The 72,089-nt window shown below is 38.9% G+C and overlaps 3 protein-coding genes and 1 long non-coding RNA gene across 5 annotated transcripts; 1 reads left to right on the top strand and 3 right to left on the bottom strand.

Annotated features, from left to right (window-relative positions):
* Positions 1–785: 785 nt before the first annotated feature.
* On the top strand, positions 786–7,184 carry LOC141618864 (uncharacterized). Of its 2 annotated transcripts, none has more exons than XM_074435928.1 (9): positions 786–924; positions 2,235–2,379; positions 2,472–2,533; positions 2,620–2,732; positions 2,993–3,095; positions 3,414–3,641; positions 3,738–3,956; positions 4,850–5,110; positions 6,631–7,184. In XM_074435928.1, the coding sequence occupies exons 2-9, from the start codon at positions 2,274–2,276 to the stop codon at positions 6,931–6,933; spliced, it is 1,395 nt and encodes a 464-aa protein (XP_074292029.1). In that variant the 5' UTR covers positions 786–924; positions 2,235–2,273; the 3' UTR covers positions 6,934–7,184. The 2 variants fall into 2 exon arrangements, with proteins under 2 accessions (XP_074292029.1, XP_074292030.1); XM_074435929.1 differs by having other exon boundaries at positions 843–924; positions 2,173–2,379.
* A 1,221-nt stretch (positions 7,185–8,405) lies between these two features.
* On the bottom strand, positions 8,406–11,315 carry LOC141618866 (uncharacterized). The gene is made up of 3 exons (XM_074435930.1): positions 11,245–11,315; positions 8,860–9,238; positions 8,406–8,758 (listed from the first exon to the last, which is right to left on the bottom strand). The coding sequence occupies exons 2-3, from the start codon at positions 9,226–9,228 to the stop codon at positions 8,585–8,587; spliced, it is 543 nt and encodes a 180-aa protein (XP_074292031.1). The 5' UTR covers positions 9,229–9,238; positions 11,245–11,315; the 3' UTR covers positions 8,406–8,584.
* Positions 11,316–13,204: 1,889 nt separating this feature from the next.
* Positions 13,205–15,814, bottom strand: LOC141618867 (uncharacterized). Its single transcript, XM_074435931.1, has 3 exons — positions 15,746–15,814; positions 13,601–13,979; positions 13,205–13,517 (listed from the first exon to the last, which is right to left on the bottom strand). The coding sequence occupies exons 2-3, from the start codon at positions 13,967–13,969 to the stop codon at positions 13,344–13,346; spliced, it is 543 nt and encodes a 180-aa protein (XP_074292032.1). The 5' UTR covers positions 13,970–13,979; positions 15,746–15,814; the 3' UTR covers positions 13,205–13,343.
* A 7,178-nt stretch (positions 15,815–22,992) lies between these two features.
* On the bottom strand, positions 22,993–24,243 carry LOC141618868 (uncharacterized). Its single transcript, XR_012531516.1, has 2 exons — positions 24,178–24,243; positions 22,993–23,779 (listed from the first exon to the last, which is right to left on the bottom strand). It is a non-coding gene; the product is annotated as an uncharacterized LOC141618868 (long non-coding RNA).
* Between the last annotated feature and the right edge of the window lie 47,846 nt (positions 24,244–72,089).

Raw genomic sequence — 72,089 nt, forward strand, 5'->3', positions numbered from 1 at the left:
GCTTGGTATACAGCATCAAGACCTCTCGAACAAAACTCTTGTAGGAAAGCTTATGAACTGGACTGCTACTAAAAAGGATAGTCTCTAGGTGAAGTAGGTTCATCATGTATATATTAAGCAACAGAAGTGACACACTTATTCTCCTAAAACAGATTCTAGCCGGATCTGGAAAAAAGATATGTGGGATTAAGGATAAGTTAAGCAATGGTTACATTAATGGACACTGGTCTGTTCAGTCTACTAAGTACACCTATGCAGGGTGCTACACTAACTTTGTCCAACTCAGCAAAAAACTATTTAGTTTAGGGTGATATGGGATCCATGGATAATGACTAGACATGCATTTCTTGGCTGACTAATCACCCATGAGTAGACCTGTCAAACGGGTAGATTATGGGTTTGATCATTTCGGGTTCGGATGAAATACGGGTCAGGTCTATTTCGGGTTTGCAAAATACGAGTTTATACATTGGCATCATTCAATTTTACACTCATACTCAGTTTTATCAATTTAGTATCGACATTATGTAGCTAATCCCGTACACTTTTAGTTAAGAATATAAATTATTTAATCATGTATAAATTATTTTAAAACAAAATTAATGCTCCTTTAGTTATTTTGCATCCAATTTTATAAATTTAGTTCCGAATATTTTTGATAGTTAATAAAAAATGTTCTCATTTATTTATTTGTTGAAATTTAAAAGGCTAATTTTATAATGTATTTATCCGATTTAATCCAGATCCGTACATTTAATTAAAATATTTCTCAAACGTATGGAATTGGACTGAACGGAAACGTGTATCACACAAGGAATAAAAAAGATGGACCAAGACTAAGCAGCTAGGGTTTAAGTTTCTAATTGACAGTCTTCACCTTCAGCAGGCATCTTCACCTTCATCCGCTCTTCCCACCGTTTCAAGGTCGCTATCTTTTTCAATCGATTCAATTTTTCGCTATTTTGATTAACTTCAGATTCGATTGACTTATTGTTACTTAGGATTTCAATTGTAATCATCATACGGCGATTCATTCATTATTGATTATTTAGGTTTTTTCGATTGTTGATAAATTAGCTATAGTTTTCGCAAGTTTTATGCTGCATCAATTAGTGTATACTTAGTTTTATTGCAGCTTTAGCGATTAAAGCTTTTTTCGTTTGCATGTTGAATTTGATTTGTTCGAAATGATTATCGTTATTGATTTTTAATTCGTGTTGAGAGCTGAGGAAGTGAGAATTTGAGCTAACTTTGGCACAAGTCGGCTTGTTTATGTTGTTGATGGAGAAAATTATTATTTGAATGCAGTGATTGATTTCGCTGATTAATTTTTCCGATTAGAAATGTATTCTAGCGCGGATTTCATTTAGGGCTTGCCTGAAATCCATGGAATAATTTAGGGGTAAATTTTAATTGGGATAATTACTGGGAAAGTTAATTACTTGGGTGAGTTCATTGATGATAGGTTTGGCATAAGGTAATGATTACTGACTAGATGATTTACTCCCTTAATCATTACCCGGGGGAGCGTGGGTGATGTATTACCCTTTTAGGAGGGTAATAGATTCAAGAGGTAAATAATTACTCTCATGCCAAACATGTAAAATGCACCTTACCTATTATTCCCATATTCTTTCCCCCCCTTTTACCCTCAATCGAAGCAAGCCCTTAGTTTTTACGATGATGCCCGAATTTCAAGGTTTGAGTGAATTGGTGATTTGGATACTCTGAGCGAGAGAAGTGCTTGCCCTTATTGCTCTATTAGTGCATGTTTGTATAGCATGTTAGAGTCAAGTAGTTTTTGGTGAGGATACCGTGTCACATTGAGATGTGAAAATGTTGAGGTTTTTGAGGATGATGCTTTTGGTGAAAGTTTTGTGCCAAAACGTCTAAGGGTGTGAGAATTTTTTGGAGTTTCCTTAATTGAACTAAGGATGTAGAACCGCTCCAATGAGCTGAAAGCCTCCAACTTGCTTGTTGAGAACAGGATGATCAAGTTTCACTTAATTTGGTCCACCACTCCACCGTAATACACGAACGGTTTTATGGATGAACATCTTTATAGCTGTGCCAGTGATTGAACATATAATATTTTATTATTATTTCTCCATAAAGATGTAGAGCAAGAATTATGAGAACAGAATTTCATTGTTACGAATGCCTTTTTGACAGCCTTAAAACCAGGCGGAGGGTAAGACATTCACTCTGACCTGCTTACTGACATTGATTAATAGGCATTGCAACGGAAGCGGGGTTTAGTCACTGCATTGAAAATGGCGCGCAAAGGTCTAATGGAGCAGGATTTGAGCAAGTTGGATGTGGCAAAACTACATCCGCTTTCACCTGAAGTTATTTCTCGTCAAGCAACGATTAATATTGGTAATTCCATATTTGCCACACGCCCACATCGCTCAGAGAAGGGCATCATTTCAGAACTAAAGTCTCATTTGTACACTTTGTGTTATCCGCAGGCACCATTGGTCACGTGGCCCATGGGAAGTCAACCGTTGTGAAAGCTATATCTGGTGTTCAGGTATGTTTCTGTCTGCATATTTTAAGTAGTGTTGCATGTGGCAACCTCTCCGTCTGAAACATGTATGATTTGCTGCTTCTTTACAGACCGTGCGTTTTAAGAATGAGTTGGAGCGTAATATCACTATCAAACTTGGATATGCTAATGCAAAGATATACAAATGTGAGGATGAACGATGCCCACGGCCTATGTCCTATAAGTATGTTTTAGAGTTTAGACTTATGTTTCAAGATATTTAATCAAACAAAAGTTGCTGCTCTTTCCTCTTTATTTTCTTTGTTACTCATTCATGGTTAATGCCTTGTTTCTCGTGGGTCTTTGAAAAAGGATTAGGAGAAGCTTAATAAGTCTAAACCTTTTCATGAATTGGGAGGAGATTGTTCTAGATAGTGTGGAGTAATAGTTTTATACATGCAACCTTGTAATGTTGCCAACACAATAGGCGAATGTTTTTTGCAGGGCGTATGGAAGTGGAAAGGAAGACAGTCCTGCGTGTGATGTACCTGGGTTTGAGAATTGCAAGATGAAGCTTCTTAGACATGTATCTTTTGTTGACTGCCCGGTGAGTCAATGTCTATTGAGATTTGAGATTACTATCTGCTTCTCTTACTTGTTTGATAGTGTTCATTGACCTTAATTGATGTGTTAATTTCAAATGGGCTTGCCTTCCCCATTTTTTTAAACTTTTGGTTTTGCCTTATATGTTCTTTGTAATCATCGCTGTTTATTACATATTTAGTCGTCATTGCATTTTTATACTACTGACAGTCGACTTAATATTTCTGCGTTGATTAAGTTCTTGCTGTCTGTTTAATGCCTGTTTTCTTTGGTGGTTATTGATTTTTCGGGGTTATTCATCTATCTTCATTGTTGATTTCAGGGTCACGATATTCTCATGGCTACCATGCTTAATGGAGCTGCAATTATGGATGGCGCTTTACTTCTCATTGCTGCTAATGAGAGCTGTCCCCAACCCCAGACTTCTGAGCATCTTGCTGCCATTGAAATTATGCGATTACAGCATATCATTATCCTCCAAAATAAAGTTGATCTAATTCAGGAAAATGTAGCGATAAATCAGCATGAAGCGATCCAAAAGTTTGTTCAGGTCTTTTGTCTTGAAAATCTAATTGCCTGCATTCAGTAACTTTCAGCAGTAATAAATTGGAGTGCGATGCTAAGCTATTTCTTTTTTTGGTTGCAGGGAACTGTTGCCGATGCAGCACCGGTAGTTCCAATTTCTGCTCAATTGAAATACAACATTGATGTTGTTTGCGAATATATAGTAAAGAAGATTCCCATACCTGAGAGAAATTTTATCTCACCGCCAAATATGATCGTGATTCGTTCTTTTGATGTCAACAAACCTGGTTACGAGGTTGATGATATACGTGGCGGTGTTGCTGGAGGAAGTATTCTTAAGGTTCTTTTCTGATCCTGTGCCTCTCGGTTGATATTGCCATTATACAGTTTTTGCTGCAATGTGGTCCAACAAGTGCACCTGCAGTTTATGAGCTGATGTTCATAAACGAGTCTTATGATTGAAATAAATCAAATGCTTTATTTTTTGAAGGTTCTGTTCAAGGTATAGGAAGGTCATAGTGCATGTGCCACTTTGCTATATGTGATCTCTCTCTAAACATCCCTATATTTTTTTGTTTCATTATGTTCTATTTGTTTGTTCATTTATCGTGTCAGCATGGACACTGGGGTTTCTACTTTCTATTGCTGTAAGTTGTAACTGTGCTGAAAGATCTACTGGAGAATTAACTCAGACAAAAAAAGATTGAAACCGAAGACATCAGCCTGTTGTTGTTTCTATGCTACAATGTCATTGCAATTATGACATCATTGATTGTCTTTAGTAAATTGGAATTTTATAATGAATGTGAAACCTGTGCCTAAGACTTTATTTAAGTTTGCGTTATAGTCTAATGAATGGTTAAGATGCATTGTTATTCGGACTCATATTCTATGCCTGAAAGGCCTGAGTGTTGAGACACTGCTAATCTGAAAAAATTACATGCTCTTGGCTTGTTAAAATGTAATTGTCATGGCGGACAATCTGCCGTCTCCGGCATGTGACACACCATGCGTATTTTAATTGACTTAACATAATTAAAATGGAACTACTAGTTGCTATTGATTTTCAGTTGAGAATATTTCTGAATGGGGGTTATGATTTAGTTGCTTCATGACCCCATTATGTGAAAAATAGGCAGAGGGGTTCTGAATTGTACTCATGAGGTGTTAAATTATATTACAGGCTTAGAGTTTCTTCGCAAGCATTTCTCATTCTGTGCTCCGTGCTTGCAGGGTGTCTTGAGAGTGAACCAAAATATCGAGGTTCGTCCTGGAATTGTTGTCAAAGATGAAAATGGAAATATCAAGTGCACACCCATATATTCCAGAATAGTCTCGTTGTATGCTGAGCAGAATGAGCTGCAATTTGCTGTGCCAGGAGGTCTAATTGGGGTTGGGACGACCATGGACCCTACTTTGACCCGAGCTGATCGATTGGTTGGTCAGGTTCTCGGAGAGGTTGGGTCTCTTCCAGATGTCTTTGTTGAACTGGAGGTAACTTTTATTCCTCACTGTTTCCGCTCTGGTACTAAATTCACATATTCATTATATCAATTTTTTGTGCGCAATCTAGAAGCACAAGACGAGGTCTTTTGCTTTGTGGCCATTTTTTTTGTGATGCTTTGTAGTCCTGACAGTTGCTATTTTTGCATGCTTTTGCTGGTCATTGTCATGTTGGGGTTTTGAATGAGTTAGTTCATATTTCTTAAACTGTGAACTTCAACTGGAATATGTGACTGAATTTTAATCATATTTGGAATTTCCTTACGTGTTCTCATTATCCAATGGAACCAAAACTCATTATGATCTCAACAATCCTGATCAAGACATATCAGTTAGAAACACTATTAATAAAGAAGAAATTTCGTGGGAGAAACCTAGAGAGGGGTTTCTAAAGCTAAATTTTGGCGGATCGAAGATTGATAAGAATAAAGCTGCTTTAAGATACTCCATAAGAGATCATAATGGTAAAGTCGTGTTGTTAGGAGCAAAAAAGTGTGGATCTAATAGTATTCTTGATGCGGAAGCCCTCGCCTTAAAAGAAGGTATTCTAGCAGCTAAATACTTAGGAATCTCAAAAATAATGGTGGAAGGTGATAACCTATGTGTTATCAACTCTATTCGCAGTACTTGGCAAGTTCCTTGGAAAATTTCTAGTATAATAAAGGATGTGAAATTAGATCTTCATTTTTTCGATGAAGTAATAATTAAACATTGCTTCCGTGAAACGAATAAGGTTGCTGACTTTATGGCTTCTATTGGACATGAATGTCCAACTCTTTCGAGGTGGTTTGAAAGCCGGTGGCTTCAACTTACCTCACTCATTCGAAAGGATGAGATAGGTTGGTCCTATCCAAGAGGATCAATCTAGTTATCTTACCTTCTCAAAAAAGTCTTTATTTTTTGGCTTAGAATATGATGACATATATGCAATTTGTGGCATGGTTTATGTTATGGGTCTTTTGGAAACGACCTCTTTGTGTGGCAGACAGACACAAGTGCAAGGTAAAATTCATTGAGCCACTAGTTATTCTTATATTGAGAACTATCTTAAGTAATATCACGATCATCCTCATAATTTAAATGCTAACAATGCTTCTTTGTCGAAACAAGTGCCCGAAGCTCTTTCTGAACATTTTTGCCTTCTATAATAGTATGCTCTATCATATTTGGATTTATCAATCTGCTGTTTCTTTAAACCCACAAATTCTCATATGAGATGGTTTATGTTAACATTATCACCCATTTTTCTGTACACCACAAATTCTTGTTTCAGACGGACACTTTTCGTCTTATTTTTTCAGACGGGCATATGTGACCATTTTATAGTTAAATGTAACCACAATGGTATAAGCAGTGTTACAGCTTATGGTAACTAGTTTTTCAATAATGGTCACATTTAACTGTAAAATGGTTACAAAATCTCGTCTTATTATTTCAGACCAAAAAGGCAAGGCTCGTCTGAAGCAAGACGCACTGTCAAATGTCAATACACTAATTAACTAATCCTACAGGTAAATTTCTTTTTGCTAAGGCGACTCCTTGGTGTCAGAACAAAGGGTACTGAGAAACAAGGCAAGGTCACAAAACTGACCAAGGCAGAGATTCTGATGTTGAACATTGGGTCCATGTCGACTGGTGCTCGAGTCATTGCTGTCAAGAATGATTTGGCAAAACTGCAACTTACATCCCCAGTCTGCACTAGCAAAGGTGAGAAAATCGCGCTCAGCCGCCGTGTGGAAAAGCATTGGCGACTGATAGGGTGGGGACAGATTCAAGCTGGCACTACTCTCGAAATCCCGGCTTGTCCTATCTAAGCACGAAAAAAAGCCGAGAGACAGACCAACTAGGAAAATCTCACAGGTTTGGGGATGTCGAACGAGAGAGAAGTCTTGGGACCTATATTTCTCAGGTGGAGTAAACCATCTTTTTTATTAGTTTTTGGTTTCTTATGGGATTTGTTTCGGAGACTATTTGCTTTCAGTCGTATGATTATTTTGTTTTACGATTATTCTAAATTTTTGAGCTGTACATTACTGCGGCTGTATGCATGTCCGTGTTTTAGCCACTGCTCGACGTCGCTATGATCTGTGATCATACTCCCTTCCCTTCATTCTATATGATCATATACATTATTCTAGTTGCACAGATTTTTAGGTGCGAAATACCTTTAATAACCCTCTCCCGTACTCCCTTCTACAACCCACCTTCCTTAACCCGCTAGCAGCCACCTACTCAGACACCGAATACACCTCCCACCATGAACAATGGTCACTACCGCGCTTGATCACCTCAGTTACCTTTTGTCAATAGCTGAAGTGCAGAACTTTGATTTGTAGTAAAGGAGAGTTCCCATTTAAGAAAATAAAGGAATGTTCTAAGAAAATCATTTCAATTTCTTTGCTCACGGTGATAGTTCCTGCTAAACTTCCTCCGTCCTGCCTTTGGGTGTGGCACAAAGAGGAAGGAGTCAATTATTAGATGACATGTGGACCAAATTGAAGGTGGATGATCAAATTGTTGATCAAGGGCATTCTTAAAATAGAAAGGTAAGGGTAAGATTATTGGTAGTCTTGAGACAAGACTTTGGTAAGTTTTGAGGCAAGACTCACTCAAGACTACCAATAATCTACCCTAGTCTTGACAGAGTCTTAAGTTGAGTCTTAGAAATTCAAGACTCAACTTAAGACTTTGGATGGGTCTTGACCCCACCTTAAAGAAAAATTATCCAATGGGTGGGCAACATGTGTCTTTTCTTTTTGTTAAAAAAATAAAGTGGAGTGGAAAAGTAGAGTCTGAGGTGAGTCTGACGGATAATGTATACGGTCTGAAGTGAGTTTGAGATGAGTCTGAACAATAAAAAAATAATAAAAGTTAGTGAAAAGCTGATGTGGCAGAGTCTTAAGACTTGGGAGAATCTGACTGATAATCTCACCCTAAACAATTGATCGAGACACCCAAAATACAATAGGTAAATAAATGACCGGATGGAGGGAGTATGTGTTAATGGTGCGAGTGAAAATCGATAGATATCTGTCATATCTCACTTGGCTTTCCGTTACTTAGATTTCAATTTTCATAAAATTACTCCCTCTGTCCTAGTGAATAGTTTACGTTTACTTTATTTAACTATTAATAACGGGGGCGGAGGGATTAGTTTATTATACGGATTAAGGAGTAATAATGTGGAAACTCGACAACTCGATTAGTCGAGTACATTGATGAAGATGTAAATTGTCAAGAAAATAATAAAAACATAGTCCATAACTCAAAAGGGTTGATTCCAAGCTAGAAAAACAAGCATCACTTATTTATTTATTTATTTATTGATAATATATCAGATAAAATAGAGAGCCTTGCATAATTTATTTAGCACATAAATTACAGGATTACCAAATATTATCGAAATACGGAGTACATAACACTGTGATGCTCATTTGTGATAATTATGTGCTGCCTTATAAGCTGCTAATTCCAGAATTTGATGAAGGTGTAACCATTCATTCCTTTACGAACATCAGCTTCGACTCTGCCTCCAAATATAGGGTCGTCATATACAGCCTTATTCGATGTTGCCATATTCAGTTTCACTTCTACCACGTTCCAGTCGATTGGACCTATTGGACCCGCTTCCACGTAAACCTGTATGTATATTTGTTGTAATCACTTTTTTTAATTTTGTTTAATTTGTAATAAGAATTTGAAGAAAAAAAAAATACAAGGGATGGTCGAAACTCGAAAACCTTCCAATTGTTGCCCTCTGAATCTACAGGAAATGGGATATGGACAGCAGCAAGAAATTGACGAGAAAGGCTGTCATCGCCGTCAGCATACAAAACACCAAACTTGACTCCTTCAGGTGGTGTTCCGAATATAGCGTGGTCGTCTCCGCCATTAACCGGAAGTGGTGTAAGTGTAAAATGAGAATTACCATGCCAAAAATGTCTTTCTACCGGAAACACCGGTTTTTTGGAATGATTCATGGTGTTGGTTCTTACAAAAATTCTGTCAGTGTTCCTGCTGTTATAAGCTTCCAATTCTTTTGACAGCGTTTCGACATCTACTTCTTCTCCTTGTTTCACTTCGATTGCTTTTGGTTCGAGTTCTGCCATTTTGTTCACCCTATTCCAAACCACAAACAACATGTTACTTCGTCGTTTCAAATCCAATTGTCACATTTGCTTTATGCACTGTTTTAGTGGTGGAGCGAGGATTTGAGGAGGTTAATAGGGACTATAGTCATTTCGGTTAGTAATCCAAGCGAATCTACTCGTATTTTTAATTGGGTATCATCTTAGGTTTTTCACTGACTATTTTACTAGTAAAAACAACTACGGTGTATAATTATGCTTTCTCGATTCAATTCCATTTCACTACATTTTCCGAAAAGAAACTATTATAATGGATAGACGAAACTAAGCAATAAGGGAGATACTAGTTTTATACCCGTGCAAAAAATGCACAGGTCATAATAGCGGGCACTATCACAATTGGTCTCTCTTGTGACGGGTTACCATTTGTGACGGATATTTTGTGAGATAAAATGGTAACAAAATGGGTTAGTGGAGAAAGGGGACCACATGAATAATGTTGCAGAGAGAGAAAAAGTGGGTACTTTATGAGGTAAAATGGTATCCGTCTCTTGTTTGTGACGGATAGGTGCCGTCACAAACAAGAATTTGTGGCACTATCATTAGATACATGAACATATAATTGAGCGTGATTAAGTGTTCAATACAGTGACAATAGAAACAGACCATATTTGGAGATTCGAATATTTGATAAACTAGTATTGGTGCCCGGCTTCGCCCGGGCTACCTCTACTTACCGTTAATTTTGTTTTTCATTAAATAAAATTATTTAAAGTTGCATAACCCATAAATTTATCATTAATATATTTTTCTATGACATATCCTACAATTACGATAAAATAAATTTTGAGACAAATTCACTACTCCCGCTATTAATATTTTACTCGTATTAATGAAATAATAGTAATAAAATTTCACTACTTGCCCGTAATCATTGTTACTCCCACTACTCCCGCCGTAATTATTGTTATTGTCACTACTGCCACATTAATATTGATAATTTCACTACTCCCGCCGTAAGTATTGTTACTTTCACTATTGTCGCATTAATATTGATTATTTCACTACTCCCGTTGTTGTTTCTACCATTTTCACTAATCTCGCTGATAATATTGTTACTTTTACTATTCAAAAGAGTGATTATTATCATATAACTATATCCAATGTTACTACAATTCTTTTCTTTCTTGTGAAATTATAAAATTGCATAGATTTTAAATTTAATATATAATTTTATGATGATAATAATTAATATCATAAGTGTGCATGTTTATACTAATTAATTATTTTATTTTAAGGAAATTGACCATCTTCTATAAATATTTAGGAAAATTACCAAGCATGTTTTTTCTTTTAGTCTCCTTGAAATTGACCTTTTTAATTAATTATTTTATTTTAAGGAAATTGATCATCTTAATTAATTAATTTATTTTAAGGAAATTGACCATGTTTTAGTCTCTTACAAATGTTTAGGAAAATTACCAAGTTTCTATATAATTTAATTTTAACCCAAACTATATAATATTTGCATTGAGATCCCTTAATCGGGTCCATCACACGGTGCTAGTGATTTAAAACTATATAGTATAATTAATTTGTATAACTTTCTTTAATTACATTGAAGTCCCTTGGTTTCTGGATTTAATATATAGTATTGATATATTAGATAATATACAAACGTATTTTATTAGAATTATATTAAAGATATTTGACATGTTAGACCCGTTGAATATATGTAAATTGCAGTATTTTATGTAAATGGTGACATTTTTACTTATGTTTTAATATAAGTAATTAATATAGGAATAAGAGATATCAACAGGAATTGTGTTGAGCAGAGAGGGTAATTAAATAGAATAAGAAAACATGGGGGGACCTACATGTAAAAACTCAGCAGCCAATCAGAAACCAAGAAAAAACTTAGCTTTTATACTATGTAGATATTACATAAATAAATACTAAATTTTTCGAAAAGAAACTATTATAATGGATAGACGAAACTAAGCAATAAGGGAGATATATTACATAAATAAATACCTGGAATTTGTGATTCTTAAGAGTGTGTTGGAGGAGATTGAAGAGAAATTTGCAATGCATAAAAGAGCTTGCTAACCTCCTTATTTATAGAGGAAGATTTACACAACATAACAAATTCTTGTTTAAGACGGGCCAAATATACCCATGCAGAATGAATAGGATAAAAGTAGAATGCATTGAAATATGTAAAATGGTTTTTCATAAAATGGCTGAGTTCAACACCTGAATACACACCCATATTCGATACTTAAAAACGAGTCCGAGTAACATATAATATACTTAATAATTGATCAATAAATTGAAGTACATTAGTCACATTTTTTTGTTGTGTTGATAAGGATTTCACCTTGAATTATTGGTTTTGTGGTCACAAGTCGAGGCTCCACTGCAATAGTGTCTCTATCTTCTGAAAATAAAAATCTTAGCTAAATTTATTAGATTTATCTTACATGTTATGAATTATTTGCGTACATAGTGCATTTAAAACATTTTTTTGTTACATATATAATTATATATTTATTAACTAAATTTATTCGGGTTGAGTTGCTTTTACCAAGTCTATTTACAAAGGCCGCAAAATCGCTCTGTAATTTGGGCTTTTTAATTATTGGCCCAGAGTTTATGATTGAATATCTTTTTTCTTCTCTAAGGCGTGCTTATACTTTTTGGACTAAAATAGCTTTCTTTAAAAGAAAGTTCATTAGAGGATATTCTCGCCGTCTCGGTGTTAATTATCTATTTTCGTTGTTTTGATGTATTATTAAATAATTTATCATCTTAGTCAATTGTTTTCTTTACTTTTTAAAGAAAAGATCAAGGAGACCATTTGTAGGTCTAGCTGTCTAGTTATTGGATGACACATTGAGGATAATGTAGATGGAGGGTCAAATTACCCACAAAGAGCATTCCCAAGATCCTCTGAATGAAGGTAAAAAAAATGACCGAGACGTTCTAAAATAGAATAGATAGATAAACACAAAATCTGGACAGAGCGAGTAGTTATCTATTCTATATTTGGTAGGTTTTCTTGAACCATCCACACGAGAATGGATTCTCTCAATTTTCTCTCTTAAACTCGTTTAATAATATTTTTACATCAAACCTCATCATCCTTTTATTTTTACTCATAAATTTTGAGTCGTTCGATGATGGCAGAATACAATATAGACCACCGAAAGAAATGACCTCTCCATACCTGTTTAGGAAATAGAGAAACTCTCCTCCTCTACTTTAATCATAATTTCCTCTTATATGTATAGATATATTTTTGTTGAAGATATAATTTTATGAACGACATTTTGATATTAAATACAAATATGTTAATGTCATACTGTACTTTTTCATGTTTTTTAATATATTTGTGGTCAAATTTTGCAAAAATCAACCTCTCAAAAGTAAATAAAAAATAGAATTAAATCGAAAAAGTATAACTATTGATTGAAACGGTGGGGTTAGCATATAGTAACCTCTTTAGTTTTCACGGGACTCTAGTTTATACACGTTAAGTACATTAGTTATTACGAGTTGGCAAAATGTAACACCCCAAAAGATTTAGAGAAAATTTGTTTCACATTATCGGGAAAACATATATAAAGCTTGTGACATGTTTATAATGGATTTTACTCCACCTAGCTAGCTAGTAACAAGGCATTGTCATTTTGTGACTGTGTGTTGAGCCTCTGGTTATGAGTACTTAGATCACCCACCTAGCGGGGAAAAATTCTAGGCTTGGTTGCGTTCAACTTTGAGGCACACAACGTTTGCTAGCCGACTCCAATTATTTTGGGATTAAGGCTCTCATATTATTATTGTTGTTGCTGTAATGTTTGCTATAAGAACCAAAAAACCGAGAATATAACATTATTCTTCTTCCAATTTATTCGTATCGTCTCTCTTTATGAAATAAAAAAGAAAAAAGTACCTTGAGTCCTTAATGAGAAGATGTAATTAAAATGTCAAGTAGATAATAAAAAACATGCTTATTTATTGATATGTAAAGATAGAGGGCCTTACATAATTTATTTAGCAAATAAATTACGCGATTACTATATTTTCCTTACGGTAATACGGAGTACATGCATGATGTGATAATTAAGATGCTAATTGCGGAAACTGATGAAGGTGTAACCATTCCTTTCTTTAGAAACCTCAGCATGGACTTGGCCTCCGAATATAGGGTCGTCGTAGACAGCCTTGTTTGATGTTGCCATATTCAGTTTCACTTCTACCACGTTCCAGTCGATTGGACCTATCGGTCCCGCTTCCACGTAAACCTGTACAATTAATTGTTTAGGATCAATTTTTAGTTTTGAGTAAGTTTGTAAGAATTTGAAAAAACACGTTGGTCGAAAATAACCTTGAAGTTGTTAGCGTCTACATTTACAGGAAGTGGGACATGGACAGCAGCAAGAAATTGACGAGAAAGGCTGTCATCGCCGTCAGCATACAAAATGCCATACTTGAGTCCTTCAGGCGGAGTCCCGAACTGAGGGTAGTCGTATCCGCCCGGTGCCGAAAGTGTTATAAGTTTAGCATAAGTACTACCATGCCAGAAATGACTTTCTACAGGAAACAACGGTTTCTTGGTACGATTCCCGATGTTGGTTCTCACGAAAATCCTGTCACTGTTCCTGTTGTTATGAGCTTCCAATTCTTTTGACAGCGTTTCGATATCTACTTCTTCTCCTTCTTTCACTTCAATTGCTTTGGGTTCGAGTTCGGCCATTTTGCTCACCCTGTTCCAAACCACATCATGTTACTCACTCGTTTCAAATCCAATTGTCACAACATTATAATCAGTGGTGGAGCGAGGGGAGGAGGGGGCTAGCAGGGGCGTCCACGCCCGCGTCCGCCCCCGCTATCATTTTAAAATTTCGAAATTTTTAGTTAATTTTTTTTAATTTCTCCGAGGTTTCCTTATAGTATAACCACTTCGCCCTCACTAGGGATAGAGTTCCCGACCCAGACCCTGAGGGTCGGACCTTAATGGGTCGGATATGGGTCTCATTTTTTCAGACCCAATGAGTATGGGTCGGGTATGGGTCTTAAGAAAATATTTCGGGTCCGGGTCTAAGTTATGAGACCCATACCCGACCCTTAGACCCTTTATTAAAGAAAAAAAAATCAAAATCACAACTTTTCTGAATTCATACTGGCAGACTGTAGAAACCCAACTAAAGTCTCTTTCTCTTCCCTCGTCCCATAAAGTGATAAAACCCAACCAAACTCTTCTGACAATACCACCACTCCACCACTGACACAAGAGAAACCACCACCACAGCACTGATACGCGATTAACAACCACCTCTCTAATAGGCGGCGACCGACAACCACCATTAACGGCATATTAATAAACTCATAATGTTAAAGTAGTATGATTTTTTTTTTTAATATTATAGACCCCATAGCTGTTAATCTTATTACTAAAGTGGTAAACTCTGACCATGGGTAGACCCGCATCTTTACCCTTACCCATAGGGTCCGAGTATGGGTCCTCAAATTTTAGACCCTTGCGGGTCTGGGTCGGGTACGGGTCCAAAGGGAAAATCTCGGGTCCGGGTCCGGGTCTAGGCGGACCCTACCCAGACCCTACCCATTGTCATCCCTAGCCCCCACTGGTTTAAAATCCTGGCTCCGCCACTGATTGTAATGAACTACTAGTTTTATACCCGTGCAAAAAATGCACGGATTGAGGTAATTAAATTATACGAATATCCAACTAAATAACTAAGTATAGCTGCACAATTGATCAGGGGTAAGAAACTAAGAATATGAGCCATATGAATATATAAAAAAGGTGATGACACTCCGTTTCAACTATAATATATTATAATGAATATCTATTGCAATTTATAATTTTTTTGGATTCATGAATATCTATTATAATATATAATTTGTTTTGTTTTATTATTATTATTATTATTATTATTATTATTATTATTATTATTCTTTTAATTTTTTAATGAAAATGTAAGCATGTCATTAATTTTTGAAGTTTTGTAATTTTTAGAGTGTAATTTTTAATTTTAGAAATTTATATGTACTACAATTTGTAATATTAGGGATTATAATTTGTAATCTTTAGTCCATTCATAATACATGAGAGAGGGTAATTAATTTAGTGAGAAAAACGGAGCCCTTTATGAAATAAAATTGAAATAAAAATTCAATAAAATTTTGCTCACTCCCTGATTTTTAGGGACCATGTTTACTGTTTAAAAAAAAAAAAAGATAAAGATAAAAACGTGGATATGATGAGGTGAGTGCACCAAATTGCTTGAAATGTTCTTCTATTTATAAAGATAAGATTTTACTAGAAAAAACAACTATAATTATGTATTTTCATTTCATTCCATTTCGCAACATTTTCGGCAAAGTGTTGAAATGGATGGAACTCGGAAAGTAAGAAACTATCGTAACTAGTTTAACCAAATACGATCATTATAATGGATAGACGAAAGTAAGCAATGAGAGAGTATAATAGTACTACATAAATAAATACCTGGAATTTGTGATTCTTAAGAGTGTGTTGGAGGAGATTGAAGAGATATTTGCAATGCATAAAAGAGCTTGCTAACCTCCATATTTATAGAGGCAGATTTACACAACATAAGTTATGACGAATTCTTATTTAAGACGGGTACTATCCATCTTAAGTTTAAAATCGGTCAAATATACCCAAGTAGGATGAATAGGATAAAAGTAGAATATATTGGAAAAGGTAAAATGTTTTTGCATAAAATGGCTGAGTTTGACACCTGAATACACACCCATATTCGATACTTAAATCGACTCCAAGTAACATAGCATATCGGAGTACTTAATAATTGATCGATAAATTGAAGTACATTATTAGTCACATGTTTTTTTTTGTGTGTTGATAAGGATTTCACCTTGAATTATTATTGGTTTTGTGGTCACAATTCACAAGTCGAGGCTCCACAGCAATAGTGTCTCTATCTTCCGGAAAATAAAAATCTTGGCTAGAATTATTAGATTTTTCTTACATGTTGGAGTATGAATTATTTATGTGCATAGTGCATTTAAAATATTATTTTCTTATATATCAATACTATATATTAATTCCAGGAAACCAAATGACTTTTTTACGCTTAATTAAATAAATCTATACACATTAATTATACTATATAGTTTTAAATCGCTAATGTGTGATGGGCCAACAAGGGACTTCAATGCAAATATTATATAGGTTTGGTTAAAAATATAAATTTAGAAAATATTAGAATATGGCGAGTTTCCTTAAAATAAACGGGTTCCACTTATGGTACTAATTAGTATAAATATGTTAAATTATTTAACATACATAAATATAATATATAATATATAAGTATATGTTATATTTTGGAAACTATTAAAAGGTAAGTAAATCAATTCAGATTTCCAAATAATATAACATTCCATAATTCATTAAATTTGTAATTTAATTAGTAAATAATAATGTTTGCTCTTAAATAATATTCTAATCTAATATTTCAGATTTATTTAAATATATAATAATCAACTATTATGATAGTAACCTTCCATATGAGTAGTAAAAGCAACAATAATATATAGCAATGAGAGTAGTGAAAGTCATACTAGCAGCAGCGGGAATAGTAAAATTAACAATAATAAATGCGGGAGTAGTGAAAGAAAAAATAATGACGGCGGGAGAAGTGAAAGTAATAGTAGTCACAACACATATAATGAAAGTAACAGTAGGAACAACGGAAAGAGTATGAAAAATTAACTAACAATTCTATTTTAAGAAAATATTAATTTATTTAAATATACGAGCTTGACAAAACTAAAACTAACGGGTTAATCCTAAAAATAGTAGGAATAGTAAAACAAACAACAGTAACCGAAGAAGTAGTGAACGTAATAGTATCAACAGGGGATGTAGTGAAAGTAATAATATTAACAGCGGGAGAGGTGAACGTGTCTCATAATTTGTTGATTAATTTTACCTCTCATCATAATTTCAATATATAAATTGTAAATGTATACAACAACAACAACATTACCCCAAAGTGTTTCAATGGCTCCCGCAAATCATAGGGGGTAAGGGGTTCGGATGTACGTACCTTACCCTTGTGTTAGCAACACAAAGAGGCTGTTTCCGAATGACCCAAGATGAAAATGAAAATTGCGTCGAGAACTGCATCGAAGGACCGCCACTTTACAAAAGAAAGAAGCGCGGCCACTTTAGTGAGCCATTTTGATTTATTCCATTATAATCCATAACCAAAGAATAATGAGTCTTTGGCTCCATTGGAAATATGGAAATTTAGAGAAATCATATTTCATATAAAATAAAATTTAAATGTTAAATAAAGGTAGCCCGGGCGTAGCCGGGCACCAAACCTAGTATATATATATTTGTGAAAAATCACATGTTAAGTTAAGGGTTAGTTTATATCAGAAAAAGAGAGAAGTGTAATTTACTTTATAAGTAAGGGGATGTTCCATCCACAGCAAATTGATTTTGGGATGAACCCTACATGTACTTGTAAAGTAGACATTCTTTTCTTTTCGAGGGCGCGGCCGAGGCTCATGTACGAATCTAACATATTAACCAATTTGGTTGGAGTTTACTACCTAAGTTAGTTGTCATCAATGAATAGACTATACAACCAGTTGTATGCAAATTGTCGTATAGATTTGGAGCTTTATAATAGAGAATTTGAGCATATATTTACATTTTACGAGCTTTATTGTAAAGAATTTGAGCGCCTTTATATAAATTTTAAACTCAAAAACAATACATATAAACTCAATTAAATTTTAATTTTGATACCAAAAAAATTAAAATATAACTCAAAATTTTATAAGTTCAAAAAAATTGCATATAAGCTCAACTAGATTTGTATTGGTTATATGTTGAGACCCAATTTGATTAGTTAATGTTGATGATGCCTTGAGACAAATTAATCTCATTGTTTATTTAATCATGTGCTTCTTCAGTTTTAATCATGTTGCATGAAGCTCCAATCGTCAATTCAAGGTTATCAAGAAGATCAAAGATGAAGATTGTTAATAGTGTAAGAGTCATGTGTTGTAAGAGGATCATTAACTCGAAGTTATGTCTAAGTGCTAAAAACACTAGTCAGTCAACTGTGATTTCTAACTCGTCTTTGAAAGAAATAACATTTCGAAATTATTTGAACCTTTGTTAAAATGCTTTCAATGTTCACGAATAATTTTCTGGAAATGATGTGAGTCTTTTAAAGAAAATAGGGCTTTCAATGTTTTACTAAAGAATTTGCTTGCACAATAAGACACTTTCTATAAATAGGTTGTTTACTTTAACATTTATGAAAACGTTTATGGTTTCCAAAAACACAACCATTTATGCTTGTTTCTTGATGCAAAACCAACCCATATTTGTGTGTATACAAAACTGATTTCTTGCATTAGTGTGCACCGATTTTTTAAGGAAGAAAACTCTGTTGCTTGATGAAGAAACCGGTGACGTGTGCATGTTGCCCAAGCAAACTATTTACAATATTTTATCACTTGAACTAACGGTATGTGAGATGGTTTAATGTGTGAAGTATACACTTCTTGGATATTATAAATACCTTGCTTAGTTCATTTTTACAAGTGTGCAACAACGAGCTTAAAATCGGAAAAAGACTTAAGCTTTATCGAGTAAATTAACTTTGCAAAATCGTTTATCACTTAACTATCATTGAGTCACATTTTGCAAGTTTGTTTTTCTTTGGGTCTTTTTAAAGAGTTGTGTTGCACTTAGTCAATCAATCGAGTTCAATGATCCCGTGTTAGTAATTAAACTTTATCTTCTCCGTTTATTGTGTGAACAACATTGAGATAAGTGAAGTCTTGTAACAAAACCGGGTAGAACCAAACCAAGTCTTAGGATAGAGTTATCTTAAGCAACGAAGTCTTCGACGCGAAGTAGCTTTTGAGCACCGAATCTTTCGGCTAAGTAGCCCAAAACAACAGTCTTATTGGGGAGTAGCTTTAAGCAAGAGTCTGCTTGGAAGTGGAATAGCTTTCAAGTAACACAAATTCTCATTGAAGACATGACATATCCGTCACAAGCTTGTGACGGATACCATTTTACCTCACAAAGTACCCACTTTTTCTCTCTCTGCAACACTATTCATGTGGTCCCCTTTCTCCACTAACCCATTTTGTTACCATTTTATCTCACAAAATATCCGCCACAAATGGTAACCCGTCACAAGGGAGACCAATTGTTCAAGTAATAGGAACAAGGGTAGGTTGGGGAGTTGTTTTATTGTAAGGGGTTTTAGGTTGTATGAGTTTACACTTCTAAAAGGTTCAATAAAATAATGATGGACGTAGGTTGCGGAATAGGGACCGAACCAGTTTTAAAAACATCGTTTCTCGTGTCTATTTCGTTTTATTTCCGCTGTCACTCTAACTCACGTTTTACTTTCAGAAACAATAGTCGAGTACACAGTGACGTATGCTTGCTGAATCGTTGTTGAATACTTCTAACTCTATAGTTCTAAGTATCTAACTTGTCCTTTCATCTAAATGTTGTCTAAAGTGTTTAAGGGTTTTAAAAGAAACTTTCATTAAGCTTAAATTTTTAAATAAACACCTAATTCACCCTTTTCACCCTTTAGGTGATCTCGCCCTTAACTCTTTATTATACCATGCTCATATATATCTGAATGTATAAGGGATTTTAGCGTTTATACGATCTGTCTAAAGTAAATACGAGTAAACAGTTGGGGTATATCCCGTATATGAGAGTATGACTATGAGTAAGCAAGTAACCCAAAAGCTTACAAAGTCCGCAAAATCGCTCTGTAATTTGGGTTTCAAATTAATTGTGTGCATAGTGCATTTAAAATAGCTTTCTTTCTAATTATTTTTAGGCCCTTTTCATTCATCTAGCTATCTTAAAACCTTCTTCTTTTATAAATTAATTAACTTTACGAGATTTTTGGTTTGAAATTCCTTTTTTTTACTGTTTTATGGATTCGTAATCAAGATTTATGGGCTTAAGGTAGGCAAGAATTAAAAATAATTGGTACAAGTGAGAAATGAAATAATTGAGGGTGCAAATGTAAAAAGTTTTTTTTTTCTTTTTTGGTTATTTTCAAGCATTAAAAGAAAGTTTCTTTGATGATATTCTCGCCGTCCCGTAATAATTACCTATTTTCGTTTTTTGGTATATTGTTTAATAATCTATTTGTCTTAATTATTTGTTTACCTTTACTTTTTTTTTTATATAAAAATCAAGAAGGAGACCATTTGTAAATCTAGCCGTCCAATTATTGGATGACACATTGACCATAATGTAAATGGAGGAATGAGGATCAAATTACCCATAAAAAACATTCCCAAAATACTTTTGTATAAAGATAAAAAAAATGACTAAAACGTCCTAAAATAAAATAAATAGACAAACAACCTGGATGGAGGGAGTAGTTATCTATTCCATATTGGTAGGTTTTCTCGAACCATTCTACCATACGCAAGTGGAGTTTTTTTGCGTGATCCTTGTGAGGAATCACATGTAGGTCTCCCACATCGGAGAAATAGAGAAGAGTGATCTAGTTTATAATCCTACTCCTCCCATTGCCAATTGGTTTTGGGATGGAACCTCCTTGGACTTGTAAACTGGACACTCTCTCCTCCTCGACGGGTGCGGCCCAGGCCCGTGTGCGATTCTAACATGGTATCAGAGCCCAAGGTTTAGTCCTGGGTTATGAGGCGAAGACGGGTCCGAAAAGCGACGACGTTCCCGTCCGACGAAAGACTGGGCCACTATTCAGCAGGTCCGAAAAACGACGACGTTCCTGCGCCACGAAACAGGTTCGAAAAATTGCAGCGTTCCTGTCGACCGATCGAAAAGGAGACCTTACATGTGAGGGGGCGTGTGTGGAATCACATGTAGGTCTCCCACATCGGAGAAATAGAGAAGAGTGATCTAGTTTATAATCCAAGGGGCTACTCCTCCCATTGCCAATTGATTTTGGGATAGAACCTCCTTGGACTTGTAAACTGGACACTCTCTCCTCCTCGACGGGTGCGGCCCAGGCCCGTGTGCGATTCTAACAATCCTTAAATCACCATTTTTCTTCTACTTTGTGTCAACAACAATATACTCCCTCCAATCCGGTCTTCTCATTCAACTTTTCACGTTCTCAAAGACAACCCTTTAACTTTAATTTCCTCTTATATATATTTTTGTTGAAGATATAATTTTATGAACGACATTTTAATATAAATACAAATATGTTAATATCATAATGTACATATTCATATTTTTCAATATATTTATGGTTTTGCAAAAATCAACCTCAAAAAAGTAAATAAAAAATAGAATTAAATTGGAAAAGTATAACTATTATTAATCGAAACAGTGGGGTTAGCATATAATGAGGACAAATAATGAGACCAAAAATCCCAAAGATACACATCTCATGTTATTGGGGTTGTGTTTCGACGGTGGCGGATCAGTTGTTATAAATGGTATCAGAGCGATCCTACGACCGTATAGTAAACTTGTGGTTAGTAGTATCCAAGTCACCCACGACCCATCTAGCGGGAGAGAATTCTAGGCTTGACTACGGTCAACTTTGAGCCCCAACATTTGCTAGCTGACCCTAATCATTCTGAAATTAAGGCTCTCATGTTGTTATTGTTGTTGTTGTAATGTGCTATAAGAACCAAATAATCGAGAATATAACATTATGCTTAGGGCTGAGTATCGGTCCAAGACCGGACCGAAGACCGAAAATAATTTTTTTGTGGACCGAAGACCGGACCTAAAACTTTCGGTCTTGGACCGGACCAAACCCGAAATATTCGGTTCGGTCCGGTCTTAGACCGAAATGGACCTAGAACTAATTCTTTCACTATTTCGTGTATGATAATTACATTTAAGTTTCACTAAATTAAATGTCGATGAATAATTAGACGATTGTTTTTGAGAAAAAAATACTCAATATTAATTTATAATGTCTTGTGAAGATAAAATGGTAATTTAGTTTATAAGATTCTAATGATAGTCTTTAGAAACATAATATTCGGTCCATTTGGTCCGGACCTAAAATATCCGGGTTTGGTCCGGACCGGACCGAAGACCGAAAACTCAAAAAATGAGGACCGAGGACCGGAACTAAAAAATTCGGTCCGGATTTGTTCCAAACCAAATGATCCGGCCCGGTCCGGTCCATTTTCCCGGTCCGGATCTAAATTTGCTCACCCCTAATTATGCTTCATTGATAACAATATAACATATAACACGAATTCTCACTTTAGACGGATATTATCCGTTTAAAGTTATAGACGGATCAAATATGACACCACTTTCATAATAATACAAATACAAATAACAAGCGGGATGTCACCTCTTTGTCTTATTATATACTCCCTCTTATTCACTATATTCTTCCCCTTTTCTTTTTGCACAATAAATAAGAAAGTGATTTTGGAGCACACAAAACACACTACCCCACATGTAATTTAATTTGGATCACACAAATCAACCCAAAAAAGGAAATAGAGAAGAAAACCTGAATAATCCGAAAAAGGAAATAGGGAAGAAAATGGTGAATAGAAGGGAGTAATTTATTTAGCACATAAATTATAGGAAAATGAAAGGGCGCCACCGGGTGACACCCAATTTGGGCGCCACCCTCTCACATGGGGTGAGTGGGGACCCCTTCAATAAACAATTGTTGTGAGAGGGTGGCACCCAATTTGGGCGTCACCCGGTGGCGCCCTATCACTATCCTAAATTATATGATTACTATATATTACGGAAATACAGAGTACATGATTTGATAATGGAAAATGAAGGATGAAAGAGCGCCACCGGATGACACCCAATTTAAAGGCCACCCTCTTACATGGGGTGAGTGAAGACCCCTTCAATTAACAAAGGTTGTAAAAGGGCGTCACCTAATTTGGGCGCCATCTGATAACGCTCTATCACTATCCTTTGATAATTATGTGTTTCTTCAGTTATTATAGGATTTAATTGCGGAAATTGATGTAGGTGTAACCAGTCCTATTTTTACGAACCTCAGCTTCGACTTGGCCTCCGAATATAGGGTCGTCATATATAGCCCTGTTTGATGTTGCCATATCCAGTTTCACTTCTACCACGTTCCAGTCGACTGGGCCTCTCGGCCCCGCTTCCACGTAAACCTTGAAGGTGTTAGGGTCTACTGCATATGCAGGAAGTGGGACGTGGGCAGCAGCAAGAAATTGACGAGAAAGACCGTCATCGCCGTCAGCATACAAAACAGCATACTTGACTCCTTCGGGAGGACTCCCGAATATAGGGTGGTCGATTCCGCCAGATACCGAAAGGCTTAAAGGTCGAATACGAGTACCACCATGCCAGAAATGTATTTCTGCAAGAAACAACCGTTTCTGTGTACGATTCATGATGGTCATTCTTACGTTATTAATGTTGTTGTTATGAGCTTCCAATTCTTTTGTCAGGGTTTCGATATCTACTTCTTCTCCTTCTTTCACTTCAATTGCTTTTGGTTCGGATTCTGCCATTTTGCTCACCCTATTCCAAACCATATCATGTTTATTCATGAAGTTTACGTAATTAAATGAATATAATTATATAAAGCGTAAAAGTTAGTCTCTATTAATATAAGGGCGATTTGTTTAGTGGTGGAGCGAGAATTTGAGGAGATTAATTGGGATTATAGTTTGAGTTTTCGAATAATATTTCCAATGTCTATTTAGGTTTACAGAATGTTCTACTCGTCCGTTATTCCATTTCACTACATTTTTTGCAAATATATGGAAGACGTGATAAATAAAGTGGTGAAATGGATGAAATACGAAAAGTAAGAAACTATCGTAACAGATCTTACCGAATTACAAGTGTATTATTATAAATTTATAATGGGTAGACGAAACTAAATAATAAGAGAACATAAATAAATACCGGAGTACCTTGTATTGTTAAGAATTAAGAGTGTGTTGGAGCCTTCGAGGAGACACGAGAGATTTGCAATGCATAAAAGAGCATGCTAGACCTCCATATTTATAGAGGTAGATTTACATAACATAATAATTGATCGATAAATTTAAGTATATTAGTCACGTTTTTTGCGTTACCATGATTTCACCTTCAATTATTGGTCAATTCAGGGCACTATAGTGCTTAAAAGGGTTAGGGTCTAAGCTTCCTTAAGAGCAATTTTGGGGAGTATTTATAGTCTTACTCCTATGCCTTTTAGGGTGTGTTTGGATAGCAAAAGTAGAGGGAAAGGAAGGGGAGGGGAAAGGAGGGAAGAGAAAGGGAGGTAAGGGAATGGGAGGGCAAATGAAATGTGGGTGTTTGGATATAATTTCTTTTCAAATCTTGCCTATTGTGGAGAGATTCTAATTTGCACTGGAGGAAGGAAAATAGAACCCTCCAAATCTCTCCCCCTCCATTTCCCTCCACCCTTATTTGCTATCCAAACAAAGAATTTTCAATCCCCTACTTTCCCTCCCTTTCTTTTCCCTCCAAATCACTCCATCCAAACACACCCTTAGATTTCAAATATGTCATTCTCGGGTGATTAACCTGATATACGTGGTTTGCAGACTATAACGTGTATCCAAAAAATGAAACTCAAAATAGTCTAATAACAAATTCAAAAGGTTCTCAGAACAGGGTTCCAAACTTTGTAGAGTTTTAAGTTTAATTTGCTAGCTATATGTGCAATTGTGCACATTCGAATACCATCTACTAGATAATACTCCCTCTTATTCACTATATTCTTCCCCTTTCCTTTTTGCACAAGAAATAAGAAAGTGAATTTGGACAATACAAAACACACTACCCACATGCAATTTAATTTGGACCACACAAATCAACCCAAAAAAGGAAATAGGGAAGAAAACCAGAATAATCCAAATAAGGAAATAGGGAAGAATATAGTTAATAGGAGGGAGTATAATTTTTTTTCCTATTATAAATGGTCTTTTGAAACCTAGGCCTCTTAAATTTATTTGACCGTCCTACGCAATTGAAGTACATTATTCATTTTTTTTATTATTTTTTTTTTTTGCAGTTGATAAGGATTTCACCTACTATTATTGGTTTTGTAGTCACAAGTCCAGGCTCCACTGCAATAATGTCTTTATCTTCCCGAAAATGAAAATCTTAGCTAAATTATTAGATTTCGAGTACATATTATGATTTTTTTGTGTGGATAGTGCATTTAAAATATCTTTTTTATAAATTTACTTCCTGTAAAACTATGTCAATTAAGTTAGTTGACATATGCACGATTTGTCTAACAGTAGGTCTCCCTTGTGACGGGTCGGATATTGCGACGGGTAATTTGTGAGTGGAAATGGGTAGAGGGGACAAGGTGGGCACCCACCCCATGTGCCCTTGTCTCACCCCCCATGGGTTTTGTGTGAGACAATATGGTACCCGTCTCAAGTTTGCGACGGGTATCTCCGTCACAAGGGAGAATTTGTGTTTGTCTAAAGTAAATACAAGTAACATAAGTTGTTCTATATGACCGTTTTTAGCAAAGGACTAGCAGTGGCGTAGCCACATATATGGTTGTGAGGTTTTATTAAGACCTCACAACTTTTTGACAATTGACGTTTTTAATCATTAAAATTTGGTTGTTTTGAAAATTTTATGTCTTTAAGACCCCGTAATAAGAAATGATTAACAATTACATTAAAATAGACCACATGTAAAAGATTCTGGCTCCGCCACTGAGGACTAGTCCAATAGTTACAAAGACCAACTAAATAAGGTAATAAACTTGTAAAGTAATACTATGAAGTAGTTTATTTGGTAACAAAATATTTTTTTTTTATGCTTACTTAAATACTCGTATGTCTGTATTCATCATAAAATATTGAGTGATCAAAATAAAACTAAAATATATGAATATAATTAGATATTAACTCTAAGCTTTTCTCCTTTTGGCCGGTGCTTTTGCTATAGAATGGTCCTATAAGAGTGTTGCTAAGCACTTCGGAGTAAACTTGGCAAAATTGACCCGATTCGACACCCGAACTCAAGACAGGAGCTTGACCCGAAACCTAAATTGACCCGGCCCGTTATAACCCTATCTGAATGTTTATTTGCTCAACCCGAAGTTGACCCGACACGAACTGACCGAATCAGAACCTGACCCGGTCTATCCGTTTGTCAGGTTTATTTCGGAGTATATGAACCCGGTTTGTGACTATCGTCGACGTTTTAGTAACTATCGTTGATGTTTTCATTGCAAAAGACGACAACGCCCTTCACCACATCTAACCAACCCCATTTCCTCTCTAATTGAAAAAACCCAAAAAAACTCAATACCCAAACCTTCCTCAACCACCATCCCACGTCGCCGCCATCACTACCACGCCGCTGCTACCACACCTACGCCGCCACCACAACGCCACCAACCGCCGTCCAAAACCAAAAAGTTAGTCACTTTTCTTTTGTTTAAATTAGTTTTATTGTAAAATTAATTTATACTCCGTATAACTTTAATAGCCCAACTTTAATAGTTGTTTGTAGTTAGATTAATTGATGTATTTCGTTTTAGATTGGGTTTGTCGAAGGATTGTTGGGTCGGCTGGCCATGGAGCAACGTTGGACCTCAACGTGGATGCCATGGTGAAACGTTGAATATCAACGTGGCTGCCATGGGCTAACGTCAGAATTCAAAGTGTGACCATGGTGCCACGTTGAGTTTCAACGTTTGTGATACGTGGCACCATGGTTACACCTTAGATGTTGTCGTTACGTCCATGGAGTAACGTTAGGATTCAACATTCTTCCATGGTCGAACGTTGAGTCTTCACGTTTTGTCCATGGTCGATTGTTGAATCTCAACATTTAGTCCATGGCTAGTTTATTTCTTTTTTAAAAAACCGTGTTTAAATACGTTTATTTGCCGATTTTTTTTAATTATTTAAGTTTTCAAGTCGATGTGCGTTAGTTTCTAACATTTTTTATTGGTTTAACGCAGATGGGAGATCGAAATGTAGTTGGTTTTTAGTAGAATTTGAGAGAAAATTATTTAGAGAGAGAAATGAGTGTAAATGTGCAAAGGACATTATCGTCTTTTGGAATAAAAACGTCGACGATATTTACTAAAACATCGACGATGAAAATCAATTAATTTGTAGTTTGGGCTTTTTAATCAATACTATATATTAATTCAGAAACCAAGGGACTTCAATGTAATTAAAGAAAGTTATACAAATTAATTATACTATATAGTTTTAAATCACTAGCACCGTGTGATGGACCCGATAAAGGGACTTCAATGTAAATATTATATAGTTTTAGTTAAAAGTATAAATTAAAGATGCCTTGATGAAGAATATTTATGGAAACTACATTCAATTAAAGTAATTAAATTTAGAAAACACAATAATATAGTGATTTTCCTTAAAATTAACATGCCCCACTTATAGAATTAATTAGTATCATCATATAATTATAAATTAAATTAAATGTAGTAAAAGTAATAGTAGCGGCAACGAGATTAATAAAATTAACAGTATTAATGTGGGAGTAGTGACAGTTATAATATTGACAGTGGGAGTAGTGAATGTAACAACGAATGTAGTGAAAGTAACAGTGGTAACAATGAGAAAAAGTATGAACAATTAAATAACTAATCGACTCAAAGAAATATTTTATTTATTTAAACAAAGGCCGGATAAAATTAACGGGAATAATGAATTTAACAAAAAAAATAGAAGAATTAGTAAAAGAAACAATAGTAACCACGGGAGTAGTGAACGTAATGATATTAACAAAAAATGTCGTAAAAGTAATAATATTAATAGTGCGGTAGTGAACGTGTCTCATAATTTGAAAATAAATTTTACATTTCATCATAATTACAAGATATGCCATAGAAAAATATATTACTGATAGTAAACGTGTGAGTTAGACAATTTTAACATAGTTTATTTCATTGAAAATAAAATTTAACGGTAAATAGATGTAGCCCGGGCGAAGCCGGGCACCAAACCTAGTTATTAGTAAGCAAGTAACCCAAAAGCTTAATATGTCTGCAAAATCGATTTGTAGTTTGGGCTTTTTAATTATCAACTCAGAGTTGATGATTAAATATCTGTAGTTTGGGCTTTTTAATCTGGGCAACTTATACATTTTGGATTAAATTAGCTTTCTTTCTTATCTTTCAGCCCGTTTCATTCATCTAGTTTATGGGCTTACGGGTTCGGAAAAAGAAAATGGGTATAAATGAGAAATGAAATAATTGAGGGGCATAAACGAAAAAAAATTATTTTGTTATTTAAGAGCATATACTCTCGTTGTCTCGATAATAAACTTTTTATTTTGCAGTTTTTTGGTGTATTTATAAAATATAATTAAAAGGCTAGCCTAAAATGACTAATAAACGCCACGTAGACAAAGCCACGTATGATCCAAAAATGCTACGTAAATGCCACGTAAATGTGAGCATCAAAACTCATTGTCACGTAATTGTCTTATTTTATAGATTTAATTCATTTTTCTATAAATTAATTTAATTTATGTAACTCTTACAAATTTACATCAAAATTTCATAATTTATAATCAATATTGACATTTTAATTGAACTTTTGTGATAAAAACATGTTAATAAATGTCATAATTTATAATTAAAATTGACATTTTAATTGAAATTTTGGTAATAAAACATGTTTATAAATTAAAACTTTTCATATTACTTAACATGCACCCACCATTTTTATTAACACTTTTTCCAATTTAATTCATTTTTTAATTAAACATTATAATAAATTGATAAAAACTCTTCATAATACTTAACACCCACCAAATTAATTAAAATTTATTCCTATCTAATTAATTTTTGTAATATAATATGTTAATAAATTCATTAGATTTCTTTATACTACTTAATACCCATAATTTTCATTAATATTTTTCCTTATTTAATTCACCTCTTGAGTTGCTCAGCAATCAATTATCTAATTTAATACTACAAAATAAATTAAAAAATAAAATTAAAATATGGGAGTCTATGGTTGTGTGATGGCTATAAAACCTATAATACCTGTGATAGTTTATATTCACAATATTTATTTAAAATCTATTGCTCATTTGCCCATGAGTTTCTAAGTTGTGGATTATATTTTATGGTTTAATTTATTTATTTGATTATAGAGAGTATATTGAGTATTATTATTGAGTATTGTTGTTGTTATTTCCAATAAAGTATATTTTAATTTGTTATGTTATTGGTTTTATAAATCCTTTGATTTATATTTAAATTCATGTTTTCCATTTGGTTTAATTTCAATGATTACATGTGACAATGTTGATTCGTTTATGAAGTTTTTGCCATCTTGATGTTTTACCTTTTGGTCAAAATATTTTTTATATGAATTTTAAAGCATCGTGAAATGTATGTGAATGCAGATAAGACAAAGCATCACGTGGGTAATCTGAAGAGGGAAGAAATACAAAAGGCACGAAACTGAGGTAAAATCTATCTATACAATATAATTAAAAGGCTACTTAAAATATTTAATTTTAATTCACATGGCATTTTTATAGAGGCTAATAGTAATTCATCTATATTAATTACATAATTATTTATTTTTATACAATATTATAAAAAGGCAAAACTATGTATTAAAAAGTTAATTATCTCCAAAATTGTCACATGCTTATAAGTACCAAAAAAATTAAAAAAAAAATAGTAGTTGCAATCACTAAAAAAATAATATAAACTCTTTATTTTCCTCTCATAAATTTGGTTATTAATATACTTATTTATTTAACTTTAATTCCATAAGATAATTAAAAAGCAAGCGATACTATCTACCATTATTATTCTGCATGTCATATTTTAATTTCAGAAGATAATTTATAAACCATTCTCATACAAAGTAGATTGTGTAAAATAATAATAATAATAATAATAATAATAATAATAATAATAATAATAATAATAATAACAATAATAATAATAATACAACAAACCTTTCACATTCCATTTCTCCTTACATCATATTTATGTCTATATTAGACTTCATTATACTGAGAAAAATCTATAACTCTATAATCTAAATAAAAAATTTATAATCTATAAATCTATTTAAAAGACAAGCCAAACTATCTACCATAATGTATATGTCATATTTAATTACATACGATAATATCTTAAACCACTCTTGTATAAAGTAGATTTTGTAAAAAAAATTAACTTATTAGTAATCAAGCAAACCTTATACATTCCATTTCTCTTTACTCCTTATTTATGTTTATATTAAATTTCATAATAATAAAAAAAATGATGCTCAAAACTCAAAAGTCATGAACCTTGATTCATATTTATACTTATATTAAATTTGATAATAATGAAAAAATGATGCTCAAAAGTCATAAACGCATCCTCAATTGTTTATATATTTTTGTTGGAAGGCAAAATTTATAAACCAAATTTTTTCTCATCCCTATTGTTGGTAGAACTAAATGTGCCACTAACCTTCCTATGATTCTATTCCAATTAAGGTAAATGTATTAAGGTTTTAGATTAACTAATTTATTTATTTTTTAGTGCAAGTTCCATTGGTATGAAGTTTTGATCACATTTTTCAACTTCATCGTATGTATTTGTTTTGTTCTCATTTAGGGTCTACCAAGATTTATGGTGTTGACCTATTCAAAGGTTCTTACATCTCTAAGACTTCATAGTTCATTCCTATTCCCTCTTTTTTTCTCTATTTAAGAGGAAGTTTAAGTTAATAACGATAATATTATGTAAAACAAATTCCACTGTTTTGTTGGTTAATTCGCACTAATTACTGAGTTACTTGTTTATAGGGACGATTCATTGGAGAAACAAGACTATATGGAGAAGTAAAATATTAGGATTGCTTAAAGAACTATATATAAAAACTAAGTATAAGATTGACGACATCAACGTGAATGAGTAATAGTTTTTTAGTTTTTTTTTTCAATTGTATTTTCTATTTTGGTATTTGTTGATTTTTTTTCATCATTTTACCTTTGAAAAAATAGCATTCTTTAATTTATCGACTTTGATCTTTATGTTAACATGTCAATGCCCGTATTTTTAGTACACGATCTATCATGAATATTCATGAGGTAATCTTACTATGTGATTTGATATTTTATAAAGTCTCAATTACTAGAAACAGTGAAAACAAAATATCCCGTGAAATTCACGGGCCACGAAACTAGTTATTGGGTGAAAAAACACAAATTGGCCAAATAATCATTTTTTTTTTCAAAAGTTCCATAATTTTGTCTATAAAAATAAAAGTAGCAATTTAGTGTTTTTTTAACTTTTGAAAAATTAAGCTTGAAAATCAAAAATTCATTTTCAATAAATTAGGCCAAACATGTTCTAAATATTCTCTATCTCAGTCAATTATTTACCTCTACTTTTTGCTCAGAGACTAAAGAGGAGACAATTACCAAGTCTTGTTATTGAATGAACGTAGACTATAATGTAAATGTACAATCAAATTACTCATAAAGAGCATTACCAAAATATAAAGGTAAACAAATGATTAAGATGTCCTAAAATAGAATAGATAAATAAATGACCTAAACGGAGGAAATAATTACCTATTTCCATCCTTCGTAGGTTTTTGCGAGCCATCACTATTTTTCTTCTTTTAATTTGGGTCAAAAGCAATATAATCTCTAGTCTCTGGCATCCAATTCAATCTTCCAATTTGACTTTTCACGTGTTCAAAAACAACACTTTATTCATAATTTCCTCTATTTGTATAGAAATATTTTTATTTTTTATTTTTTTGTACATATGAGGGGCGAAACCTCGAAAAAAAGATGTACCTAGGAAATGACTAAATGAGGAAAAACTACTCCTAAAATATCGTCTCGGAGAATCGAACGAAGGCCATTAGGAGGAGTGTCGAAGTAGGCTGTAACAGGTGAGGAGAGGATTCCAAAATTTGCAAGCGAGTCCGCTGCGCGATTCCCTTCAAGGTAAATATACTCTATTTTAACGGTCCATCCCGACATATTAATGAGCCCCTTGCAACGATAAATCAGTGGTCGGAGACTATTACTCAACAATTGTATTGTTTATCACTAATAAAACCGACATAATTTTATAATACATAAAATGCAAATGCAAATATGTTAACGTCATATCTTACATTTTCATATTATTTTATATTTATGATTAAAGTTTGCAAAAGTTAAACTATAAAACATTAAAAAAAAATGGATTAAAACGAGAAAAGTATAACTATTGATCGAAATAGTAGACAAGTACTCGTACATAGTAACCTCTATAGCTTTCACGGGACTCTAGTTTATACACGTCGAGTACATCAGTTATTACGAGTTGAGCAAAATTGATCATCATTATCGTCATCATATTTGTTGAATTGTTGGGCAAATCTATATTTGCAGGGTTCACACTCTAGACAGTAGTATACAGTACTAATACTGGTGCATTTCTCTGTTCCAGCTGTTTGGACAACTGAATATCATATCGCCCTAAAGATTCTCATTATGACTGACTTCTCACTGTTTACTCATTCACCCGTTAAGTTTCCATTGTGACGGGTATATACTCGTCACGAATTTGTAACGGATTAAGTATCAGCTACATGGATAAATAAGATATAAATTAGAGGGTTTAGAGAGTCACAAATAGCTTATCTTTATCTGCCCATATAGGTTTTATTTAACTCGTCACAAGCTTGTGACGAATATTGACTGTCACAAATGAGAATTTGTGCACTCACCTTCTCGCCGTTCACAATTTGTGATTTTTCTATTAAAATTTGACATTTCTGGTGTTGCATGTGTAAAGAATATTATATTATTATCTTAGTTTCCATATTACTTATGTGTATATATTTTCTAGTTATTGTGCATATCACATATTTGTTTATATTAGGTAATTTGTATCTTGTAATTTCTTGCTCCTCAAGGTCTCTTCCACGGCCTACGGCTTAGGGTTAGTTTGGTTCTTCTCATTCTCTAGTTTGTATAAATACTCATATCCGTTATTGTATTTACTTATGCAATTCAATAATATTCAAACCTTTCACATAATTCTATCATGGTATCAGAGTCTCGTGCTCTTGATAAAGGTTAACGCCTTAAGAGTTGATCCTCTTCCGCTACCCACCACTCTTACCCCAAGAATTGCATCAAACGTACACCTTCTACGCATCACCACAATTCACCACCGTGATCACCAAAATCGATCGTCTCACCACCACCATCGTCACTCGACCTCAGAAACAGACCATACTCCTTAGTCACGCAACCACGAGTCCCACCTGCATCAAACACATAAACGGAATCGAAACAAACCATACATCACACCTCCATTAAAAAAAAAAAAAAAAAAAAAAAAAAAAACCGGACCCGTCATCAATCGTCACCATTCACAACCAACGTGGTACCATCATTCGACCACCTTGCTACAACCCACATTGACACCTCCCATTATCACCCGAGCTTAAAACCCTTGAAAATCGTACCCAAAGTCCTGGCCAAAACGAACAGAAACTGCTCTGTTTTCTCGAAAAGAGTTTCGACTGTGCCCGTTATCGCCCTTTTTCGCACCATTTAAGACTATCAAAGACCCCGACTCTTCCCATATTCACAAAATTCGTAATCTGACGATTCCAAAACGTCCAAAACCTCGGAATTTCGTTACCGTTTGACCCTCCAACGACCTCAGCACAGACCGTCGCAAAACACACTTTATTTTTCGAAAAATCGTCAAACTTAAGCATATTTCGACACCACCTCCTCCGACTGTCTACACGATCAACACGACACCTCCGGCTACCTGGCATCACCGACGTTTGACCACCCCTCAAAAAAACTTTGTCGCCAATTTGGCCACCCCTTATAATTTTGGTCACTACTCACAAGTCCGCCCTTTTACAAACTTAGTCGTTCACACGGCCACCCTTTTTAACTTTATCACAACTTGCTCGGTCAAACACTCAAATCTTGTTATCTATTTTTCCCTTTTTTTCTCTTTTCTCAAAAAAAAAAAACCACCAGGCACCCATGATTTACAAATCGAACACCACCAATCAAGCACTCCCTATCTATAATTCCACTTTCATTGCTCAATTCCACCGTCATGTATGCCTCGTCCACCTGGCCCGTTTACTATACAGCTATTGCACTGATTCAGTTCCTGCTCTCCAAGATCGGCCTTACTCTTCGACCGTCCGTTTTGCGGGGGCGTGTAAAGAATATTATATTATTATCTTAGTTTCCATATTACTTATGTGTATATATTTTCTAGTTATTGTGCATATCACATATTTGTCTATATTAGGTAATTTGTATCTTGTAATTTCTTGCTCCTCAAGGTCTCTTCCACGGCCTACGGCTTAGGGTTAGTTTGGTTCTTCTCATTCTCTAGTTTGTATAAATACTCATATCCGTCATTGTATTTACTTATGCAATTCAATAATATTCAAACCTTTCACATAATTTTATCATGCACATAGGCAAATTGGAGGAGAGTTTCTCTCCATTTCCGAAACAGAAATGGAGAGGCCATTTCCTATCGGTGGTCCAGATCGTATTCTGGCATTATCGAACGGCTCAAAATTTATGGGTAAAAATAAAGGGATAATGAGGTTTGGTGGGAAAAATATTATTAAATGAGTTTAAGAGAGGAAATGGAGAGAAAGAAATGGAGAGGATCCATTTCCGGCAAATTGATTGGAAAATAAGTAAAATCTAACTCATGATCAATAGGTAAAATTTAATGGCGTTTTCAAACCCGTCAAAATTAAAATATATAAAGATTAAATAATGATGGAGTTAGGATTTGTTGTTAGGGGTAAAAAATTAAGCCATATAGAAGGGATTGAAAAATTGAAATTTTCATTTTTAACGAGACGAGGGCTTTGACTAGCTCCTCGCTCTATTTTTAAGGCTGAAAATTAAAGTTAACTGAAACCAGAAATAGTTGATAAAGTAGTTGAATTTGGGAGATGTTATGATAACTAGTTATATAAAAAAAACGGAGAAAATTCACGTAGTACCCTCGAATTTTGCTATTTTGCACGTGGTATCCAACTTTTTAAGTTTGTGTATGTGATACCCTCCATGTTTGATTTCCATGCACAACATGCCTTTTTGTCGCTATTGTTCCGGGTGTGATTCCGGAGCAGGATTTGTTACCACGTAAGCTTGATGAATGACGTCTTTTCTTGTCTCTTCCTTTCGGCCTCTCCTGTAAAGATGAACAAACTGAGGGCTCGGCTTGGTACCGAGCGTACTCACTCCGACGCTCAAGTAAGTAAACTTAAAGAGATTAAGTTGTGTGTTACTTGGCAAAGTATATTGTAGAGAGATAAGGGAGTTAATACCAGATTAATAGTGAGTTTTAGGATGAATTGTGGATCGTTTTCTCAATGAGGATTGAGGAGTATTTATAGACTTTCACCTTTTGTCACGTAGTGGCCAAGTGGCAGAGCAGGTGGAAAGACTGTTCTACCCTCGGCCGAGGGACCCATGACAGGCCGGCTGGCCTGGTTGACTCCATGCCGAGGGGACTTGGATGTGAGTACGCGGATATGCCTCCCGGCTGGCTAGTTACCCAGCCGAGATCCAAGTGACAGGCCGACAGGCTGCGTCGGTTAGGCTGTCTAATATGTTGACTTGTTGTGGATATCTTTGACCTTGTTCAATATGTTGACTCGGTCAGCGGGTACAGAATATGCCCCATCAATTTGCCCCCAGCGTAGTCTATGCCGTGGTATGGACCTTCCATGAGTGTTGAGCGTATTCTGCGAAAGTTGAACTTCTTCCCTGGCTTCTTCTTCCTCGGCTTTGTTCTGTTCAGGCCGTACCATATCCCCCCTCCACATGGATGTGTAATGGACATCCTATGTGGAAAAGAAAATGGCGCTGACCGAGACCAAGGTTGAGAGTGTCGTTTGTGCTTTTGATTGCCCCCGGCCGATGCTGTCATTGCTTTGTTGATCAGCTGGCCGTTAGCAAGCAGATACGAAGGAGCGTGTCGAAGAAGTTTGGTAACTGTATGTCGATTGACATTCCGTGGCTGCATGTTTGACACGTGGCTTGGCATTGATTGGTTGACGTTCATGGGCTTTGCTCTATAAATAGAGCAGTGTGCCCCGTTTTTTTGCCATCAAACTTCATTTTCTCAAAAAAATTTCCCCTCTCTTAGTTTTTCGAAGGAATTTCTCTCCAGTCTTCAAAGCGTTACTCGGCGTAGCACTTTTTCCAAGGTAAACAAACAAATTTTTCCAACTTTTTAATTGTTAAGTTTTTGTTGTCACTATGTCTTCTGCGGATGCTCAACCCAGTACCTCTGCGCCGGGGCGAACCGTCGCATCCTGATGAAGAGGAGGCACTGGTTGTCACCCCGATAGGGTTTGGGGGTCCCAAGTCGCCTTCTCCTGAAATTGATCCTCAATTTTTGGAGGGTTTTGATGATGACGATGATGAGGCGACCCCTTCTGTCGTAAAGAGGCCGCTTATTTCGTGGCACGGTGATGCCTGCTCGATCAGTCCTGATCGTGCCTGGACGAATAAGTTCGCTAGCTGCTCCGGTTCTGATCTTTTTGAAGACCATTACTCCTTCGGCAGGGGGTATAAAATTGTTATCCCTGAGGAGGGTCAGGCCGTCTGTTGCCCTCCCGAGGGTTGTATCGGCGTGTACATCAGACACCTGGAGTATGGGCTCCGGTTTCCTCTTAATGAATACATCGTGGCCATAATTAAAGCCATGAATGTCGCCGTGGCTCAACTGCATCCGTTGGCCATCAGGACGATTATTGGCTTTGTATGGTTATGTCTTTTTAAAGGAGAGGCCCCAACGGTGAACCACTTCCGCCGGCTCCACCATCTTAAGCAGACTACCCTAGGCGGCCCGGGGTGGTACAACATACAGACCGAGCCGGGCTTCGTCACCGTTTCCAAGCTGACGTCTTGCAAGGACTGGAAGGGGCGGTGGGTATACGTTGAGGTTCCGGAGGACTACTCGCTGCCCCGGTCCTTTCAGAGCCGCGTCAATTTGCGGTGTGAGAATCAAGGGGAGCATGACAAATATGTCTCCCGGAGTAAGCTTAAGATGGACGCCAGCAGGGTCTATCTTAATGAGGACGAAACGCGGGCAATGAGGCTGTTTGAGGCTGAGAAGGATGGCACGCCGAAGGGATGGATGCCCCCGACGCAGATCGTTCTTCAGGATGAGCTGCTCTGCCACGTCGGCCTCATACCGGCCCTCGAACAGGGTGAGTGGGGTCGGTGTGAGGCCCACCCTTGCTTTTTATGCTTCTGTGTTTGAACCTTGTTTTATTTCTTTTGCTTGACTCCTGCTTCGTTTCTTTTGCAGACCGATTTGGCCCGGAACTGCCTGTCTCCGTCCTCAAGAGGTTGGGACTTGACGAGAACGGGAGAGTTGTTGAGCTGCATCCCAAGGCCGCGCCACGTGATCGCAGATCGGCCCCTCACGAACTTATGGAGCAGCAGTTGAAGGCACTGGATGTGGCGGCGGCTCAAGCGCAGATTGCCGGTAACGTGCCGCGCCGGAGACCAAAAACAACGTCTACGGCGGCAACGACGTCAGCTCCAGCTCAATCTTCTGTCCCCGTAATCCAAAAGGAGCAGTTGGTTATCGTTGATGTTGAAGAGGAGGTCACCGTTCCGGAGGGTCCTCCTCCTTCAAACAAGAGAAAAGAGGCAACGCCTTTCGCCATTCGTTATTCGATCCGGAAAGAAAAGGGGTCAGCCGGCCCTCCAACCAAGAAGGCCAAGGCTGGTACGGATCTAACCTACGGCTCGGATTTAGCTGGTTCATTAGGCATTCCTGATGACAGGCTTTCTGACATGTCAATTAATGTTGACATGGATGCTTTGTCTGGATTTTTTGTAGATCAGCCGCTGCCGGCTGTCGCTCTTACTGAACGGCAATTGGAGAAGCGACCTGTGCAGACGGGTGATAAAAATGCCACCGTCGACTCCTCATCCCTGAAGCCTTCCCCCGCCCAGCTTAGGGCGGAAGGCATAAGGTTGTCCAAGAAGCTGGCGAAGTGGACTGAGCTAGCCGGCGCTCATATTATGGAGCAGAAAGGTCATGGTCAAGCCGCCGCACTTGAACGGCTTAGGCTCGAGCTTGCTGCCTCTAAGAAGGAGGCCGAGAGGTCGAAAGGAGACTTCCAGGCCGCCAAAAATGACTTCCTCGCTGAGCGAAAGCTTAGGGAAGACGCTGAGAAGGTGGTCCTAGCCGAGAGGGCCAAGGTTGAGGCTGCATTGGCTGATGCCGCTAAGCTGCGGGAGGAGCGGGACAAATTGGAGGGCGGCTATAACGCCGTGGTTGGGCAAAAGGAGAGGTGGAAGACTCTTCATTCGGCTGAGGCGAAGGAGCACAAGAACACAAAGGCTATCCTTGCCCAGAGGGAGAAGGACATTGAGACGCTTAAAACCGTCATTATCCCTAACATGTGTGCCCAGTACCGGGACCAGGCCGAAGATGCTACCAGGGATGTGATCAAAAAGCTCCTTCCGGAAGGCGACTTCTCGTGGCAGGAGTTTGACCGGCTTCTGGATGAGAAGGCCGCTGCTGCGGAGGCAGAGGCTGCGGAGAAGGCAAAGGCGGCGAAGGCCGCTGAGGAGGCTGTGGAGAGGGCGGCCCGGGATGCCAAGGTGAAGGAGGCCAGAGAGGAGGCTGAGAGGGCAAGGGCACGTGAAGCTGCCAAGCCTTCTTCTGGGCCGCCCACCAAAGATGATGCTGCTGCTGCTGCCGGTGGCGAGCAGCAACAGGCATAGGGAGACGGGCGATCGTCACCAGATTCACCCGGCCCTTCGGACAGCTTCAGCTGTTCGGGGGCCAACTATTGAGCCTTTCCTCCCTGCCATCCTTTTGGCGCTTCAAGTCTCTATGTCTGTAACCTTTTGTTGTTCCTTCTTTTTTGTAAGCTTTGGTAGGTTGTGTTTAGGCTATCCCTATGGGGACGGCCGTCGACTTCGTTTTGTATCACCTGTAAACATTTTTAGTAAAGTTTGTCCATTTGCCTTCAGTTGTCTTCTTACGTTTTTAATTGAGCGCTTTTTTTTTTTTTTGTTTCTACCTTCGACTTGGCCGAGGCTGTTAGAATGCATAACTCAACTGTACTTAACGTTTTTAAACATGTTGGCATGTCGGTCGCTTCCGCCTTCACTCTCGGTCTGGCCGAGGCGTCAGATTTGCGCTTCCCAACCGCCGTTGTGAACATGTTAGCGTATCGGTCGTTGTGTTCCCGTCACTCCCGGCTTTGGCCGAGGCAATCGAGGTTACGGCTCGACAGCGTTCGTATCTGTAGACATATTGACCGCTTCCTCTGCCACTCCCGGATTAGCCGAGGCGGTCAGATTTGCGTTTCTCAACTGTACTTATACGTTCCTAAGCATGTTGGTCGCTTTCGCGAGTATCAACTGCTGTTGGCAAATCGCGTTTCCCTCGTCACTCCCGGCTTTGGCCGGGGCAATCGAGTTTACGTTTCGACTGCTTTCCGTATCTATAGACATATTGATCGCTTCCTCCGCCACTCCCGGATTGGCCGGGGCAGTCGGATTTGCGTCTCAACAGTGCTTATACGCTCTTATACTTTAGTAGTGACTGCCCGGCTTTGGCCGCGGCGTCTACTCTGGTACGACTACGGAGGGGGCTCTTCATTTTGATGGAAAACTTGGATCACTCTTCATTAGATATAATCACGCGTTGGGGTGCCCACAACGGTCTCGGACACCTCTGCCGCTATATGAAGTATTTTCTAAGGTTGTCTGTGTTCCAGTGGCTCATTAGAGGCACTCCCTCCATGTCTGTCAGCCGGTATGTCCCCGGCCTCATTTCTTCAACCACTTTGTAGGGTCCTTCCCAGTTGGCCGTCATTTTACCATGGATGTTTCCTTTGTTGGTTGCGACCGACTTTCTTAGGACTAGATCTCCTACTCTTAAGTCTCTTTTGTGGACCCTACGGTTGTATGCTCTTCTCATTCGGTTTTGATATACTGCCAAGTTAAGCCGTGTCGTGTCTCGACTTTCTTCGACCAGGTCTAGGGAGGCTCTCAGGCCTTCCTCATTTTCAACTAGGTCAAAGGTTTGCGTTCTGAATATCGGCACCGCTGCTTCAATTGGCAGGACGGCCTCAGACCCGTAGACAAGGTGGAATGGACTGTACCCCGTTGCTTCTTTCTCCGTGGTTCTAAGGGACCACAGGACGCCGGGTAGTTCATCAGCCCACCTTCCCTTTAGATCTTTAACCTTCTTTTTCAACCCGTTCAATATTGTTTTATTGGCTGCCTCCGCCTGCCCGTTGCTCTGAGGGTGGCAGACGGAGGAATATGCGAATTTGATACCGAGCTCTTCCAGCCAGTTCATCACCATGTCACTCCAAAACTCTCGGCCGTGGTCAAATACCATGACTTGGGGTAACCCAAAACGAGTTATGATGTTCTCCCAAATCACCTTTCTTACGGCCGCCGTGGTCTTGGCAGGCACCGCGACAGCTTCGACCCATTTGGTGAAGTAGTCAACAGCGACGATCAAGTACTTCCTTCCTCCGGAGGCCGTCGGAAATGGCCCTAATAAATCCATCCCCCATTGTGCAAATGGTAGGGGGCTAAGTACTGGTTGCAAGTCTCGGGAAGGTGCGTGTATCACCGGAGCATGCATCTGACAATTCTTGCACTTCTTGGTCTTAGCTCTGGAATCCTCAAGCTGGTAGGCCAGAAGTAGCCGGCTCGGAGAGCTTTGTGGGCTAGCGTTCTTGCCCCCATGTGATGTCCACAGATGCCTTCGTGAATCTCTGTCAGTATGAGCTCCGCGTCGGCTGGGCCGACTCATTTCAAAAGTGGTCTTATCACAGACCTTCTGTATAGTTCTCCTTCGAACACCAAGTACCTTGCGACGATCCTCTTTATCTTCTGAGAGAGACTGCGGTCCTCCAGTAACTCTTTTATTAGTTTGTATTTCATTATCGGAGTCATCCACGTCGTCTCGGCTTCGATGTCGCCCACCATGCCGACGGTCTCAGTGATGCTTTTAGCATTCATGATATCCACCAGCACGGTTCGACTGACATTCTTGATGCTTGAACTGGCAAGTTTTGAGAGAGCGTCGGCTCGGTTGTTCTCGGACCTGGGGACACATTGTATTTGGAAAGATTTCAATTTTGCAGTGTCAGCTTTGACCCTTTCCAGGTATCTCACCATCCCGTCGTCTCGAGCCTCATACTCTCCTCTGATTTGATTGGTCACTAGGAGTGAATCTGTCTTCAACACAATATGCTCCGCCCCGGCAGCTCTAGCTAACTCGACTCGAGTTATCACCGCCTCATATTCGGATTCGTTGTTTGAGGCCGAGAAGGTAAACTTCAAGGCGTACTCAAACTCGTCCCCGTTAGGGCTGGAGATAAGGATGCCGGCTCCTGAGTTGTTTGACGTGGAGGACCCGTCGGTGTATACTTCCCACACACCGGGATGTGATTCTTCTTGATAAGTGCACTCGGCTAGGAAGTCTGCAAGCGCCTGCCCCTTTATCGAAGGCCTCGGCTTGTACTGAATGCCGAAGCCGGATAGCTCCACTGCCCATTTGATAAGTCGGCCGGATTTTTCGAATTTTTCTAAGGCTTTCTCCAATGGTTGGTCGGTTAAGACCGTCACGGGATGTGCGTCGAAGTAGGGTTTTAACTTCCTTGCGGCAAGGACGACGGCGAAGGCCGCTTTTTCAATCAGTGGGTAATTTCGTTCGGCGGGCAGCAGTGTATGGCTGATAAAGTAGATTGGGTGTTGCTGCTTGTTTTCTTCCCTGACAATTACGGCACTGACCGTGGCCGAGGTAACTGCTAAGTATAGATATAGCGTCTCCCCCCCCAGCATCGGCCTGGACAGGGTCGGCAGTGTTAGAAGGTGAGCTTTCAGTTGCCTGAAAGCTGTGCTCTGTTGCTCCCCCCAGCTAAAGTCTTTATTCCCTTTCAGCACCGTAAAGAACGGAGTGCTCTTGTCGGCCGACCGAGAGATGAAGCGGGCAAGAGCCGCCATTCTCCCGGTCAACGTCATAACCTCTTTTCGATTTCTCGGCTCCGGCAGGTCTAGTATCGCTTGGACTTTCTCTGGATTGGCATAAATTCCCCTGGCGCTGACAAGTACGCCGAGGAACTTGCCGGCCCGGACACCGAAGTTTCATTTCATTGGGTTAAGCATCATCTTATATTTTCTTAGTGAACAAAATGTTTCGCTCAAGTCGGCCAAGTGCTCGCTGTCAGACTTGCTTTTTCCAATAGCATCGTCGACGTAAGCCTCGATGTTTCGCCCTTTTTGATCTTGAAACACTTTGTCCACCAGCCTAGTGTAAGTTGCGCCAGCGTTTTTCAAACCGAACGGCATCATTTTATACATGTATGTGCCGTTGCCGGTGATGAATGCGCACTTAGGCATGTCTTCTTCGGCCATGAACACCTGATGATACCCTGAGAAGGCGTCTAACAGGCTTAGCATAGTGTAGTCTGCCGTTGCGTCAATTAAACTATCTATTCGAGGCAAGGGATAACAATCTTTAGGGCACGCTTTATTAAGATTGGTAAAATCTACACACATCCTCCATGCCCCTGATGACTTCCTCACCATTACAACATTTGCTAGCCACTCAGGGTAAGTACAAGGCATGATAAAGCCCGCCTCTAATAACTTGTCTACCTCGGCTTTGATGGCCTCATCTTTCTCGGCCGAGGAGTTCCTCATCTTCTGTTTGACAGGGCGAGCGGTGGAGAGTACGTTCGGCTTGTGAACGATCACCTCCGCTCACGCCCGGCATTTCGGCGGGCCGAGTATGCGAAGACATCTTTGTTCTTCCTCGGGAGGTTTACGAGATCGGTTTTGAATTTTGGCTCCGGCCGACACCGATAGTTACGGTGCGTCCCGGGTCAATTTCCACTTCCTCGGTCTCGGCTCCCTCGACCATGCCGACGTTGTTGGTGCTCATCGGATCACCCTCCTGTTGTAAGGATGGGCTCTTCCCTTTCTCGATTTTTCGCCACTTTGAGGGATTGCATGTTGCACCCTGCGCGGATACTTGGACATTGACGATTTCGTCTCTTTCGTCCTTCGAGACGAGCTTTTGCGCTTCCCCTCGGTCCGAGACATACATCAATGTCGGGGCCGGATGGACATCATCGCATCGGCCTCGCTCAAAGTGACTCGGCCTATGAGAACATTGTAGGCAGACGAACCATCAATGACCACGAACTCGGATAAAACGTTCTTGGCCGCATCGGCAGCCAAACATCACCGGATCGATTGACCCTGGGGTACCAGCCGGCCGGAGAAGTCAGATATCGGGTGGGTGCGGGGGCTTAGGTCTTCAATCTTCAGGCCGAGATTGAGATAGCACTCCCTGAACATGATGTTTGTGTAGGCGCCTGTGTCAATCGGGCACCTTTTGACCAAGTGGTTGGCTATGTCTAGGTGGACTACAAGCGGTCGTCATTTGTGCGGCGACGACTCCCTCGTAGTCCTTCTTCCCAATGGTTATATCGGGGATTGTGGAAGCGGGGGTCGCTGTTTTGGGCACAAAGTTGATGGCTTGGTATAGCTCATTCAGGTGCCGTTTGTGCCCATTAGCCGACCCACCGTTCTCGTTTCCTCCGATGACAACCTGGATCACTCCCATTCGCTGGAATACTGATTTTCTGTTCGCCCCGTCGGAGCTTGTTTCTGGGCCTCCAGCTACATACTTGCTGAGGGCTCCCTTTTGGATCAGCTCCTCGATGGCGTTCTTCAGATGCCGACAGTTGTCGGTCTTATGGCCGGCATGGCCATGGTAGTCGCAAAACTGGCTCATGTCGCCGTCCCCTCTTGCCTTGGGGGGCCTCGCCCATTTCTGCCCTTCATTCTTGCTTAGGGCAAAGATCTCGGCCGGTGATTTGACCAGGGGGGTGAGACTATTTGCACCGCTTCGGGTGTATGGTCCCGAACTCCCCGGCGCCCGCCGAGTTCTCGCTTCTGTTAAATCTCTCAGCCGTGACCGATTCATGTCACGGCGACCTTCATCAACATTCTCCCGGCGGCTCCTCCTTTCTGGGTGCCCAGCTTCACTGTGGCCTACCCAGGTCTTGTGGTAATCCTCCACTTTTACGGCTCGGTCGGCCATCTTTCTGGCGGAGTCTAGGTTGAGGTCCTCGCACTTGATCAGCTCATTTTTGAGCTCGCCTTTCGGGAGGCCTTTCATCAGTGCGAAGTAGAGTTGGCATAAAGGGCCGCGGGCCGGTGGGCGGCACGGCCAGGCACGACCCACGGCACGGCCCGGCCCGGCCCGACGAGAAAATCGAGGAAACACGGGCACGACACGACTGGGCTTGAGACGGGCTCCGACGCGATTTTCTTCAGAAATCCGTGCCTAGGCACGGCACGGCCCAGGCACGGTGGAGCCCGGCACGCACCAGGCACGGCGGGCTTGGCACGGCCCGGCACGAAGAATGGCCCATTGATCATTATTTATTAAACAAAAAGTACATTAATATTTAATAAAATATATATTTAAACCATTAATTATCATTTATTAAACAAAAAGTACATTATTATTTAACAAAATATATATTTAAACCATTAGTCATCATTTATTAAACAAAAAGTAGTAAAAAAGTATCAATTATATAACGTTTTTTTTTAAATAAAAAAATATTAAAGCACATGGGCCGGCCCACGGACAAGGCACGAAAAGCCCATGGGCCAGGCACAGCCCGAGCACGAAAATGGCCGTGCCTTGAGCGGGCCGCGGCGTAGGTTTAGATCAGTGGGCCTGGCACGGTGTGATGATCCGCACACTTGAACCCTTAGTTTTATTTTATGCTTATGTAATTTTATTTCCTTGTACTTTTTTAGTAAGTAAGTTCTTAGTTTAGCTTAGTTTTAGAATAGCTTTTATTTCCATAAATGGGTATATCGCTATTCTGAACTAAACTTGAAAAATCAATGTTTCCTGCTACCAGGATGTAAATATCAAATTTCCCTCTTTGGGGAGTACTAGTCAATCAAACATCTGCTTCCCACCAAGTTGCCTTCTTATTGCTTGTTGTTGCTTTCTTGTGAACGACTCTTGCCTTCACCTTTCTAACAAGCCCGTGTATGTCGATCGAGACTAGGATTTCGACACCCACGACCCGAGACCGATTACGAGTGCCTAGTGCTTGACAAACACTAGTGCCTAACGCTCTCGCTTTCATTCTTGTCAAAGCGTTTAGACAAAGGTGCGCGTCACGCCCCGACTCAAAGTTTCGGACCGTGACATTTGGTATCAGAGCCCGGTCTTCTTGACGGGCTGCTGTATACGATGGCAACAAAGGCGGTAGAACCGAGTGGGACTAAAAGTGATACTAAGGCCAAACTGGCGGCTTTAAAGAAATTGATGGACGAGAAAATTCCATCCTTGGAGGCACTCATTGTGAGTTTGGGGAATACTCACCATGTAGTTGAGGAGACGGTAAAGGGGCATGCTGCCCGCTTCGAGACCGTAGACGAGTCCATAGAGGGGCATGAGAGCCGCCTTGAGGCCGTCGAAGAGGCGATTCCGAAAGAGTATAACTCGGATATGGGTTATCTCTATGATAAGGTCGAGCAACTCGAGAACATGTGCAATACCTTGATGAAAATGGCCGCGGACGGGAGTTTTGGTGGAACTCCTAAGGTGAAACCGCCTACACCCCTCAAGTATAGTGGGGCGAGAGATTCGAAAGAAGTCGATAACTTCATCTTCGACATGGAACAATACTTCCGAGTGAGTGCGCTCGACGAAGGTCTAAAGGTCAGTACCGCGAGTATGTACCTAACGGACGACGCTAAACAATGGTGGCGCTCGAAGCATGCCGAGATCGAGGCCGGAACCATTAGACTAGAGTCATGGAATGATTTCAAACGACTCTTCAAAGAACAATTCTACCCGGAGAACACCGATTTCCTAGCTCGAAGGAAATTAAAGAACTTGAAACATACAGGCTCGATTCGCGATTATGTGAAAGCATATTCGGCTTGTATGTTGGAGATAGCGGACATGACCGAGAAGGATCGGGTGTTTCAGTTTATTGATGGTTTGAAGGAGTGGGCTCAGCGAGAAATCATGCGACAACGACTGAGTCCTCGCAATCGCGATGACAAATTTCTTGAAAGGCTAGTTGACTATTACACGGAGCGCGAAACCTCCCGGAAGAAGGGATTCGCGTAACGGGCGGAAGCAACCAAAGGTTTGGAGGGACGACTTCACAAACAAGACCTCCTTCTACGGGTAATAGTCGGTTTCGTCCCGGAGGTGATAATAGGAGATGGGGTCCGACGAATTCCACTCCAACCTCTTCTAAGGGTAGTAATTCTGAAGCGTCGACTGCTAGAAAGCCGTTCGCGTGCTTCCTTTGTAGAGGACCGCACCGAATGTCCGAGTGCCCTCACCAAGGGGAGTTCAATACCCTTAAGAAGAATTTATCCAAGATGTCGGTAGAACAGAATCCCGAGGGGATAGGCCCTGATGCAGAGGGGTGCGATGATGATGAGGCCAGTGAGCAAGGAGAAATGGCTCGAATGGGAGCAGTCCACATGATGTGCTCAATGGACAAAGGCGCTGAGCGCTCCGAGACCAAGTCCACGGAACTGATGTACGTGGAGATAAACGTCAATGGGAAGGCCACTCGAGCAATGATAGATACAGGAGCCTCCCATAATTTCGTCACCCCCGACGAAGCGAAGAGACTCGGAATGAAGTTGAACCGCGAAGGCGGAAGCATGAAAGCTGTCAACTCCAAAGCCTTGCCAATTCAGGGCGTGGCTAGAGAAGTGGTGATCAAGATGGGCGAGTGGACGGGGAAGCTCGACTTCACCAGCGTCCCGATGGATGACTTTAAGATCGTCCTCGGCATGGATTTTCTGAAGCGGACCCCAACCTTTCTGGCGCCCCACAATGGATCTTTAATAATGGTGGGATCAAAACCATGTCTTGTGAAAGTCTGTTGAAACGACCGAAAGCAAAGGGGCCACTCCTCTCGGCAATGCGGTTGAAGAGGGGACTTCAAAAGGGAGAGCCTACATACTTGTGTACAATGTCCATGAAAGAAGACACCTTCGCCGAATGTGTAGACCCACAAGTAGAGAAAGTGCTAGAAGACAATAAGGACTTGATGCCGATCGATTCGATGAGTCCGCCACCCCGACGTTCGAGTAGACCATCAAATTGAATTACTCCCGGCACAAGACCTCCGCTCGAGGGCCATATCGGATGGCGCCTCCCGAATTAGCGGAACTACGAAGACAACTAGACGATCTGATTCGCTCGGGGTCGATACGACCTTCCAAAGCTCCCTATGGAGCCCCCGTGCTCTTCCGAAAAAAACGGGACGGTAGTCCGAGATTGTGTATCGACTACCGGCTCGAACAAGCTGACGGTGAGGAACCGCTACCCCATCCCATTGGTAGCGGATTTGTTCGATCAATTACAAGGCGTTGTATACTTCACCAAGATCGACCTAAGATCTGGTTATCATCAAGTTCGAATTGCCGAAGGAGATGAGCCGAAGACTGCTTGTGTGACGAGGTATGGGTCTTTTGAATGGTTGGTCATGCCCTTCGGCTTGACAAACGCCCCCGCAACGTTTTGTACGTTGATGAACCATGTTTTCCACGAGTACCTGGACAAATTCGTGGTGGTATATCTAGACGATATCGTTGTATATAGTCGCTCGTTGGCGGAACACGTAAAACACTTGGAGTTGGTGTTCGCGAAGCTCCGAGAGAACCACCTATTCGTGAAGAGAGAGAAATGTGAATTTGCCCAACCTGAAGTGAATTTCCTTGGCCACATAGTGGGCAAAGGCAAACGAAGATGGACCAAGAAGATTGCCGCTATCAAGGACTGGGGAACCCCAGGGAATGTGTCTGAGCTCCGCTCTTTCTTGGGGCTCGCAAACTATTATCGAAGATTCATCCGAGCGTATTCGAAAATTGCTTCCCCGCTCACCGACTTGTTGAAGAAGGATGCTAAGTGGGAGTGGTCTATCGACAAGAAGAGGGCCTTTGAGAAGCTCAAGAAAGCGGTGGTACAGGAACCGGTCTTGGCGTTGCCGGATATCACGAAACCTTTTGAAGTTGAAACGGATGCATCTGATTACGCCCTCGGGGGGGTGCTACTCCAAGAGGGTCACCCTGTGGCTTTCGAGAGCAGAAAGTTTAATGGAGCCGAGACTCGTTATGCGGTACAAGAGAAAGAACTCCTAGCTATTGTTCATTGCTTGCGGGGATGGAGGCATTATCTCTTGGGATCAAAGTTCGTTGTCAAGACTGATAATACCGCTGCGTCTCACTTCCTGACTCAGCCCAAGCTGACAAGCCGACAAGCTAGATGGCAAGAGTTGTTGGCAGAGTTCGATGTGGAATTTGCTTACAGACCAGGAGCCGCAAACAGAGTCGCTGATGCCCTAAGCCGCAGATGTGATTTGGCGACATTGCACACGATTGCTCATTTGTCCACCACCACCGTGGTCACAGATATTCGAGCTAAGGCAAAGGAACACCTCGACCAAGACCCAATGGCGAGGACTCTGAAACAGTTGGCCTTAGAAGGAAAGACTCGCAAGTTTTGGGTGGAAGATGGGCTTCTATTCACGAAGGGACATCGCATCTTTGTTCCAAAGGCGGCCGGGTTGAGGAAGATGCTTCTACAGGAGTGCCATGATACCTTGTGGGCGGGTCATCCGGGATGGCAGAGAACCTTATGCCTATTGAAGAGAAGTTACTACTGGCCCCAGATGAAGGATGATGTGATGGAGTACACGAAGACATGCCTCATTTGCCAGCAAGATAAGGGAGAGAAACAGAAGCCGGGGGGGCTGTTAAATCCATTGCCCGTACCTACACGACCATGGGAGAGTATCTCTATGGACTTTATCTCTGGGTTGCCGAAAGTAGGGGCGTTAAGTGTGATCCTTGTCATTGTGGATCGATTCTCAAAATACGCGACTTTCATTCCTCTTCCAAAGGCGTGTAGCGCTGAAGAAAGCGCCACCATGTTCTTGGACATGTTGTGAAATATTGGGGATTGCCTCAAAGTATAGTCAGTGACCGCGATTCTCGCTTCACGGGACTATTTTGGGGAGAATTGTTCAATCTCCGGGTTCGAAGTGCGGATGTCCTCAAGTTACCATCCTCGGACGGATGGCGGATCGAACGATTCAATAGCATCTTTGGAAGAGTATTTGAGACACTTTGTTGGGGCAACTCAAATGGAGTGGGTAAGACTCCTTGATGTTGCCCAATTCTGTTTTAATGTGCAGACGAGCTCTTCATCCAACAAGAGCCCGTTTGAGCTTATTCTGGTCAACAGCCGCTATTGCCTCCCACGATTGCGGATACATATGGAGGCCGGACAAAGAAAGCCCACGAATATGTGAAAGAATGGAACGTGAATGCCGAAATTGCTCGAGCTTACTTGGAGAAAGCGTCTCGCCGCATGAAGAAGTGGGCGGATCAGAATCGGAGACCAAGGGAGTTTAAAGTAGGCGACATGGTCATGGTGAAGCTGAACAAAGAGCAGATGAGATTCCTCCGAGGACGAGACAAGCGTCTAGTGCGGAAGTACGAAGGCCCAATCCAAGTGACCAAACGGATTGGGGAAGTAGCATCAATTTGGACCGCCCGCTGGATGAAGTGTCACCCTGTCTTTCATGTGAGCTGTCTAAAGCCTTACCATCCAGATCCTGAAGATCCCACCCGCAACAAGAGCAAGCGCGCCAACATCCGCTCCAATCAACTCCCCGACATCACCGACCGAACCGACCATGAAGATTTTGAAGCGTTGCGAGGGCAACAGATTAGGTGGGGGAGAGTGTGATGATCCGCACACTTGAACCCTTAGTTTTATTTTATGCTTATGTAATTTTATTTCCTTGTACTTTTTTAGTAAGTAAGTTCTTAGTTTAGCTTAGTTTTAGAATAGCTTTTATTTCCATAAATGGGTATATCGCTATTCTGAACTAAACTTGAAAAATCAATGTTTCCTGCTACCAGGATGTAAATATCAAATTTCCCTCTTTGGGGAGTACTAGTCAATCAAACATCTGCTTCCCACCAAGTTGCCTTCTTATTGCTTGTTGTTGCTTTCTTGTGAACGACTCTTGCCTTCACCTTTCTAACAAGCCCGTGTGTGTCGATCGAGACTAGGATTTCGACACCCACGACCCGAGACCGATTACGAGTGCCTAGTGCTTGACAAACACTAGTGCCTAACGCTCTCGCTTTCATTCTTGTCAAAGCGTTTAGACAAAGGTGCGCGTCACGCCCCGACTCAAAGTTTCGGACCGTGACACACGGCACGGCCCGAGGAGCCCAATATCCGTGCTTGGGCCGGGCCAATTTTGGGGGAAGGCACGACGTGCCGGCACGCGGGCCGGCCCAGCACGGCCCATTGCCTACTCTAGTGCGAAGGCCGCCAATTCGGTGTTCAGCTCACGGATCTGCTGAGCTTTTGCGTCGAATCTCTTCACGTAGCTTCGTAGAGACTCGTCCTCCCCCTGTCGAATAGTGAGGAGATCCGATGTCTCCACGGCCCTTCTCTTGTTGCAGGCGTACTGGGCTATGAAGTTATCCCTTAGGTCGGCGTAGCAGTATACCGAACCATTAGGTAGCCCCTTGTACCAACTCTGGGCCATCCCATGCAGGGTCGTGGGGAAGACTCGGCACCATACCTCATCAGGCTGCTCCCATACCGACATGTATGACTCGAAAGCCTCGGCATGGTCGGTTGGGTCGCTGTCCCCTTTGTATGATAGGGACGGCAGCTTAAGTTTGGTCGGCACGGAGACTTCGAGGACATAGGCACTGAGGGGTTGTCTGACCACGTGTCGAATGACACGCGGCGATCGGCTCCTCGCAACCTTAGTCCGGCTTCTCTCCATCCGGCGGGAAGGGCTTCTTGTTGTCCGACTTTGGAGAGTCGGACTTCTTTCGTCTCTTCGAGGCGGGCCTCATTGTTGCCGCGGCGACGCTATCCTGCCGCGAGTGGGGGAAGAACTTTGGTCTGCCACTGGCAGCACGGGCTCCGCCGGTGTCCTAGTATGCATGGCTCCTTGTATCGCCCCGGACAAGTTGTTCGGGGTTACTTTATGGGCCCTGGTCACCTGTGGGTGCGCTGCCGTCACCGTCGTTGCGGCGGGGGTGATCGGCGTACTACCCATCAGGTCCAGAAATAGCTTTAGTTTGGCTGCATCGACCACATGTCCCATGACAGTGACTTGGCCGGTAGGCAGCGGTGTTTCCGGCTCTCTTGGCATCCCGTACTTCACCGGCTCAATGACTCGGCCGGTGGGGGACTGCCGATCTCAGAATTAGGGAACGTGTCGTCCTGGTAGAATTCAGTTTCTACACTCACAAGCTCTGGCTGTTTTGACATTTTCTTAGCTCTTTGAATGGTTTTTGGTTTTTTTTTTTTTGTAAGGTAGGTGACTAGCTTTTAGTATCTTTCCCCACAGACGGCGCCAATTGTTCCGGGTGTGATTCCGGAGCAGGATTTGTTACCACGTAAACTTGATGAATGACGTCTTTTCTTGTCTCTTCCTTTCGGCCTCTCCTGTAAAGATGAACAAACTGAGGGCTCGGCTTGGTACCGAGCGTACTCACTCCGACGCTCAAGTCAGTAAACTTAAAGAGATTAAGTTGTGTGTTACTTGGCAAAGTATATTGTAGAGAGATAAGGGAGTTAATACCAGATTAATAGTGAGTTTTAGGATGAATTGTGGATCGTTTTCCCAATGAGGATTGAGGAGTATTTATAGACTTTCACCTTTTGTCACGTAGTGGCCAAGTGGCAGAGCAGGTGGAAAGACTGTTCTACCCTCGGCCGAGGGACCCATGACAGGCCGGCTGGCCTGGTTGACCCCATGCCGAGGGGACTTGGATGTGAGTACGCGGATATGCCTCCCGGCTGGCTAGTTACCCAGCCGAGATCCAAGTGACAGGCCGACAGGCTGCGTCGGTTAGGCTGTCTAATATGTTGACTTGCTGTGGATATCTTTGACCTTGCTCAATATGTTGACTCGGTCAGCGGGTGCAGAATATGCCCCATCAGCTATAAAAAAAACTCAATTGAGCATAACTCCTAGACCGGAATTTAGAATCAGTAATTTTTTTTTTCCTAAAATGAATTTCTCGTCATAATCTAGAATTTGAGAAGAAAAAAATTGCCAACTGACATTTTAAAGGGTTTTTTTAAACGAAAATTTCAAATCAACCATATCTTCGATCATAAATTTCCGAATGACCATTTTCGATTTATCAATTTATAGATCCCGAAGAGGTAATCAAATTGGAAAAAAAAAATTAGTCAATTCCGATTTTGGATTTATAATTTATGCCCAATTGAAAATTTTAAGAACAATAAAATGGGGACGTTGTGCTTGAAAATCAAATCTCGAGGATATTATGTGCACAAACTTAGGACTTGTTTGGTTACCCTTTAAATTCATGGAATTTTGAAAATCCCATGAATTGTAATATTATTGACTTGTTTGGTTGCCAAAATCCTTGGGAATTGGAATTTCCCATGGAATTTAAGTTTCTCCATTATGGAGGAAGTCACTTACCTAACCCCCCTAGGTGAGTGACAATTCCCACATGAATTTATTACCCATATGACAACCAAACACTTTTTGTGCAATTCACATGAATTTTCATTTCATGTGAAATTTGAGTTCATGTGAATTTATCTTCCCATATGGCAACAAACAACCCCTTAAAAATGTTTTGTAAACTAGCTGAAAATATAGCTGATTTTGGTAAAATGACGTAAAAAGATATAATAATAAACATGTACTCCCTATGTTCCGGTCATTTGTTGTCCTATTCCATTTTGAGGTGTCTCAGTCAATTGTTGTTCTTTTTATTTTAGGATTGCATTTGATGAACAATTTGATCTTTCACACCCAATTTGGTTCACTTGTCATCTTATAATTGGCCACCTCACCTTTCCTTGGCTTTGTGCCATAACCAAAGTATAACAATTGATCGGGAGGGAAGAAGTATCATACAACCAACTTATGACGTACAATTATAATTTACTAATTAACTGTTAGAACACATTTGGTTGATGATGCCAAGTTTCATTTGTTATTTAATTGTTTGCCTCTTAGTTAAATTGTTTAGCAAAATTGAAGCTATTGATGATCAATCAAAGAGTCCACAAGCTAATCAAAGTAACAAGATGATCAAGAATTCAAGATGAAGGCAAGACAAGAAAGCCCATTGCCTAGAATGAATGTTGTAAACGAGGTAGTTAAACATATCCTCTTTATGCATAAGTGATTGCAAAACCATGCAACAGTTTCGTGGATTGTTGCACCAAGGTTTCGGTACTAACGTATGGAGAATTTTCCGAAAAATTCACAAGTGTTTGAAATTCTTTATAAAGTCTTTCTATGTTCAATAGGAATATTATTTCAAAACTGAAGAACAAAAAGAACAAAAAGAATATGCTTGCACAATAATTTAAAGATGCCAATCCCATTTGTGCAAGTTGTTTTTCATGCTAAAAATAGGTCTTATGCTTTTTCCATTTGTGGCAAAATTGTGAGTTCCCATATTTTATGGGAAACACTCATTTGCTTTGGAAAAATGCAGCCACCTTGAGCCTCACAAACCTGATTGTTCTTTTATAATTTTAAATGAAAATGCATACTACAAACCTATGGATATTAGATTAAAGAAGTGTTAAGATCCTTCTCTTACACACTTCCTTTCTCTATAAATAGCCACTTCATTTATCATTTATTGCAAGACTTTTCAGAACACTCATTGTAAAACATTTGCAAAATCATTTCAAAGATTTTAAGCTTTGTTCTTCAAATATTTGCAAAACCGTTTTTTGTTTTCAAAAGTCTTCACTTGTTTTTCAAAGTCAGTAAAATCTCCAAGTATCGGTTTCGCTTAATCTGTTGCATAAACGAATATGTTCAATGATTCTCGTGTTTAGGTCTTAATTGTAATCTCCATGTTCTTAAGTGAACCACTGAGATTCTGACTCTGTAAACCGTTGAGATAGAACTTTAAGTCTTGAAGCGGAGTAGCTTTGAGCAAGGGAAAGTCTTGAAGCGGAGTAGCTTCAAGCAATTGCAACCGGAGTAGGTTGGCGAGTTATTTTCATTGTAAGGGGTTTAGTTAAGTTTGAGTAAATTTCTAAACAAGCAATAAAATAACGGTTGGACGTAGGCTCCGGAGTAGGAGCCGAACCAATTTTTAAAACATCGTCTTGTTTGTTTATTTACTTTTACATTCGTTTGTCCTTTGCATTTTTATCTACCTATCTCGTTGCAGTCTTTGTGCAACGATTCATCATCATCGTTGCATAGACAGATAGCCATGCATCGTTTGTGAACTTACAATCCATTAAGTTTCTCAAACTCGTACCTAATAGATCTTACTTGTGTTAGTCATTAACCAAGTAAACGAGAAAATTTTTAAAAGGTACACCTAATTCACCCCCTCCCCCTCTTAGGTGTTTATCGTTCTTAACTCTTCATTAACTAAAGAGAGCATTTTTGGACCAATAACTTGTTTAAGACGGGTACTATTCATTTTAAATTTAAGACGGATCAATACTACATAATGGCAATAAAGATAAAAATTTTGACAGTTTCTAGACCATTTACCATGTGAATTTGTATTTACTTAACCAACCAGTTTTAAGCTTACAGAAAATAGTATCCGTCTTTGAGAACTCTCAAGCATGGTTACAGAATACAGACTAGTATGTAGCAGATGGCACGGGTATTTCAGTAGAGACATTGTTCAGTGCATCAGTGTCCTTCCTCCTGAAGTCCTGCATGATACTTGGACACCAGAATTTGTTAGTACTGCAAATTTTGTTTCAGACTTCTCAATATGGTTCAGGTTAATGCATGCCGGATAACTGTGTGTGTACGGAGTAAATACGAGTCGAGGTGAAATTTTTTAGAGTAATTTTTTAGAGTAATTCGGGTTGTTCACCGTCACAAGCGAAATTTGCTAAATACTCGTACATTTATTATTAGGATATTAGGCCCATTAGGGCCGACTATCATTAGAGTTAGGTTACAAGTTACGACGACTACCGTCTAGGGTTTAGACTAATGTGGTTTACTATATATCGTCATCTATTCAATGAGATACACAACTCAATAATACAATTACGTTTATGAAACATTTATACACCAAACTCGATCAGTTGATTAACGTACCGGTAATATTCCTTGGCCAGTACATACATGCGTGATGCAACAATGTAATCTAAATTGGGTTATAATTGTACTAACAAAATTACAAAATGATAAGGCAGTAGTAGTACTACTAATTTTCAAATGCGCATTCCAATAAGATATAGAAAAAGACAACGCGTTTGTCTCCTCTTTTGTCAGTTTTTCCCCCATAATTTCTGCTCCTTTTATACTTTCCACCCCCTTTTCTTCGTTTTTTCTTTTTCCTCTACCAGGATTATTTCATCCAATTGTACGTACCAACCAGGCAACCATAGAATTGATGGGAGCAACGAGCAGATTTTTTTCAAAGTACGTACCCAAGATAATAGTCCCCAATTCAGATCAAAGGTTACAGTTACTTTATTGCACTTGTCGAGACACGTTTTATAACGTGCATATCTTTAGTTACACTATTAAAAATTATAAAAATTTGATATTCTTATAGCATTTATGACGATAAACAAGATCTCACATGACTATATTTTGTCTTATAGATTAAAAATAATATCAAAGATTCCCTACGACCATAAATAGTGCTAAAAAACAACTGTAACCTTTGGTCTAAATATAATGAATAAAGATCTCGTCGGGTTAAACTTAAAATCGAACTTGTGATCCCGTCCCGTCCCGGCTCTCCACTTCATAGTGGTCATTGTAGGATTTTGAGGATACAATGTGTACTCAAAATAATCTCGTATATATACAATATACGAGAGGTGATGATTGTTTTCACCTTTGACTATAACAGACCATCATCTACTAGGTCGTGTCGTAAAGTATGATTAATGATGTTAAATCCTGGCAACCTCAAAACTTCTCAAAACTTTCGAAGTGGAATTCCAGTACACGGTACGGGGGAACCGGTGCACAACTAACCACTCTTTAAACTCAATGGACATTTGAGTGAGGGAGCGTAATAGGAATAATTATAATAGTTGGGTCTCAACCATAGTTTTTAGTTGACATGGTTCATCTATCATTCATAACCTAAACTAAATTCTCGTCAACAGCATATTCATGTTCGTTACATGAATCCTTAACACAAAACACAAAATGAGAAGTATATATCAAATAATGCAGACAAAGTTTGCAATATTTCACATAATTGCAAACTTTCATTTAATATTATTGGCATCTTATTACAAGAACAAAAACAACATAAATTTTGGACGGTGGAATTGGATTTTTCCCTCTTAATCAACACAAATATATATACAGAGTACTTTGAATAACAAAGAAAGATCACGAGCTTAAATGCATGTAGATGAGATAAAGATATTTGAAGAGAAGGTGTTAAACGCAGGTGTCCATTGTACACTTTTTGACAAATTTTCAATCCTTTTCACACTACCTTCCATTTCCTGGACTCTTATATTCGATCAACTACTATTATTTGAATTTTGTTTCCTAAGTAAAAGCTAAAACATAATCTAACACATTGATTATTAAGGTTGTATAGTCCTTCTATTCAACTCATTTATTACTTTCTTTTTGTTACATGTAAAGATTAAGGAGAGGTGTAGAGTCGGGCATATGTGTGGGCCAGCCTACCCCACACTAGGACGGCCCATTAAACGGGTCCACTTCTCCCCAGCATATTGACCCGACCTACGGCCCGTCGTCGTGGGTCGGGTTAAAGCTCGCTTATTATTCTCGTGTTTAGGTCTTAATTGTAATCTCCATGTTCTTAAGTGAACCACTGAGATTCTGACTCTGTAAACCGTTGAGATAGAACTTTAAGTCTTGAAGCGGAGTAGCTTTGAGCAAGGGAAAGTCTTGAAGCGGAGTAGCTTCAAGCAATTGCAACCGGAGTAGGTTGGCGAGTTATTTTCATTGTAAGGGGTTTAGTTAAGTTTGAGTAAATTTCTAAACAAGCAATAAAATAACGGTTGGACGTAGGCTCCGGAGTAGGAGCCGAACCAATTTTTAAAACATCGTCTTGTTTGTTTATTTACTTTTACATTCGTTTGACCTTTGCATTTTTATCTACCTATCTCGTTGCCGGTCTTTGTGCATCATCATTCATCATCTTGATAGACTGCATCGTTTGTGAACTTACAATCCATTAAGTTTCTCAAACTCGTACCTAATAGATCTTACTTGTGTTAGTCATTAACCAAGTAAACGAGAAAATTTTTAAAAGGTACACCTAATTCACCCCCTCCCCCTCTTAGGTGTTTATCGTTCTTAACTCTTCAATTGGTATCAGAGCCTTGTGCTCTTGATATTGGTTAAAACCAAAGAGTTGATCTTATAGTTATGGACGATTCAAAACATACTAAGTTTCCCATCTTTAAGGGGGAAAACTATACTTGGTGGAAACACCGCATGGAGCACTATGTCAAAAGTGCGGACTACGAATGTTGGTTGATCATTCAAAAGGGTCCCCTCAAAATTGAGATGACTAATGCCGATGGCACTAAGTCCCTCAAAAGTGAGGACAAATATGTTGAAGCCGATTATAGGAAAGTCGAGAAAAACTCTAAAGCCATGTCCATCCTTCAATATGGCATCGGTGAACAAGAGATTAACCGGATATCCGGATGTGACTAGGCAAAGGAAATTTGGGACACCCTAAATCTTGCTTATGAGGGAACGTCACAAGTCAAAAAGTACCGTGTTGATCTTCTCATGCAACAATATGAGATGTTCAACATGGGAAGAGATGAGTCAATTAATAGTTTGTCTTCACGCTTCTCTAGTATTGTTAATGACCTCAAGAGTCTAGGTAGAAACTTTGAATCCGAGGATTTAGTCCGTAAAATCCTTCGTAGCCTATCTGAAAAATGGCAACCGAAGGTTACGGCTATTGAGGAAGCTAAAGACCTTTCCTTGTTGTCCCTTGATGAACTTATGGGCTCACTCATGGCTCATGAGTTAACTCTCATGAAGCGCTCTAGTGAAAGCTCTAAAGGGAAAGGACTCGCTCTCAATGCTCTCTCAAGTGATGAGGAGGATGAAGATGATGAGTTTGCAATGTTCACCAAAAACATTGTTGGCATGATTAATGGTCGAAACTCACAAAGGTCAAATAACTATACTAGCAAAAGACGTTTTCCCAAAAGAAGATCTAGTTCCACTATGGGTTGCTTCAAATGTGGTGACAACGGTCACCAAATAAAAGAATGTCCTAAGTGGAATGACATCAAATCTAAAGAAAAGCGTGATTTTGCTAAAAGAGAATACAAGAATGAAGTAATGACAAACCATTTGGGGCATGTCCGATTCGATGAGGACGATGTCCTTGAGGAAGAATTAGACGCCAAAATGTGCATCTCTTCTCAATCAATCAATGATGTTCCAAAGTCAACAAAGAAACAAAATGTCAAATGTCTTATGGCTCACTCCGTGAACTCATTTGATTGGACAATGAGGTAAATAAGCTCAAGAAAAAGGTTCGATCTTTCTCTAAAGACAAAGTTTGTCTCCTCTTAGACCAATTCATTGATAAGTGTCGTGTCCAAAATAATAAATTAGAGGCTATGCAAACTGAAATTGAAGACATAGCCGAAGAAAATGTTGGTTTGAAAGAATGTCTAAATGAGGTTGATCAACCTAGTACATCATTGAGTCTTGAAAAGGAGATTAAAAAGCTCCGAAAACAGAATTTGTTTCTTGCTAAAAGGGTTGATGAAACGCATGCAACAGAGCACCGCACTTTGTTGCATGTGTGTCTAACAAAGGAGATGAGTCCCTCGTCAAAATCGTGTCCTCACTAACAAAAGAATGTGACCAACTCTTGATTGATCTTGCAACATGCGAAATTCAAAAAGATGATCTTGTCAAAATTCTTTGAAATGTTGAACGACGAGTCAAGTCATGTTAAAAGTGCTTTAGATCGAGTGCAAAAATCAAACGATGACCTTCTTGTTCAAATAGAAACTCGAAAAGGCTGAACAAATCCATGCAATGATGATGCAATCGCATTTGCATCCGAGTCTAAAAGGAAATTGAGACTCTCACAAAACATGTGTCCTCGCTAATTAAGGAACGTGACTCTCTGCTGGTGACCTCACTTTGTGTAAAAGAGATAACAAGCAACTTGAGCAAATTGGTTTATTGCTTAGTGATGAAGTAAGACATGCTAAACACGCTTTCGACAAAGTAGGTCAACTAAATCTTAATCATCTTGCTAAAATTGATACATTAACCAAAGAGCTAGATGAGGCTAAGATTTTTCACCTAAAATGGGAAGGAAGTCAGAATGTTTTAAAATTTCCTCTAAAACAGTCCCAAGAGTATGAAAAGCTTGCAAAGAATCTTTGAACTTGGTTTCAAATGCAACAAAGAGCACGCACCGTTGCATCCGAAACCAAGACCCAAGCAAAAGCGAGTTTAGAAGACGAAAGTACGCTGGACTTCCCGATTTTGTTATTTGCAACTACTTGTGGTAATACTGGTCATGAGCTTAACAATTGTGAAAAGAGAAAACGTGACCTAGAAAAGAACACTAAATTAGCTAAAAAGTTATGGATCAAGAAAGACTTGGTGAAACAAGCTAGTGTCAAGAAGGGACCCAAACTTGTTTGGGTTCCCAAACTAACTGTTTGATCTTGTATAGGCATTAGTGGGAGGCGCACAATTGGTACTTAGATAGTGGATGCTCTCGTCACATGACGGGAGAAGAAAACCAATTCCTCTCGCTAGAAGCCTACAAAGGTGGCATGGTGACTTTTGGTGACAACAAACGAGGTGAAATCATTGGTATTGGAAAAGTTGGTAAGTCAAAGTCACTATGTGTCGACAAAGTGTTGCTTGTCAAAGGTTTGAAACACAATCTTCTAAGCATTTCACAATTGTGTGATTGAGGTAACATTGTTGAATTTCATGCTAGTATATGTAGAATACTTGATGGTAAAACTAGAGAGTTAATTCTTGAAGGTAAGCGTGTCAAAGATGTGTACATGATTAACCTGTGCTCATTGTCGGGTCAAACTTTATCATGTATGAGTGTTCACAAAAATAACCCTTTGCTTTGGCATAAAAGGTTGGGTCATGTTAATGCTAAAACCCTTAATACTTTCAAGAAACTTGACCTAGTAGATGGCATGCCTAACATGAAATTTGAGTTTAAATCACTTTGTGATGATTGTGTTAGAGGTAAACAAGTTAAATGCTCCTTTAAATCCAAAAATTGTGTTAGCACTTCTCATGTCCTTGAACTTGTTCACATTGATTTATGTGGACCCATGCGTATTGTTAGCAAGGGTGAAAGTCGCTATATTTGTGTGATTGTAGATGACCTTTCAAGATATGTTTGGCTACTTTTCTTAAGTTCCAAAGACCAAGCAATTGATGAATTTTTAATTTGGGTTAAAATGGTTCAAAACAAATTTGGTCTAAAAACTTGCATCCTTAAGATCCGACCATGGAACCGAATTTGAGAATTCATCATTTGAGGACTATTGTAATGATCATGGTATTAGCCATAATTTTTCGGCCGCAAGAACCCCTCAACAAAATGGGGTTGTGGAACGAATGAATCGAACTCTTGAAAACATGGCTAGGACTATGATCATTAGCTCTAAAGTACCAAAGAACTTTTGGGCCGAGGCCGTAAACATCTTGTTACATCTACAACCGAGTCATGATTAAGAAAATAATTAACGAAACACCTTATGAATTACTACGAGGAAGAAAGTCTAACATCTCACATTTAAAATGCTTTGGTATTAAATGCTTTGTTCACAACAATGGCAAAAACAACCTAGGTAAATTTGATGCTCGTAGTAATGAAGGAGTATTTGTTGGTTATTCTAGTCATAGTAAAGCTTACAAAGTTTACAACAAAAGGACTATGAAAATGAAATAAAGCGTTCATGTAATATTTGACGAATCTAGTCTTTTTATGTTTAATGAACAGGCTGATGATGAAGAGAAGGATGATGATTTCGACATTGGAATGATTTGTCATGACATGGACATGGTGGAAGAGGTTGAGGAAGTTGTGCAACAGTCAGAGCATCTGTTGCATGAAGAAGCTGGCCAAAATTCAGGGGGAACAAACCCTTCCTCATCTTTAAATAGAGCTAACTCATCCAGGGGGAATGAGGATGGTAGTGAACCATTCACTACTCAAACAGAAACTGATCCACAATCACCCTCACAAAATCACCTCATGCAAACGATCCATCGAAATTGTTGCATCAGAACCAAACGAAACAAATGAAGCCTCCAACACCATTGTTCCAAGAAAATGGAAACGCCAAAGCTCATATCCTCCCACAAATCAGACTAGTGACCTTGAATCAGAAGTAAAAACCAGGTCATTCCTCCAAAACTTTTGTGCCTACAATCCATATCTCTCACAAATCGAACCTAGCCACTTCACCATTGCTCTTAATGACTCATGTTGGGTGACGACCATGGAAGAGGAGCTAGATCAATTCAAGAGGAATGAGGTATGACATCTTGTCTCTAGACCATATAATCGTACTGTAATTAGTATTAGATGGGTCTTTTGTAATAAGCTTGATGATAGTGGAAAAATCGTAAGGAATAAAGCTAGACTAGTGGTACAAGGGTTTAGTCAACAAAAGGGGATTGACTACGATGAAACCTTTGCACCAGTAGCTAGGCTTGAAGCCATATGAATGCTCATAGCTTTTGCATCTCATGTTGGCATAAAACTTTTTCAAATGGATGTTAAAACCGCTTTCTTAAATGGCTATCTTGAAGAAGAAGTTTTTGTCGAACAACCTCCGGGCTTTATAAACAATGAGTTCCCTAATCACGTATTTAAACTTGACAAAGCACTTTATGGTTTAAAACAGGCTCCCCGAGCTTGGTATGATAGACTTTCAAAATTCCTGTTAGAAAATGGTTTTCTACGTGGTTCGGTCGATAAAACATTGTTTATCAAGTCAGAGTCAGAGGAACTGTTGCTTGTGCAAGTGTATGTCGATGACATTATTTTTGGTGCAACTAACAACACTCTTTATAAGTACTTTTCGGATCTTATGACTTCTGAGTTTGAAATGAGCATGATGGGAGAACTTGGATTCTTCCTTGGTCTCCAAATTAAGCAAAGTGAACAAGGCACCATGATCCATCGACAAAAGTATTTGAAGTAAATGCTAAGTAAGTTTGGGTTGACTAATGCCAAACCCGTTGCTACACCAATGGTATTAAACTTGATCAAGACCAAAATGGTAAGAGTGTTAGTGAAACGGTGTATCGAGGTATGATTGGTTCATTGCTTTATTTAAACACTAGTCGACCCGACATTCAATTGAGCGTATGTTTATGTGCTTGTTTCCAATCAAATCCTAAGGAATAACACTTTAAAACCGTCAAACGGACTTTCAAGTATTTGATTGGAATACAAGACTTGCATCTTTGGTATCCATCTCATTACGAACTTGATCTTGTAGGATTCTATGATGCGGATTACGCGGCAGCACGGTGGACATAAAAAGCACATCCGGAATTGCTACATTCATGGGCCCTTATTTAACCACTTGGGCATCCAAAAAGCAAAACACGGTATCATTGTCCACGGCTGAAAGTGAATACAACAGTGCAACACTCTATTGCACACAAATCATTTGGGTTCATCAACAATTGCACGACTATGGTATGATCTTCGAAACAACTCCGATATTTTGCGATAATACTAGTGCAATTAACATTTCAAAGAACCCAATACAACATTCATGTACTAAAAATATTGAGATTAGGCATCATTTCTTACGTGATCAAGTCGAAAAAGGAACAATTAGTCTTAACTTTTGTAAAACGAAAAATCAAATTGCGGACATTTTTACAAAACCGTTGGAAAGAGAACAATTCGTAAAACTTCGGTTGGAAATTGGTTTGTTGGGTGATATGTGACTCTAATTAATTTATTTTTCCTATATGATTGACTAGAAAAAGGGATGTACATGTCTAAAGTTTAAAATGTCAAAATCTCCAACATGCAAAATGGACCGAGAATTTTAATTAAAATCTTGCACTTGCATGTGAATTATTTCATTGAGCCTCTCAACTTCACCTTATTTCAAATCAAGATAATCCCTCCATCTAGCCCACTTTTTGAGCATCAATTCTTCATTCTTACACTCAACTAGCGCTCATTATCCACACCCTCACTAAACCAACCGACCCTCCTATTAACTCCTTCAACCCAGAATACATTGCCAAATTAAAAATGGTCACCCAATCCGCTGCATTTATCGAAAAATCCGACAAAACTCAACCGTCCCCTACCAAGCCTGCAACAGTCAAGTCCACTGTTGCATGAAAGAAAACCATGACATGCAAAGGGCGAGGTCGTGGTGGATTAAAGAGGAGTCCCCAAATTTCAATGATGTTGGACTCTAATGTCGATATTGATTCTGAGAAAGATAAGCTTACACTTAATGAATTGGCAAGTGAAATCAACAAAGAGAAAGTGATCGTTGAAGATGTTTTTGAAGAAGTGGTTGTTATCGAAAAAGGAAAAGAAAAGGAGAATGTTGATGATGTTGAGAAAGAAAAAGAAGCTGAAAGTATTGTTGAAAAAGAAGTTGATGTCGAAAAAGAAAAAGGAAAGGAGAAAGATAGAGTGAGTGAAAAAAAAAAAAAAAAAAAAAAAAAAATTGTTGAAAACATAAAGGAAACCGAAGGTGGGAAAAATGATGATGTTGCTGAAAATATGGATACTCCAGTCGAAAAAACAGAAAAGGAGGTTATGCATGAAGATGAGTTCATCCCAAATGATGAACAAATTGATGAACCAAACAATTATGACAAGGTACTTGATAACGGTCTTGATCCCCTCTTTACCGAAAACCCCCAATTCCAAATCCAAATCCAAATCCAAATCCAAAATCACAGAACCTTTTGGTGATGGTGATGAACCACTTGTTGAATCTCATCTCAAACCAAACACAAAACCCAAACCATGAGGATCAAATCCCAAAGCGGCCAAAAAGCTTAAGTCTGGTGCAACAGTTGGATCAACTGTTGCAATGGGTCCGGTAAATGCGAAGTTAGATAAGATTTTGACCATTGTGACTAGACTTGTTGTCAATAATGAGACCCTTAAGAAGTAAGTTGTTGCGCTCAAAACCATCAATGAATATCTCATAGAGCGTGTCCAAATCTTTGGAAGAAATGTTCCCGATGATGATGAACGAACCATCTTTTGCCCAAATTGCCTTCCTAACCCTTTTGGCTTCTTGTCTTAATATCTCATGCAATCTGTGAACTGTTTTTAAGCTTTTCTCGAACAATTTGCTGGTGGTTTATCTTGTACTACTTGAACATGTTTTCATCCTTCTTTTGATGATGTCAAGAGGGGGAAGTATGTTAATTATGTGTTTATGTTCATTCAATGACTCTTAGGCTAACGTTCACCGTAAAATTGTCTTAGCTATAATGATTAGATGTTCTACTTAGGATAAGCATGTTGACCCTCATTCACCTTGATCATGTCATGTTTATTTGATGTCTTATTGAATATGGTTCAAAGACCGACTCACCATGGGCTTAGGGGGAACTTAACACATATTTAAAACTTGCCATCATCAAAGGGGGAATTTGTTAGAACACATTTGGTTGATGATGCCAAGTTTCATTTGTTATTTAATTGTTTGCCTCTTAGTTAAATTGTTTAGCAAAATTGAAGCTATTGATGATCAATCAAAGAGTCCACAAGCTAATCAAAGTAACAAGATGATCAAGAATTCAAGATGAAGGCAAGACAAGAAAGCCCATTGCCTAGAATGAATGTTGTAAACGAGGTAGTTAAACATATCCTCTTTATGCATAAGTGATTGCAAAACCATGCAACAGTTCTGTGGATTGTTGCACCAAGGTTTCGGTACTAACGTATGGAGAATTTTCCGAAAAATTCACAAGTGTTTGAAATTCTTTATAAAGTCTTTCTATGTTCAATAGGAATATTATTTCAAAACTGAAGAACAAAAAGAACAAAAAGAATATGCTTGCACAATAATTTAAAGATGTCAATCCCATTTGTGCAAGTTGTTTTTCATGCTAAAAATAGGTCTTATGCTTTTTCCATTTGTGGCAAAATTGTGAGTTCCCATATTTTATGGGAAACACTCATTTGCTTTGGAAAAATGCACGACCACCTTGAGCCTCACAAACCTGATTGTTCTTTTATAATTTTAAATGAAAATGCATACTACAAACCTATGGATATTAGATTAAAGAAGTGTTAAGATCCTTCTCTTACACACTTCCTTTCTCTATAAATAGCCACTTCATTTATCATTTATTGCAAGACTTTTTAGAACACTCATTGTAAAACATTTGCAAAATCATTTCAAAGATTTTAAGCTTTGTTCTTCAAATATTTGCAAAACCGTTTTTCATTTTCAAAAGCCTTCACTTGTTTTTCAAAGTCAGTAAAATCTCCAAGTATCGGTTTCGCTTAATCGTTGCATAAACGAATATGTTCAATGATTCTCGTGTTTAGGTCTTAATTGTAATCTCCATGTTCTTAAGTGAACCACCGAGATTCGACTGTAAACCGTTGAGATAGAACTTTAAGTCTTGAAGCGGAGTAGCTTTGAGCAAGGGAAAGTCTTGAAGCGGAGTAGCTTCAAGCAATTGCAACCGGAGTAGGTTGGCGAGTTATTTTCATTGTAAGGGGTTTAGTTAAGTTTGAGTAAATTTCTAAACAAGCAATAAAATAACGGTTGGACGTAGGCTCCGGAGTAGGAGCCGAACCAATTTTTAAAACATCGTCTTGTTTGTTTATTTACTTTTACATTCGTTTGTCCTTTGCATTTTTATCTACCTATCTCGTTGCGTCTTTGTGCAACGATTCATCATCTTGTTGATAGACTGCACCGATTTGTGAACTTACAATCCATTAAGTTTCTCAAACTCGTACCTAATAGATCTTACTTGTGTTAGTCATTAACCAAGTAAACGAGAAAATTTTTAAAAGGTACACCTAATTCACCCCCTCCCCCTCTTAGGTGTTTATCGTTCTTAACTCTTCATTAACTAAAGAGAGCATTTTTGGACCAATAACTTGTTTAAGACGGGTACTATTCATTTTAAATTTAAGACGGATCAATACTACATAATGGCAATAAAGATAAAAATTTTGACAGTTTCTAGACCATTTACCATGTGAATTTGTATTTACTTAACCAACCAGTTTTAAGCTTACAGAAAATAGTATCCGTCTTTGAGAACTCTCAAGCATGGTTACAGAATACAGACTAGTATGTAGCAGATGGCACGGGTATTTCAGTAGAGACATTGTTCAGTGCATCAGTGTCCTTCCTCCTGAAGTCCTGCATGATACTTGGACACCAGAATTTGTTAGTACTGCAAATTTTGTTTCAGACTTCTCAATATGGTTCAGGTTAATGCATGCCGGATAACTGTGTGTGTACGGAGTAAATACGAGTCGAGGTGAAATTTTTAGAGTAATTTTTAGAGTAATTCGGGTTGTTCACCGTCACAAGCGAAATTTGCTAAATACTCGTACATTTATTATTAGGATATTAGGCCCATTGCAGTAAGACTATCATTGAGTTAGAGTTCTGATTTACCCACTACCGCCTGCAGGGTTTAGACTAATGTGGTTTACTATATATCGTCATCTATTCAATGAGATACACAACTCAATAATACAATTACGTTTATGAAACATTTATACACCAAACTCGATCAGTTGATTAACGTACCGGTAATATTCCTTGGCCAGTACATACATGCGTGATGCAACAATGTAATCTAAATTGGGTTATAATTGTACTAACAAAATTACAAAATGATAAGGCAGTAGTAGTACTACTAATTTTCAAATGCGCATTCCAATAAGATATAGAAAAAGACAACGCGTTTGTCTCCTCTTTTGTCAGTTTTTCCCCCATAATTTCTGCTCCTTTTATACTTTCCACCCCCTTTTCTTCGTTTTTTCTTTTTCCTCTACCAGGATTATTTCATCCAATTGTACGTACCAACCAGGCAACCATAGAATTGATGGGAGCAACGAGCAGATTTTTTTCAAAGTACGTACCCAAGATAATAGTCCCAATTCGGATCAAAGGTTACGATTCTTTATTTGACTTTGTTTCGATTACACGCGTTTTATAACGTCGTATATCTTTTCTTACACTATTAAAAATTATAAAAATTTGATATTCTTATAGCATTTATGACGATAAACAAGATCTCACATGACTATATTTTGTCTTATAGATTAAAAATAATATCAAAGATTCCCTACGACCATAAATAGTGCTAAAAAACAACTGTAACCTTTGGTCTAAATATAATGAATAAAGATCTCGTCGGGTTAAACTTAAAATCGAACTTGTGATCCCGTCCCGTCCCGGCTCTCCACTTCATAGTGGTCATTGTAGGATTTTGAGGATACAATGTGTACTCAAAATAATCTCGTATATATACAATATACGAGAGGTGATGATTGTTTTCACCTTTGACTATAACAGACCATCATCTACTAGGTCGTGTCGTAAAGTATGATTAATGATGTTAAATCCTGGCAACCTCAAAACTTCTCAAAACTTTCGAAGTGGAATTCCAGTACACGGTACGGGGGAACCGGTGCACAACTAACCACTCTTTAAACTCAATGGACATTTGAGTGAGGGAGCGTAATAGGAATAATTATAATAGTTGGGTCTCAACCATAGTTTTTAGTTGACATGGTTCATCTATCATTCATAACCTAAACTAAATTCTCGTCAACAGCATATTCATGTTCGTTACATGAATCCTTAACACAAAACACAAAATGAGAAGTATATATCAAATAATGCAGACAAAGTTTGCAATATTTCACATAATTGCAAACTTTCATTTAATATTATTGGCATCTTATTACAAGAACAAAAACAACATAAATTTTGGACGGTGGAATTGGATTTTTCCCTCTTAATCAACACAAATATATATACAGAGTACTTTGAATAACAAAGAAAGATCACGAGCTTAAATGCATGTAGATGAGATAAAGATATTTGAAGAGAAGGTGTTAAACGCAGGTGTCCATTGTACACTTTTTGACAAATTTTCAATCCTTTTCACACTACCTTCCATTTCCTGGACTCTTATATTCGATCAACTACTATTATTTGAATTTTGTTTCCTAAGTAAAAGCTAAAACATAATCTAACACATTGATTATTAAGGTTGTATAGTCCTTCTATTCAACTCATTTATTACTTTCTTTTTGTTACATGTAAAGATTAAGGAGAGGTGTAGAGTCGGGCATATGTGTGGGCCAGCCTACCCCACACTAGGACGGCCCATTAAACGGGTCCACTTCTCCCCAGCATATTGACCCGACCTACGGCCCGTCGTCGTGGGTCGGGTTAAAGCTCGCTTATTATTCCTAGCCCACACTGTCCAACCCGCGTGGCTCACTACCCCTTTTTCCCAATCACCCGGTTCAGGGTCACCAAATCCCCAACCTAGCTCACTCCAACCCAGCAGCGTCCGCTCGAGCTCACTCCCCACCAACCCCGCTAGGTCCGGCCCACGCTCCCCGTACCATCACCATGGGCTGGGCTTGGGCTCACCTATTCACAACCCACACTATACTCAACCCGTATGGCCCACTACTCTTTTTTGCCCAACTGGGCTGGTTCAGGGCCACCAAATTCCCAGCCTAGCTCGCCCCGCCCACTCCCAGCATGTGGTGTGGGATCAGGCTCACTCACCCCACAAACACAGCCCAACTCATCGTCCACCTCTCTATAGGTGAGTGTACTACTCATAATTTTTTGGTGTGTAACATTCGAAAAGTTTGGATTAAGTTTGTAGGATCAGTAGGGTATGAAACCTACGTCAATAAAAACCATTGACTATTTGTTTTTAGGGAAATTGTAAGTCCATACATCATACATGATACATAAATCAATCCCTTTGGGGATGAGAAACAGAAAACTATATGATAAAAATTGATAATACAATTATCTAAAAAATAAACTAAAAATAGAAAAATAAATAGATAATTTCAACAACTTATAAAAAATTTAAATAGATTAATATACAAAGAAATTAAAAGTAAAACCTTACTTAGAAAACTGATCTAAAAGAAGTGTAAAAACTAACGGTACATGATTAATCGAATATAGGGATGAAAATGATCCTTGATCCTTTAGTTCTAGTAAGCCCAAAAGCTAAATTAAAGTACATAGCAATTTATTTGCATTTAAAAACATTGTTGAATCGAGACAGGCTGTATCGAGGAGAGAGAAAGTTCTATTTCCCCTAAATTAAAACCCTAGCTTTATCGCCTGCTCCTCGGCTCGCCGGCCGATTCTCTCACCGCTTTCATCCATTCCGTCGCCGGCGAGCCGAACTTTTTCATCTTTAATCATTGTAGTTTTCTTTTAGCTGCAGTTTTGGGAGGTTTTTTGGGTCTTACGGTCTGGTGTTTGCTCTCAAGGTCGATTGGTTTTCGATCAAGATCGCGATTATCATCAAATGGTGCGATTTCCTTGGAGCGCTTTTCTTCAGTGATCTGCGTCTCGTGCAACTCTGTCGGTGATCTCCCTTCCTTGTGGTTTGTGATTGTTAATAGTTCGTCTAGTTTTAATAGCATTAAGCTGCTTTTCTCTGTCTTTTAGCTGGGGTGGTTGTTGTTTATCGATTTCTTTATGCTGGTTGGGGTTTCGTTTTCTGGTGTTGCTTTGTTGTTGGTATAAGATTGATTGTTTGTTGTTATGGATCCCAATCGGACATGTTTAAAGTTTCTCCAATCATTTGCTTGTTCTCATTTAAATGAGGATTTTTGTGAAGATGAAGGGTGGGATATGATGAATTATATTATGCACATAAAGGGATCTCCCTTCCCTAAAATAAAGGAGTTGAAGGATAGATGAAATAGTTTTTACAAGCAGAATTGTTTTGGAGTTGCTGCGTCTTGCTATGATGAAGCTTGTAAGCTCCTAAGTCTTATTGTTGGCATGGAGGGTAACGATGACACCAACTCTTTGTCTGATCTTGCGGTCTCTTTGAATTTAAATTTAGCCGCTTGTACTTTAAAGCTTTTTGAATATGAGGCATCAAAGGACCATTGTTCTATAGTTTTATCTTTTTTTCCCCATAATGTTAAGGCTCTCTTCCGACGAGGATTGGCCTTTATGAAGTTGAATAAGGTCTTAGAAGCTAAATGTGATTTGGAAGCGGCTTTATTAGTTGAGCCTGGGAATAAGGACATTCTTAGGGAATTGTGTGTAGTTAAGAATTGTCTTGCACTTAATTGGAATGGCAAGAGGAGTATTGTTGACCGCCCCTTGCACGATCCACCTGGAAAGGGTAAAGTTCAGGTTCAAGATGATGAGCCCCCTTTGAAAGCTTTGAGCGAGTCCGGTAATTGTTCTGATAGTGACTCTAAAGCTGCTCTTTCTAGTTATCATGATATTAACATCAACTTCTTGGGAGAAACTCTTACCCAATCGTGTGTGACTCAGAAGTGTGATATGGAGCTTGATACCGTTACGCTTGTTTCGGACCAACAATCTTGTATTATTGATGTTTCGCCTACTACAAGTGAGGTCTCTTGTAACTGTAATGGTTGTGCTATGGTTAATTCTCTGGATGAGAATGGCCCTAACAGAGATTTGATCGGGGATTCCCATGGTGTGGAAAAGAAAATGTTTCAGTTTAGGAAAAAAGAGGGAGGACACTCCGTGCTAAAAATTGATGCGGGTACTTATAAAAAACTCCTTGATGATAAGAAAGCGAGTTTTTTTCCAGAAATCACATTTGTCAACTCTGAAAATTCGAGTTCTTAAACCATGTATCAAGGAGCCTGATACATGCTCAGTCACTTCCTATAAGAAGGAAAGAAAAAGACGAAAAAGTTTAAGGGCCGGTTCTATGACCACTGTGGATGACGGGATCAAACGTGATGTGTTGCCTTTATCTTCTGTGGTTTTTAACAAGCCTATTGATTGTAATCTGCCTGTTGAGAAAGCTGCTCCAAGCTTATCCTCTGAGCTCGTTAATCACCCGGATTTATGCGGCTCGTCTAGTGTTATTTCTCATCAACCTCCATATTTCATCTTCACATCATCGAAGTTAAAGGGTCCTAAAGTGTTTCATGCTAGAAGACAATCAACAAGAATTCAAAGTCGAAGAGAAGAATCTCCAAGACGCAATGTTTATATCTACCCAGGTAAATTTCCACGTTCTCGTGACGTGAGTGTGTCTTGTTGCAGGTACTTTCCTAAAGCTCAATTACCGAAGAAAAGAAAAGGACCAACATCCTCAATGTGCTACTCCAACAACTCTTTGAAGAAACCTCGTGTTTTAAGTAACCCCACCCCTGGTTTAAGTTTACGTTTCTGTATCAATAATGTAGTACTAGCACCGGACTTGTCAAGTCCTATGTGCTTATGCAAAAAACCTTTCTTTACAGCTGCCAAAAAAAAAAAAAAAAACATTGTCGAATCAAATTAAGACCATATTTCTTTTATCCATCTATAACAGGTGGGTAACAAAGATTGAAATCATAACATTCTTAGACCATCCCCAAGCAGAGGTTGCGACTCGATTTTACTTTTTATCCAAATTTATTTATCTTCACTTGCTTTCACCCTACCAAGCAGAAGGTCGCGACTTAGATTATCAGCCCAATCATTTTCCAATACACAACATTCCCA

The sequence above is a fragment of the Silene latifolia genome, chromosome X, assembly GCF_048544455.1.
Source record: "Silene latifolia isolate original U9 population chromosome X, ASM4854445v1, whole genome shotgun sequence".
Lineage (NCBI taxonomy): Eukaryota > Viridiplantae > Streptophyta > Magnoliopsida > Caryophyllales > Caryophyllaceae > Silene > Silene latifolia.

What these genes read in the sequence shown, in the direction of transcription:
- LOC141618866 (XM_074435930.1), bottom strand. Translation starts at nt 9,228, where the DNA reads ATGGCAGAACTCGAACCAAAAGCAATCGAAGTGAAACAAGGAGAAGAA. An exon ending in CAGAGGGCAACAATTGGAAG is followed by an intron (nt 8,759 to 8,859) that starts GTTTTCGAGTTT and finishes ATATACATACAG; the next exon opens with GTTTACGTGGAAGCGGGTCC.
- LOC141618864 (XM_074435928.1), top strand. Translation starts at nt 2,274, where the DNA reads ATGGCGCGCAAAGGTCTAATGGAGCAGGATTTGAGCAAGTTGGATGTG. An exon ending in AAGCTATATCTGGTGTTCAG is followed by an intron (nt 2,534 to 2,619) that starts GTATGTTTCTGT and finishes GCTTCTTTACAG; the next exon opens with ACCGTGCGTTTTAAGAATGA. An exon ending in CTGGAGGAAGTATTCTTAAG is followed by an intron (nt 3,957 to 4,849) that starts GTTCTTTTCTGA and finishes CCGTGCTTGCAG; the next exon opens with GGTGTCTTGAGAGTGAACCA.
- LOC141618867 (XM_074435931.1), bottom strand. Translation starts at nt 13,969, where the DNA reads ATGGCCGAACTCGAACCCAAAGCAATTGAAGTGAAAGAAGGAGAAGAA. An exon ending in TAGACGCTAACAACTTCAAG is followed by an intron (nt 13,518 to 13,600) that starts GTTATTTTCGAC and finishes TTAATTGTACAG; the next exon opens with GTTTACGTGGAAGCGGGACC.